Source organism: Nicotiana sylvestris, chromosome 10 (assembly GCF_000393655.2).
Source record: "Nicotiana sylvestris chromosome 10, ASM39365v2, whole genome shotgun sequence".
Classification (NCBI taxonomy): domain Eukaryota; kingdom Viridiplantae; phylum Streptophyta; class Magnoliopsida; order Solanales; family Solanaceae; genus Nicotiana; species Nicotiana sylvestris.
Genome location: NC_091066.1, coordinates 84186478 through 84258566, shown reverse-complemented (window position 1 = coordinate 84258566; position 72089 = coordinate 84186478).

The following is a 72089-nucleotide window of genomic DNA, read 5'->3' as shown; positions in this document are numbered from 1 at the left end:
GAAGGATATGCCCCTCATCCAACAAAACTCCACCTTCTTCGTCCTTGATGAACTTCACTTGGTCCAAGTTGCGAGTCTTCCATTCTCTCACCTTGGCTAGCATGAACAACTTCTTATCCCCGCCTATGCCCTCTATATCTTCATACAAACGACAAAATGCTGCAGTCTTAGCAACCGTAACTCCTAACTTCGCCCCCTTCTTAGCCATATATTCATCCTGTTCTCCTGCTCGTCTACGCTTCTACTAGTGACAGTTACGTCAGTTTCTTGGTTTCCACTTTTTCTTGACCTCTCCATTCCACCATTAGTCTCCTTTAACCACTAGAGTAGCCCTTCGAGACCCCTAATAACTCTCTAGCAACTTCCCTAATGCAATGCACAATCATGGTCCACATAACATTAGCGTCCCCACTACTACTCCAAGCCCCAAAGTCAACATCTTGACCCCCAACTCCTGCGCTTTGTCTTTAGACCATAGCCTGATCTTAGGTTGACCATACACCGCCCTCTTCCTCCTCTTCCTCGTGATCTCAAGGTCCATAACCTAGAGCCTATGAAGGGCCGTGGGGTTCTCATTCGGGATAACTTTGCAATTCGTGAAAAGACCTTTATCCGACTTCCTGCAAAGTAGGTAATCAATCTAGTTCTAGACCACCGAACTCTAGAAGGTTACCAAGTGTTCCACATTCTTCGGAAAACTTGAGTTAGCTATTACCAAATCAAACGCTCTAGCAAACTCCAGCAGTGAAGTTCCTCCTCCATTTCTATCTCCAAAATCAAAGTCACCATGCACATCATCATAACCCAAGAAGGCGCTCTAATATAGCTGTTGAAATCTCCTCAAATGAAAAAATTCTCAGTGTGTAGTATACAACCATGTCATCCAAATCCTCCCAGAAATGTCTTTTGACTTCTTCATCCAAGCCTGCTTGGGGTGCGTACGAACTAATTATATTCAAAGCAAATCCTCCAACAACTAGCTTAATACTCATCAACATGTCGTTCACCTTCCTAACCTCCACCTCTAGTTCCCTGAGGTCCTTATCAACCAAAATACCTACCCCGTTCCCGTCCCTCCTCTTCTAGAGTACCATAATTTAAATCCATCCACATCTCGCGCCTTAGCTCCCACCCATCTAGTCTGGACACAATCTATATTAATCTTCCTCTTTTGGAGAATCTTCGATAACTCCATAGACTTTCCAGTTAATGTTCGTATGTTCCAAGACCCAACTCTTAGCTTGACGGCTTGATGAAACCACTCCTCAAAGTGTAAGCGGACACAGTCACATGCAATATAATTAGTGGGGTCGAATCCCACAGGGAACAATATATTATATTGGCAATTAGGCAAGTAAGAGAAATACCGCTTATTATGCTAAGCCAAACACTAATAAAGGGGTTTTGACAAAATATTACAACTAATGCGAAAATGTAAACTAACCTAGAAAACAAGTAAAATGAACAATGGCTACAAGCATGGATACAAGGGAAATTACACTCAAATAACGATCCAATGCATTTCATAATTTTATAAATATGAGCGAATTTATATTAATTAGCCTCAAATAATAATTCTATATTAGCTTCTTCCGAAGACTAATAAGACTTCTTAATTGAATTATCCCTAAAATAATTAGGAGAATAAAGTATACCCGAATGTAGCTACAAGTAGTTCAATCCTATCCCTAGGTAGAATTTACAAGACGAGGGTTAATACCTCAAGTTCTTGTTAATTAATCTTTTCCAACCCCGAGTTTGCCTTTTCCATGTCTAAATTTGAAGTTAATAGGCGAGTCTTAGGGTTAGATAATCCCTTTGAAAACATTAAAGACCAAGAATAATTAAAGAAACAATTGACTCACTTCATAATTAATAAAAAAAACATTAAATACATATGCACAACAAGAGATTTAGTCCAAACTTTCACAATGACTATTTTTATAAACAAGTTTCAAGTATTGGAATAAATACTATACCCTTAGATATTCAATACAAATCAAGAAATTGAAGAAATGAGTTAAAGAGTAAGAAATTGCTCATTCAAATATTCAAATCTTTAATCCCAAAGTGTGGTGCAAGAAACTCTAGCTCCAAAGCTTGTAGAATTTGCCAAAGATTGTCAAAAATGTCTTCGAAAATGAGCTAGGTCATGTATTTTTAGGTTTGGGATCAAAACAATGTACAATCCCAAACCTGTCCAGAACTGAAGCCCGTTGACTGCACCTGCGGACGAATTATCAAAGATGCAAAATTCTACTCGCAGATGCGAGGTTGTGGGCATTTTGATTTCTGCAGAAGCAGACATTTCACCGCAGAAGCAACACTGCAGATTTGGACTTCAAGTGCAGAAGTGGCTTTGCAGATGCAAATGGTTAAACGTAAGTGAGATCTCAGTGGAACCTTAGTAGTACTGCAAACGCATACACTTTCTCGCAAATACGAGATCACTGAATGTATTTTCACTTCTTCACTTCTTTTTTTGCTCAAATCCACTTCGTATGACTTTAACTCTCTTCGTGACTCATTGTATCTGAAATTCTAGCAATGCACATCATAAATAACCTCATATTATTATTAAAGGATACAAAAACTAAAGGAAAGAGACTAAAATAAGTGGTAAAATCGCCACTTATGAACACCCCCAACTTAAAGTTTTTGCTTGTCCTCAAGCAAATCAAAACCAAAAACTCAATGAGGCTCTACCATTTAAAACTCAATTAGTATCACTATTAGTCCCAAATCACATTCTCCAATTAAGCACAACACTTGTGGCTTTGGTTGGTACTAATAATTAGGCTACAAGCATGTGAACTTTAACCAAATTACCCCCTCATTTAAAAACTAAATCTCAAGAATGCAATGGAGTTTTAAAATAATTAAATGACAACAACCAAGCCTCAAGAAATGACTCAAACGCACTAGTCTACTACATATGCTCAATTGACTCAATTTGAAATTTATTAATGTCACCAATCTATCATAATCCATGTGGCCTCACAAGAAAGAAAATTCCAAACTCATCATATTTACAACAACAACACAAGGGAACAAATGCACAAAGTCACCCACTCTCAACAAAGAATTTCAAGTGTCAATAAATATCATGCCACAAGCTTGCACTTATTTTAGTTCGTTGCCAATTTAAGAACATTCTATTAGAGATCTTATAAGGACTTCTTAAGCTTGTAATGTTGGCTTAGGGAAGGGTAGGATAAGCATTTGGGATACAAGTGACTACACCCTCCTTGAACAATACTCACATTTGTCTTTCTTTTTGCAATTTGCTTCTTTTAAAACCACATAACCCTTACTGACCTCTAGTTTCTAACATTGAACCACCTTGAATATCATAGCTACCCTCTAATTGTGCTTCCTCTTAAATTTTCTCAAGACTCCATTCTCTATTTATGTATATATATATATATATATATATATATTGGAGATTAAGTGTCTTCACATGACACAACTTTGAGGGATTTACTTCTACACGCACTATGCATCTCCACCATTCTCCAATTGGCACCAACATCCCTAACTTAGGCTTTTAGTCTTATTCTTAACATTCAAGGAGGAATGGTTTAAAAAGAGAAAAGTATTTCATAAAAGGGATAAAGATTTGTAATGTAGTAGCCAAAGAAAAAGTTAAAGGCTCAAATGGGGTTAACTAGTGATAATATTTATGTAATGGTAGGTTCGAAAGGCTAAAGAGGCTTTTTCAAAGATAACAAAGAACCTAAGGTCATCTCTCCAACCAAACATAACTAAGATTAGCATCTAGATGATAAAAATATGCACACGATTTTTTGTTTATTTATAAACACTAATATATATGGCACATGACCTAATCAACATGGATCAATTTCACCTCTTAATAAGAACAACTACAACAATATCACAAAATGAGCCAAAAGTTATCATAAAAATCATTCTTCCCCATGCAACTTACTTTTTTGATTTAAAACATAAAATTTTGGAGGGTTATTCTAAATTCACAAATCACATGAAAGAGACTAATTTTATTAGTAACAAACAATCCAAAAGTTTTCACATAAATACACAAGATTAATTCCCTTAAGAAAGTCTTCACGCCATCTACTATAGGAAAAAGTCATCTAGGTCAAAAGAAAATATTCCTCAGGAAAGAACCGTGGCATAAAGACAACCCACGAAGATTTATTGAAAAGTATATTACTACTAAAGAAATATAAATAAAATAAATATATCCTACACTAGAAACTACTAAAGAAAATAAAATAAAATAATAAAAGCGACTAATCCACAACTATATCACCAATCATAAAATAAATCCCGCAAGGGCACATGATCATTCACAATAGTAAAACAAGCCCGACAAGGGAACACAATATTCATACAAAATTATAAGCTTGGAAAGGGAAAAAGTCAAGCATAGATGTACAAATAAAGTGTACTCCCTACTTCTACCCCAACTAAAAATAATATAGTGACCTCACTGCATAATATCATAATAAAATAAGAGTAGTTTGAGGGTTTTCCTGAAGTCTACATCAGACTAGAAGACTAAGAGAAAAGGTTTATCACTGCTATGTAGAACTCTAGGACTCATCACCACCTGCATCATCAATGTAATCCGACAAAAAAAATACTCCTCACTGTCATCCTCATCTTCAACCTGTATCTTCTTGTTCGGCTCCCCCAATTTGAAAATGGCCTTGATGCCTCTCCTCTTTATCATGAATTATCCATTCTTCTTGTTTTTATTTTTCTCAGCTGTGAAGTCTTCCCGAAGATCGACATGTGCCTTGGCCATCTTCCCATATGTTGCCTCAAGCCTGCTAATTGAAGCTGCTAACTTCTCATGAGACTCTACCTATTTTTTCTGAGCTTCCAAGTAGGTCTTCATTTCTTCTTTAGTATTGTAGTTAGGCATAAGCTGATAGTGAAAGGGTCCACTAGGGATCTGTGACACTAAGTCAGAAATGGAGTCAAGCTGGGAATTAAGCAACCCAAATGCGACCTCGGACTGAGTCGTCTAGGAGGATTCTTTACTGGCAACTGTGGTGTTATTACTCTTCTTGCTTTTGACTGCACTACCCTCTCCTATAACTCTCAAAGGATTCAAGGGTTTTTCGGCCAATATCCAACGATCGGTGATGTGCACATCATTTCTGCCCGCTGGCACAACTCTGTGATCAGAGAAGGAAACATCAAGCCTGAACTATTGCAGTAAGTACTCTTTCAGCTATTGAATGGTGTAATAACCGACATTCATAGGAATTCCATCAAGTATGTATGCTATCATCAGGGCCCTGGCATATGAAACATCACAGATGTTCCCACAAGGTGACACTCTGCTAAAAATGATGTACAACCATATCTTAGCCTCAGCTACGAAATCGATGGATTTTAAGCCCTTCCTTTTGTTGGTCCACTTCAGGCGCTTGTCTGAGGGATAAATTTTAGACACTAGCCAATCTCCGTTGGAGCATGTATCTTTTTCTTGCATCGGCTCAAGTAGATGGTTTGGAAGCCATAAACATTATTGATTTTCTTAGGCCAAAATCTTACTGTTTTGCCCCTTATGGTGAGTTCTGCGTTGTTGAAGTTTGTCCTCTTAATATTGGCATAAAACTCACGAACCAATTCTTATTTGGCATCAAATGGAGTAGGCATGAAGCATATCTAACTAGTGGTCTCTAGATGCCCATAGAAATCTAGAAGTAGCTCAGCTAATCTTTCCTCGAAAATCTCCTTTTCAAGTATGACCTTCTTTGTAAGAAGGTTGTCATGATACCGACGATGACATTCAGCGGATATGAAGCAATCGGTGTCATATTGCTCTTCCTCAGCTTCTTCTTCAATTTCAAGGTCACGTGGCACATTTTTATTCATGTTTGGGTCCATTTTTGAAGCTCAAAGTACCTAAAAATCAAAACCAAGTTAGTCGGGCATTAGAATCATGTTAAGAAATTTAAAACACTGTAATTAGGTCGAATAATTTAGGCAAAGGGACTCCGGAAGCTTCAGTTGCAAAGCTACTGCCTTGCATGATTTTGCCCAGTTATCGCACCTGCTGAAAAAGAAGCACAAATGTTGAACCACTTATGCGGAAATTTTTCGCTTCTACGGGATTTGACAATTTAACCCACGTCGCACCTATATAAAAATAATCGCAGGTGCGGGGCTCCATCTGTGGCCTTTTCTTCGCAGACGCGTTTTTCATCAAATTTTCAAAAGCCCAGAAACTACCAATTTTTTTAGTTCAAAACATGATTTTGGCACAAAATTTATACTCAAGACTTCTAAATTTGTGCAATACATGAATACAAGGCTTGATTCCACATGATTTCGAGACACATAGCAACAAAATTTCTCTCAGAAAAATCGTCGAACACATGACAACAACATATAGTGTTTTGATATTCTTTAAACTAATTGGATAATCAGACTTCCCTAATTTCTTATGTTTCAGCAGCACACAACACAAATTTGCGCTCTCAACCAATTTTCTCACCCCTAAAAATAACATAGATCAAGGGAGAAAGATGGGATAAGGGGAATGGCTATAGAGAATATGAGAAACAAAAGAGAGAAGAAGACAATAAAAGTATAAGAGAGATATGAAGATTATACCTGAGTTGCATGTGTGCGCACAATGGGCTGAGAATAGCAGTTGTGCTAGATATGAGAGGGGTTTGTGCATGGGAGTTATGAGTGAAATAGGTTGGTATTACCCATTGAAAGAAGGGACTGATTGTTTGAACAGTCCCCTCATGTCACCTATGGTCAAATTAGCGCTTCTGTGGGGCCGCTTGAGCGGTTAATAAACTATTTCTGCGTAAGATGCGCATCAACAACATTTTCTCCGCTTCAGTGGTTTTGTATCTGAAATCTTGTTTTTGCAGGTTCAGTTGCACTCGGTATCAAATGGAAAAAACTGGGCGACCATTGTTTTGGATTGTATCCACCACCTCAACCTGCTCAAATCAACTCAAAAATTTATGAAACTTTACAGATTAGTCAAAAATAATATAATAAACTGTTCTCTAAAAACAAATGACTTAAAAATTTGAAAATAATGGGTTACCTCCCACCAAGCTCCGCATTCAATGTCGTGGCATGACAACTACCAACTTCACCACTTTTTTCTTCACTTGGAGGATATGAATTAGGCATCTAACTTGGACTTAAGTTTGTGACCACGAGCGGTGGGGGGTGGTAAGTAGATGGTCAACCCAAACATTAATTTCTTCATTTTGAATTTCTTGGCTTTCTTTTGAGGAATGTCATTTTTTCGTCTTGAACTTTTGAATTGCAAGATGTAAGGCTCTTGTCTTTCTTCTTTGCATTCCCACTTGGATTCACATGGCTCAGTTTCCATATCACCATAAAATTTTAAAGTTGAAAAATCTCTTGAAAATCAACCAAAACTCAAGTCATTTTATCCCTTGATTATCTCGAGATGATTTCAGAAGTAGGAGCCTCGAAGATCACCAAATTTTCTCAATGGAACAGTGTTTTACTAACTATTTTTCGCCGTTTTGCTTTTTTTGAATTTTTTACTCTTGTAAAAAATCTCCCTTGAGTCCCAAGTAACTATGCCTTTATAGGCAAGTTACTAGGGCAACCTTAGGGGTTTTTGTTTTTTTTTTCATTTTAGTCCTTTCTTAGTTTTCCTTTTTGCTAGTTAGTCCGTAAATTATTGACTTGATATCCAAGCAAGGCTATTTTCAACTTTCTAGGAAGCTTCCTAAGGCAGTTAGGGAAAGATTCTCTAGGCCCTTTACCCAAAATACCCCCTTACTGCCCTGTTTTTTACCCTTAAACCTCAGGCCAAACATGGGTCGACTGATCAAGCCAATGGGTCAACAGACCCAAATTCACTCCCCCCACCCATACCCCTTTGGGGCTTTCAGATTTCAAAAGCCCAACCAAAATTTGACGGGCTAGCCAGAATTTTGCACAAGAAAAATCATAAAACCTTTAAGATAAAAATCAGAACAAAAGAAAAGGGAAATGAGCTAATCAAACAAAACACATAGGCTAAACTTGTTATTAAACTAATCATGTAAAAACAGAATTAACAAAAGACATTAACACATAATGAAAACATAAAGAGTTGAGACAACAAAAAAAAACTTAATCAAACATGCAGAGGACAAGATGCAAAAGAAAACAGAAAAAAGAAAAAGCCGAAAGATACCTAAATTGAACGGGCCAAAAACTTGAACCAACTCTGAGTGACCCTTTGATTTTTCGACCGAAATGGGCCTTAAACCTGTGTTTTCATGTGAGAACACATGCATAAGGTCCAGTACTGTCTCAAAATCTCAACAGGCCTGTTGAAATTGGAATCGTGGGATTAGGGCTTTTTCTTTGATTCAAGATTCGAAATGTTTGAGGAGGATTCAAGAGAAAGGGAGTAGAAATTGGTGGAGAGGAGGTAGTGGGAGTTCAGGGGTGTGATTTTGGTGGGGTTTGGTGGTGGCGCCGCCACTGGTGGGGTTGAGAATTTGGGGGCAGCGTGGTTAGGGTTCTGAAAAGAGAGGTTGTGAAGGAGATGATCGGATGGGGTAAGGGGGCGTTTGGACAGTTATATATCAAGAGTCCTAGCTTCCCAGCCATTAGATCTCTTAACCTCGACGGCTAGGATTGATCATTAATCAAAACGGGGTCGCTTGGGGATTTAAACAGGTGGACCGGGTAGGGAACATGGGTTTTGGACCGGGTAGTGGGGATTTTGGCCGGGTTTCTGGTGCAAAGGTTTGGGCTTGGGGTGGATTTTGCCCAAATTGGGTTTTTATATTAAGAACTCAATTTCTTTTATTTTTTTTTTCATTTTCAGATTTTTGTTAAAAACAAAATTAAAAATAAAAAGCCAAAACCTGATTTAAATTCAAAAACTAACTAATTGCTTTTCTTAAAAATTAATTAAGCCCTAATTTAGAAGAAAACTATGACAAATTCAAAAAATTAAAAGTTGAAAAATGTAAAAATGAACTATTTTTGTGATTTTCCTTCATTTTTGTAATATTAAATAACTAATTATCCTAAAAATATAAAAATTGGGTCCTAAATGCAAATGCACTATTTTGTATTTTTCTATGAATTATATAAATTAAATATGCACACAAAAATGCAAACAACATGAAAATTATGCAATTAATTCCTCAAAATCAAATAATCAAAGGAAAATCCTAAATTTGAGAATTCTGTAGGAGTAAATCATGCGAGGCAAAAATCACGTGCTCACAACTGTCCCTCTTTGCTCGGAGACACGAAGGGTTTTCGGGCAAAGATAAAATGAGCAATTATGAAGGATTTTTGCCTGCTTGGCACTCCATGAGAAGCATTTTTGAAAAATGTCTGACCGAACCTTGCTTCAGAGGTTGCCTACATATCCTTGGCTATAAAGGAATCAGGTCAGTGTAGTTCTGGAAGTTTTGGTAGCTGGGACTACCGGGAGTTGTGATTTCACTACTGCTGCTGCTACTGCTTGCTGACCTCCTTATTATACCAAAAAGGAAAATCAAAAGCTAAGCTAGCTAAGCCTATCAGCTACGAGTTGTAAGCACGTGATTTTTGCTTTACGAGCAATCGCTCCAAAAGAAAATAAAAATAGTGACAAATGATTTCGCTGTACAATTTTTCGAGTTTTCCGTGACATGTGTTGGGTCTGTCCATTTTACATCTAGTCATTACCAAACAAAAATACAAAATGCCTGTCGTTAAAAGAGAATTCAAAAAATATATGTATGTGTGCATCGTTCGTTCTAAGCTATGATCTAACCATTTTTTATTTTTATTTTTATTTTTTTATTGTCCATTTATGTGTGTTTATCGTTGTGGGTGTCACTCAATATGTGTGTAGGTTTATTTTAATTTTTACATTGTTTTAGGAATTTTTGTTTAAATTGAAAAAAAAAAGGGAGAAAAGGAAAATCCGATTTGGGCCCCGAAACAAGGCCCAAAACCAAAGTACTGATCCAGTCCAAACCCAGCCTGCCCAAGCACGGACTCAAACGACGTCGTATCGGCGTCCCCATTTGAAGCCGTTGATCTGATTCAAAGGAACGGTCCAGATCAGGCTGTCCAACTCACCTCAACGACGCCGTTTCAGGCAAGTTGATCTGAGCCGTCCAACCTCATTGATCCAACGGTCCCTGGTTCCCTCATGACCCGACCTATTTAGCCGGTTTAACCCAACCCCTCACCTAAACCAAAACGACCCCGTTCCCATACCAAACGACCCCGTCCTGTTACCCACCAATAGATCTAAGCCGTTCAGATCACTTGATCTAACGGCTCCAATCTCTCTTCCCCTTCCATATATAAACTTGACCCTTTACCCCGCACCCCCTATCCGAACCCCCCTTCAGTCATCTCCTTCCCCGAACCCTGAAACCCCCAAACCCTAACGCCGCCCTAGTTTCCCTTCCACCAAAACCCGGCGGCATGAACGCCGGTGGCCACCTCCCGAACACCCTAAGACCCCCTCACTCTCCTGAACATGGATCTGTTACTCCCTAGCCTCGAATCACTTTCGTTCGTCTCGAATCTTCATTTGAAGATTTGAGTCGAACCCGGATCTATGCCAAACCACCCCATCTTCATACCAGACACCCCCCTGACCTTCCTCGTGACCAAACCAAGCTTGGTTTGGTCCGAATCTACCCACAACTCCCAAAAATCCAGATCTGAAAATCCAGACTTTAGAACACATGCACATGGGGAATCCGGATATCCTTAACGGGGGTTTGAGGTCTAATAGACCTTAATCAAGGTGTTCTCATGTGAGAACACCCTGATTAAAGTTTGTTCGGCCTCAAAGGGTCAATGTCGAGTCAGATTTGGTTCAGTTTTGTCTGGACATTTTTGGTAAGCTTTCTTTTCCTTTTTGTTTTATTCAACTGCTAGTTAAGTATGTTAGCATGTTCTGTTGTGTTTGTTCGGTGTTTTCTGATACTTTTCTTAATTTCTTCCGTCTTTGTAAAGACCTTTTATTTGGTCAATTGTTTTCTGTGTATGATTTGAATGTGTTCTGTGATAAACATGATCGTCGATTAGTTTAATCGGCAGATAAGTTAACTCATATAGGCCCCAGTAATTGAACAAAAATTGTCTGATGCCCTTTAGGTCCCTAAACGTATTGTTTATGTGAGCGATTGATTATTACCTGTTATAATTAGTATAGTCGACTCGATAAATATCGTCGATTAGCTTTCTATAACTAATAAATCGAATGAGCTAATAATGTCGCATGACTAATTGAGCTTTGTCACTGACTGTATGCCCCAGCATTGTTTGAAATGGTTTGTTTGCACTGTAAAACTAACTGAAAAAGGTTCAGCCCAGGCAGTCTTGAGTTCGAACTTTCATCAGTTCAAAAAATGCCCTGATGCTGCAATAGGCAGGGGCAGTAATAATCAAGGTTGACAGGGGTATTCTGGGGTGTTAAAAAGAACAGAAGTAATTAGTTTAAGTGAGCTGACAAATGGGGTACTAAATTAGGATTAAACTAATGCCAATGGGGGACAAGACACAAGAGTATGGGTTTAAAAGGAATACTAAAATAAGCCCATAATCCTTGATTAAAGAATAAACCAGGCGTGGGGAACAAGAGGGGCTGGCATCAAGAGATGCTCAAGCATGGGTTTAACAGGGTAGGGGCAGGCTGCAAGTTGCAGCATGGGGGCAGCTTAGCTGCACTTGGTCACTTTGGCTTATAAATAGGCCATTTGAGAACTGAAAAAGGGCTGGACTTTTAGTCTTCAGAAAAAGAGAAAAACAAAGTGAAAATTTTCAGTCTTAAAGCTAGAGTTTAATCTGAAGAGAGGGCTAGTGAGTTTAAAGAAAGCCGAAAAACATAAGTTAGTTTCCAAATAGATTGTAACCAAACACCATCTGAAAGTTGAACAAGAATTCATATTGGTCAAGCTGTCTTGGCCAAGTTCTGTCGTCTGCAGTGACTGAGCTGTTTGTTGGTTGCTGAACTGATTGGTATTTGCTGCATTGAACTTCTTTTACTTCTGGTGTTCATTACTCTTCGTCTGGAATTATTGGTTTGGCACTCGACTATTTGCTGGCTTCATTTATTCTGGGAATCATTGTTGGTTGTTCGTGGACTGTGGAAAACAATCTTGGTTGTTGGTTTGTTGCTGTGCTGTTGCTGTGTATCTGTTGATGCTGTGATTACTGCATACTACTCAACTGATCACTCTCCTTCTTCCTTTCCTTTCCTTACCAGGTACACAATTGATACCACCAATGTAACTGAGAGTTTGAGCATGAATGCAAAAGAGAGGACCTGCAGATTGTTTTTATGTATACATGAACTGTTACATTAAATGTCATAAAATAGTTACATTTTCGTTTGTATAATAGAAGTAGCCTACATGCTCAGTATATCAATGTAGGTTAATGAATGATAGTCATGTATGTATGCTGTTAGGTGAAAAACATTCCCAGGGTAATAGATTGTATTTTAGACTTAGTCTGATGGTGTAGTACATTCTATAATGTAGGCCAAAATAGGAAAACTACCCACATGAGTTAAAGTTCTTTCCCCTTTTGCTAGTTTGTCACATATAAACTGATAAAGAACAAAGAATCAGTTCTAGGCCTCAACCTCAGGAAGGCCGAGCCCAAATCGAAAAATCAGTTAGGCCTGTATCGGAAAAACAGGTCCCAAGTCTGGCCATCTCGCATGAGCTAGGTTTGGGCCCATAATTTGCTGCTAGTTGTCCATAAGTGCAGTCACGTTTTATGATTATGTAAAAGCACTTTAAATCCGGTTTTATAATCAACTAAGGCTATTTACTGCTTTCAATTGATAGAGACAAACACGACAAGAAACGTAGTTGCTATAGGATATCCTTTAAAAATAACAACGAGATGAGCCTCGATAAAAATAAACAAAACGCAGATGCGGGGCCCTTGTTAAATGTATATTAGTAAAGCATTTAGCTTCCAGGATGGGTTGTTTAGCAAATCTCACAACCTTCCTAAAATAACAATACGCTAGACTTTTTAGGACAAGCCTTAATAAATCTTACCTTCGTAAACTCGGGTGCACATTGATGTGACCCAAATCCAAATCCCAATGGAATCGAAATGTGTTTCTAATCACGGGTACATTGATTGTGACGTCGTTCGAGATGCGTGTCCATGACGTTGCAAATTCATTTTTAAAAAAAAATAGAATGAGATGAGCCTCGCCAAATAAAAATACAAATTGCGGGGCCCTCAGTAGATATTTGTTTTAAAAATTATTTAGACTTCGGGATGGACCGTTTAGTAAAATTCCACGGTCCTACCCAAAATAAATACGCTAGTCGCTTTAGGCGCGCCTTTAATAATTTAATTTCCTTAAACTCGGGTGCACATTGATGTGACCCAAATCCAAATCTCAACGGAGTCAAAGTGTGTCGACGACCACGGGTACATTGATTGTAACGCAGTTCGAGATACATTTTCACAACGTTGCAATTCTTGATAAAAACAGTAAATGATAAAAGCGGTTAAAAGTTAAATTTTGCACATAAGTTCACACTTGTATAAAATCAGATAATCAAGCCGAATATAACAGTTGAGCGACCGTGCTAGAACCACGGAACTCGGGAATGCCTAACACCTTCTCCCGGGTTAACAGAATTCCTTATCCGGATTTCTGGTACGCAGACTGTAATATAGAGTCATTATTTTCCTCGATTCGGGATTAAAATCGGTGACTTGGGACACCCTGAATCTCCCAAGTGGCGACTCTGAAATAATTAAACCAATCCCGCTTCGATTGTCCTTTAATTGGAAAAACTCCCCTGCGCCCCGCGGGCGCGGAAAAAGGAGGTGTGACAGCTCTGGCGACTCTGCTGGGGATCAGAAAAACCCAGAACCACTGGTTCAGGGTTAAGAATTCGAGCTTAGAATAATTGTTATTATTTGGCTTTATTTATTATCTGATTATTACATGTTTTGAGCCTAATGTGCTAAATGCTGCTTTTACCGCTTTGATATTATTTGAACTGTATATAAACTGTGCCGAAACCCTTCTCTTCTTACCTCCGGGGATGTGCTTACTGGTTGAGACTCCCTATTCTGTTAGTGTCATACCCTAAATAAAAGAGGCTCGGAAAGTTTCTAAGCCGGCTGGCCTTTTGGTTCCCGGAAAGGAGCTCCTTCCTCAACTCGAGTTGTCCGCTCGGGTACACTGTCTAGAACACCGACCCAGGTTTTGAACATAGAATAACGTGACTTCATGCCGGATCCCTAGTAGGAACGCTTATTTGCATCATGTTGCATATGACTTAGGGGACTCAACACAGGGGTTGGGTCCGTCTAGGACTAGCAACCTGATATGAAAAGACCATTCTGGTGCATCCTATTGTTTTCCGTGCACTTATTTGTCCCATGCCCGCATGCTGACCGGTGTTTGAATATTTGGAATATTGTGAAAAAAGGGAAATAACGGTTAGGAATTGATTGTTTATTGTTGAAAAAAAGAAAAAACAAATACTGTCAAAAACTCTGCCAAAATTTTGAAAAAAAAGTCGTTGTTCTGTTTTTCAAAAAATAAAATATCAATAGAAATATAGAGTTTGTCTTGTCATAAAAATTAAAAAAAAAAAAGAGAGCTTATTTTTAAAATGGTTTTTTTATGAAAATAATAATAAAAAAGAGTCTTGTGTTGTCTTTACTTTTATTATTTGTTGCAAATATATGTATATATATATATATGAAAAATTCAAAAGTTTTGCTTTACTTCAAAATGTATATATATCTTTATTTGTGGCAAAAGTATTTGTCTTGCTAAAGGTCTAGAAAAGTCCTTTCAGGCTCCCAGTTTTCGAAACAAAAATCCAAAATATTTTCCGTTATTGACTTCTTTAGAAAGTTTTTATATATATATACGAAAATTCAAAATTCACAAAAAATCGCATATATTTTTGTTTTTATCAGGATAAGTGTCGTTTGTTAAAATCTTATTAATAAATGTGCAGAATGAGCACGATTCCGAATGAACCCTTTTCAATCATGAATAAAATTCCCCTCCAATTGCGGCTCTGGTGGAATGATTTGGGCAAAGAAGGGCATGACGAAATCAAGAAGTATCTGAAAGGCCTCACGAGTTTGTTGGATATCAGGCCACGAGGAGATATCATAAGGGCACTAGTCCCCCACTGGGATCCTGCGCACAATGTCTTCCGTTTCTCAGATTTTGAACTTACCCCAACTTTAGAAGAAATAGCAGGGTATATCGGCAGCGCTGAGACTCCTTTGAGGCACAAATATCTGATTGCTCCAAGAGCTGTAGCAATACACCGGTTCCTGGACTCCTTAAAGATAGTCAGAACAATTCATAACCCTGACTTGGCAAAAGGTTTTTGCAGCATGAGTTTCATATATCAAAGATATGGTCACATAGGAGGATTCGACAAGCCAGAAAACCAGTTGTGCAGCAAAGGTAATCGCCAAAAGTGGGAAGAACATAGACGGATTGCTTTCATGATAACTTTCTTAGGACTACTAGTATTCCCAAGAAAAGATGGGAATATTGACATAAAGATAGCAGGGGTCGTCAGTACGTTGCTCACACAGAGTGATAGTACGTTGGCGCCCATGATAGTATCTGATATATTCCGGGCACTCACTTCTTGCAAAGCCGGAGGAAGCTTTTTCGAGGGTTGCAATTTGTTGTTGCAAATGTGGATGACCGAACACCTATGTCACCGAGCCCAGTTTCTGAGCCATGGATCCGCTGGAAAGACCTGCATAGAGGAGTTCTATACCAGAGTTAATGAAACCTACCTACCAGAAGGAGTCACAGCATGGACCTCATATTTCCATACCCTCAACGCCAGTCAAATACAGTGGGCGCTAGGATGGTTACCGATCGACGAAGTCATATACATGCCAGCAGCCAGGCCCCATTTTCTCTTAATGGGACTTAAGAGCATTCAACCATACGCGCCGCATCGGGTTTTAAGGCAACTTGGGAGGTATCAGATAGTGCCGAAAGACAAGGATATGAGCATCCAGGTAATTGAGATCAGTCCCGACGGCCAGTTTCCTGAAGCAAGGGTTCGTCAAATTTGGAGCCAATGTCAATACTTAGAAGCAAATACTTGTGTAATGAATAGGGCAAAAGGGGAAGTTTCGCCCGGGTATCAGGCCTGGTACAAAGGGGAGACATCATCTGGAAGACCAACCAAAAGACCTCTCCTGCAAGAATTTGCCAAATCTTCACAAGAACAGTGGGGCTGGTTGGTCAAAGAGCAGGAATATCTTGTCAAAGCAGGCAAACTGAAGCAACAAGTTCAGGATATGAAGTTTGAGTGCCAATTACAGTCTGCTGCCCACAAGGGAGAAAAGAACCAGTTAATCAGAGAAGGCGAGATCCTCAAAGCTCAGATCCGGAGAATGAAAAAAGAGGCTAATAGCCAGCTAAGAAGCCAGGCAGATAAAAGATTGATAGCAGGGTTAAAGGATCAGGTTGCGGAATGCCAGGAAGATTTGGAAAAAGCCAGGGCCAGCACGGCAAAATTGCGAACCAAGTGGGCAAAAGGTGCGATGGCTCGGAGGCAGCGCCTGCAACGAGTCATAAGGGAGTATGAACTGAGCATCGGGACATTAAGGGAAACGAATGCCTCTCTTCGAGAAAGGATCCTCAAGCAAACACGAGATGCCCAAGCCGACAGAAGGCAATGTTACGATGCAATGACCAGAATGGAAAGGCAAATGGAGATGTTCCAGGATCAGCTTGCCAACAATGCGCAAACACTGGGATTGAAGAACCAACAGATAAGGCATTTGTTCACAGAAAGGGACAACATCCGGGGAAAGATCGACGAGATTGGGCATTACATCTACATGAGATGCCTGGCATGCGAGCAAAAGCCTCGAAAGACCCTCCTTGTTTCCATCATGGGTTGCGTCCACCGAATCATGAATGAGTTGAAAAACCTGCAGAGGGACCTCACACCAAGGGCCGCGGAAAGGCCGAATGATGCCTCGCGGGTCCCTAAGTTGGAAAATTAATCTTTGGTTGAGTCCTGTTTATTTGGCTTTGTCGTTTTTCCATATGTTATTTTCCTTTCTTTTAGTCAAAACGGGTTAAGAACTGTGGAGTCTGTACTATTGCTATTCCTTGCTTGATGTAATTTGTAATAGCAAAATTTTGAGAATGAATTTAATGATTTCACAAGAATTGTGTGTTTCTTTACTTTAAGGCAGAACTACGCCTGGTCTGATTCACGCGGGGACGTGATACGTAGGCAATCCCCATAAGATTCGACCGCTTTTAATAAATAAAGAAAAGAAAATGTAAATAAAATAAAACGCGGGGTTTCACAAAATACTTTAAAAAGAGACGAATGAACAAACCGGGATGACGCATGTGGTTTGAAGCAAAGCATGTAGAAACGGTTAACTGCCTAGGTGCATTGCATCCTCTATGTGTTATGATCAAATCTGTTAAGCTCTAACACTAACAAAGTTTGTTGTTGTCTGATACCAGACAGTTAGTTGTTAAAGAATTCTGGCAACACATTCATACCAAACCAGATCCAAAGGACCGGTAGCAACAAGCATGACTACTTCAGAAAATAGTAATGAGGAAGAAAGGCCGATGAGCCAGTTGCTAAAAGAGGCAATGGAAAAGATTGAAAGGATGGGACTAGAGATGCATGCAATGCAGCTAGCCCTGGCCAAAACACAAAAGAGCCCTGAGACACTGGGACACATGCCGGAGTACCCTCACTCTGGCCCTTCCACAAGCCGCCCAAATCCCCTTTATCATCAAGAAAGAAGCCCTCATGATTCCCAAGCTCCACCACCCCATCAACCTCTCCCAACACCCAATATTCCCATTTTTGTGGGACCTACATCATCCCCTTTGCAGAGAACGACCAGTGAGCCATTGTTTCAGGATCATAATACACAATACTATCCCCCTGAGCCCACATTCCATGCACCCGAGCCGCAAGTTTACAATCCCCATTTGGAAGTACCGGTAGAGGTTGAGAAACCGGTTAAGGCCCCTGAACAGGATGAAGTGTTGAGAAAGTTCAAAAGCCTGGAGCAATCCTTCAGGAACTTGCACGGGCTGGGCAATCAAGTCAGCGTGGCATACAAAGATCTGTGCCCTTTCCCAGATGTCCAACTCCCGGCTGGGTTCAAGATGCCCAAGTTTGATTTATATGAAGGACACGGTGATCCCATGGCACATTTGCGGGGATTCTGTAGCAAAATGAGAGGGGCAGGAGGCAAGGATGAGCTTTTGATAGCTTATTTCGGCCAAAGTCTGAGCGGATCTGCACTGGAATGGTATACCAGGCAGGATTTCAGCAGGTGGTACACGTGGGATGACCTGGCGCAGGCTTTTGCAGGTCATTTCCAATACAATCTGGAGATAGTCCCTGACCGTCTCACGTTATTGAGAACTGGGAAGAAACCCGGGGAAAGTTTTCGCGAGTTCGGATTCCGCTGGAGAGAACAAGCAGCCAGAGTCGATCCTCCCATGAGAGAGGGAGAGATGGTGGACTATTTTTTGCAGACATTGGATCCAACCTACTTTGGTCACTTGGTGACAACGGTTGGAAAATCTTTCAACGAGGTGGTCAAAATAGGGGTCATGATAGAAGAAGGTTTGAGGTCAGACAAGATCTTGAACTATTCGGCACTCAAGGCCACAACCCAGGCTATTCAAAGCGGCACGGGAGGTGCGCTAAGAAGAAAGAAAGAAGAGGTTGCCACGATCGAGGCAGACAGTTGGTCCCGGGCTGGCAGGCCGCATTACAACCAACCCAGGCCTCACAGGTCAAACTACCCATACAACCCACCACAAAATTTCTATCCACCTCGAGAACCACATTGTTCCGTACACCAAGCCCAGGTATACACTCAGCCTCCGGTTCGCCCACAATGGCGCGCACCGGCTCCCCAGAACATATATGCACCACCACAAAACACCTACCCTCCACCGAGGGCATATAGAAACCCTTCAGGGGCAGGTTTCCGGGGAAATCCAGATGCTAGGAATGACAGGTTGCGGAAGCAAAGAACCTTCACCGAACTGGGAGAAACTTACACCGCTGTGTTCCACAAGCTGCGGCAATTGGGTTTGGTTAGTCCTGTCCATACTCGGGAACCAAATCCCCCGCCTCAGAATTTGGATCGTTCAATCAGTTGTGAATACTGTTCAGGGATGCTCGGGCACGATACCGAGAAGTGTTGGAAGTTAAGGCATGCCATACAGGATCTTATTGACACCAATAAGATCGAGGTCCAGACACCGGAGGCCCCTAACATCAACCAAAACCCACTGCCAGCGCACCACGAAGCTCACATGATTGAGTTGGTGTGTGAGGGAGGAGAATTAAGAAAACCCTCACAAACAGTGATGATGATCCAAGCCGCCCCGAAAGAAGTCTTAACCAGTGGAGCAACGAGTATACAGCCGCAGGGTGAAAGCGTCAAGCCGGTAGTGATATTGGGGAAGAGCCCGTCCATCATAGCAAGCAAACCCGAGCCAAGCAAGTTGGTAATACCAGGGATCCTGCCCACACCGGCAGTCATGTTGAAAGGGGTATGTAGAGAACGGGTGACCATAAAGCCGGTGGTCCAACTGCCGATGATTGACAGCAGGGCTGTGCCCTGGAAATATGAAAAGGCAGTGGTGACGTACCAAGGAAAACAGGTGGAAGAAGTCAGTTGTGAAGCGCAAGGGCTGACTCGATCAGGTCGATGTTTTGCTCCGGTGGAGTTAAGAAAAACCAACCCAGTGGCAACCAAGAAGCCAGTGTCAGAAGAAGAGGCTGAAGAATTCCTGAGGAAGATGAAAGTACAAGACTATTCTGTGGTTGAGCAGCTGAGAAAAACACCTGCCCAGATCTCACTATTGTCATTACTCCTCCATTCCGAGGAACATCGTCGGGCCCTGTTAAAGATATTGAACGAGGCCCATGTACCCAGTGAGATTTCTGTAAACCACCTGGAAACCATTGCCAGCAAGATTTTCGAGGTGAACAGAGTGACATTCTCAGATGATGACCTGCCGGTGGAAGGAACGGAGCACAATAAAGCTCTATACCTAGCTGTCAAATGTGAAGACTCGGTGGTAACCCGAGTATTGGTGGATAACGGCTCAAGCGCCAATATTTGTCCATTATCCACCCTGGACCAGTTAAAGATTGACCGTGGAAGAATCCGGGAGAATAGCATCTGTGTCCGGGGGTTTGACGGAAACGGAACAGCCACTGTGGGGGATGTTGTACTTGAACTGACCATTGGTCCGGTCCTGTTTACCATGGAATTCCAGGTATTGGACGCCACGGTATCTTACAACTTGCTGTTAGGACGACCCTGGATTCATGCAGCTAAAGCGGTGCCTTCCACCCTACATCAGACAGTGAAGTTCGAGTGGGAAAGACAAGAGGTCGTGTTGCACGGCGAGGATACAACATGCACCATGGGCGGAACCATTGTGCCTTTCATAGAGACCACTGATGACAAGGGTCCCTGGGTCTACCAGATTCTCGATACAGGGTCGGCCAACAAAATTTCTGAAGGAGAAATCATCCCGCACCCTAGGGTAGCTGCCGCAACAGTCATGATGGTATCAGAAATGCTGGGTAATGGGTTTGTGCCGGGAAAAGGCCTGGGAGTTGAACTTCAAGGGATAGTCCAACCTGTCTCACTTCCTAAGAATCTGGAAACTTTCGGGTTGGGGTTCAAACCAACCGCAGCAGACAGGAAGCAAGCGCGAAAAATGAAGAAGAGGGTCTGGTTTCTGCCTAAACCAGTGCCACGCCTCTCAAGGTCTTTTGTTAAAGCAAGTGCCAAGGGGTCAGCGATCCCAAAGATTCGAGGACCTTTGATCGGTATAAATGAAGACCTGAATCAGAGTTTTGAGAGGCTGTTCGCGGATGTCAGTATGGTGGAAGCTGGAGAAGGTTCCAGCAGAGCAGAGATACAATTTGTGGGGCCTGAGGCCAAGACCAACAATTGGACGGTTACTCCTCTTCCTGTCCGAGGGGAGTCTTGGTAGTAGGCTTTGATTAATGTTTTGTTTGTTTGTTTGTTTGATCGGATTATTCAAGGGTGTAATCCAAATTTTACTTTCGTTTTGTAAAAGTGTGAACCCTTTTTATCCCGCAAATTTAATAAAGTTCTTTTCTTTTGTCTCATTTTAATTTTTGTCTTGTTCTTTTTCTTTCTGAACAGTTCTCTTTTTACTGGTTCTAATGACATGGCATGCACAGCGGATCTTCGACCTAGTCTAATAAATCAATCTGAAACCGACTCAATGATGCAAAAGGTCGTTTGTGACGATGAATCTGAATGTGACGAAGGTGAAGCCTTCGAAGAAATAAACAGAGAACTGTGCCAATTTGAAGAGAAACCCAAGCCTAACTTAAATGACACCGAGGCTGTGAATCTAGGAGACGCTGATAACGTCCAAGAGACCAAAATTAGCATCCACATTGAGCCAAATGTCAGAGCAGAATTGATCAAAACTCTCAGGGAATTCAAAGATGTTTTTGCATGGTCATATGATGATATGCCTGGATTAAGCACCAATTTAGTGGTTCACAAACTACCCACTGACCCGGCATACCCTCCGGTCAAGCAAAAACTAAGGAAATTTAAAACAGAAATGAGTGTAAAGATCAAAGAAGAAGTGATTAAGCAGTTGCAATCGAAGGTCATTCGGGTCACTCGATATCCCGAGTGGTTGGCCAATGTGGTACCAGTCCCAAAGAAGGATGGAAAAATCAGGGTATGTGTCGACTACCGCAACCTCAACAAAGCATGAGGTCAAGTACACTCAACTCGAGAAAACATGCTGCGCCCTAACTTGGGTAGCTCAGAAATTGAAGCACTACCTGTCTTCATATACTACGTATCTCATATCCCGTTTGGACCCATTGAAATATATATTTCAGAAACCTATGCCCACGGGAAGGTTGGCAAAATGGCAAATTCTGCTCACCGAGTTTGATATCGTCTATGTGACGAGGACAGCCATGAAAGCCCAGGCACTGGCAGACCATTTGGCAGAGAATCCCGTTGATGAAAAATACGAGCCCTTAAGAACGTATTTTCCTGACGAAGAGGTGATGCATACGAATGAGTTGGAATTACCCGAGGAACCGGGTTGGAAGCTTTTCTTCGATGGAGCTGCAAACGCAAAAGGGGTTGGAATAGGAGCAGTACTCATTTCTGAAACAGGACGGCATTATCCTGTTACGGCTCAACTACGCTTCTATTGCACCAACAATATGGCCGAGTATGAGGCTTGCATTCTGGGTCTGCGCCTGGCTGCTGACATGGATGTCCAAGACGTCTTGGTCTTGGGAGACTCGGACCTCTTGATACATCAAATTCAGGGAGAATGGGAAACACGAGATCTAAAACTCGTACCATACCGACAATGCTTGCATGATCTGAGCAAGCAATTTCGATCGGTAAAGTTCAAACACATCCCGAGAGTTCACAATGAGGTTGCGGATGCCTTAGCCACCTTAGCATCAATGCTGCACCACCCTGACAAAATGTATGTTGATCCTCTGCACATCCAAGTCCGTGATCAGCACGCCTACTGCAATGCCATAGAAGAAGAAGCGGATGGCGAACCCTGGTTTCATGATATCAAGGAATACCTCAGGATGGGGATATATCCAGAACATGCCTCTGGAGACCAAAAAAGAGCCCTTCGGCGTTTGTCGAATGGTTTCTTCCTCAGTGGGGGAATATTGTACAAAAGAACCCCGGATCTGGGATTGTTGAGATGCATAGATGCCAGGCAGGCAACAACGGTTATGGCAGAAGTACATGCTGGAGTTTGTGGGCCACACATGAGTGGATATGTATTGGCAAGAAAAATCCTTCGAACAGGGTGTTATTGGCTCACCATGGAACACGACTGTATCACTTTCGTGAGGAAATGCCATCAGTGCCAGATACATGGAGACTTGATTCATTCTCCGCCAACAGAGTTACATACGATGTCAGCACCCTGGCCGTTTGTAGCATGGGGCATGGATGTCATTGGGCCCATCGAGCCAGCAGCGTCCAACGGTCATAGGTTCATTCTAGTGACCATTGATTACTTCACCAAATGGGTTGAGGCTAAAACCTTCAAATCAGTAACCAAGAAGGCAGTGGTGGACTTTGTTCACTCCCATATCATCTGCAGATTTGGGATCCCAAAAGTGATCATCACGGATAACGGTGCGAATCTTAATAGCAGCTTGATGAGAGAGGTATGCCAACAATTCAAGATTACACACCGCAATTCCACCCCATATCGTCCTAAGGCAAATGGAGCAGTCGAAGCAGCCAATAAGAATATCAAGAAGATACTGCGAAAAATGGTGGAAGGGTCCAGACAATGGCACGAGAAATTACCCTTTGCTTTGTTGGGTTACCGCACCACCGTCCGAACTTCCATAGGCACAACTCCTTATTTTTTGGTGTACGGAACTGAGGCCGTAATACCAGCGGAAGTCGAAATTCCGTCCCTCCGAATTGTCGCTGAAGCCGGGATTAATGATGATGAATGGGTCAAAGCTCGATTGGAACAGTTGAGCCTGATAGATGAGAAAAGATTGGCAGCAGTGTGCCATGGTCAGCTGTACCAGAAGAGAATGGCAAGAGCGTATAATAAGAAGGTGCGCCCTAGGAAATTTGAAGTAGGGCAGCAGGTATTAAAGAAGATCCTCCCACATCAGGTCGAGGCAAAAGGCAAATTCGCCCCAAATTGGCAAGGGCCTTATATCGTGACCAGAATATTGTCCAACGGTGCTTTGTGTTTGACAGATGTCGAAGGTAGATGTGTCGACATGGCTATCAATTCAGATGCAGTCAAGAGATATTATGCGTAACTTCTTTAATTACGGCAATTTTTGGTTTATTTGTTTGTATTTGGCATTTGTTGAATAATGAGATGACGGAGGCAATTCTTTCTTCTATCCAAACACTTTTAACCCTCGCTTCCCCCTTTGAGCCTTAAGCAATTCTTTCAATACCCCTCTTTTGGAATCACTAATGGGAAAGATATGAAAAAAAGAAGAAAAGAAAGGAAAAGAAAAGAAAAAGAAAAAGAAAAGGAAAAGAAAATGAAAAGAAAGAAAAGAAAAATCAAGGAATATAAAACAGTGGGAACTACGTTTGACCTGATTCCTCAAAGAGGATACGTAGGCGCTTCACGGCTCGGTCATAGTATGCATCATAGTAAATATAGGATGCATAATGTATATAGTGTGCATAATAGGCACAGCGTGCGTAACGCACATAGCGCAACATAAGTGTAAAAAATAAATTCCCCAAGCAAGAAAACTGGGGCAGAAGTTATGTTTTAAAATTCCAACAAAGGTTTGATTCCAAAAGTTGTAGCACATCACCCATCAAATTATTTTCATTTTTCATAGCCTTTCTTTAACTCCACACCAAAACCAACATCAACGTCCTAAAGACCTCCCGATCAATGTTCAAGAGATGTCAAGTCAGGCAAATAAGGTCGAGAATAATACACCAATCCCCAGCAAAGAAGAGGATCGTAAGACTGGAAATGAATTGATAGTCGAAGGAATCTCCAGAAGAGAGGGTCATATCTACAACGCCCCGATTCCTCGAAAGAAATAAAATGAGAGAGTCTTATCGGTGAAAACCTTCACAGGCACCGAGAGGCGATGTAAGACGAGGGATATGAAATGAGAGAGTATTATTGGTGAAAACCTTCACAGGCACCATAAGGCGTCGGGAGATGAGAGAAAAGAGAGTCTCATTAGTGAAAACCCCTCGAAGGGCACTGTGAGGCGACGAGACAGATCAACAAAGCTGCCACATTCGAAACAAAATGAACACTCCTTTATCATCCCCAGCAAGTCAAACCATCCGGCAAATCGATTGATACAAATAGACTGGGTCGGGAATCTATGGTGCACGCCATGATCACAGGGATCAGTTGTGTCCTCCAGATAAGTTCTTTTGATTGTCTCCTCCCACAAAAAATATTGGTTCAGAAAGATTTTCTCCTTTCCATATTTTTTATTTCTTTTCCTAAAACGTGTCTTGAAAAGATTTTTCAAAACTTACTACCAGGAACCGAAGGGGAATTCATCCAATGCAGGATAATACAAACAGTCTTAAAGGCCGGTCCCAAGCAATGCAGGGATTGTGCCCGGAAATTTTGGGAGAAGTAAGCTCCAAAAGGGAGTGGTTTCGGGAGTTAGAAGCAGACTCCTACATCATGTGTTTAAAGAGAAAGCAGAAAAGGGGATAAATTGAAAACCAATCCCCAGCAGGCTAGAGACCCCCAACAGGCAACTTTACCCGCCAACCAATTATGGGAACAAAGAGCAAGGAAAGGGGACGAAAGGAAAATCATCCGCCAGAAAGGCACCTTCTACCACCACGATGAAAACTAATTAAATATTTTTGTCTGCTGCAGGAAAACAAAGGATTGATGATGACAGCGAGATGCAACGCCAGGGAAGTCACCAAAAACCGGGGCAGAAAATTTTCTGCCAATTTTCGAAATTTTCTCGGAAGAACGGGGAAGCAATTTTAATACATTTAAGTTCTAGGTCGCCCACCAGTATAATGCGGGAATACTTTTAAGTTCTAGGTCGCCCACCAGTATAATGCGGGAATACTTTTAAGTTCTAGGTCGCCCACCAGTATAATGCGGGAATACTTTTAAGTTCTAGGTCGCCCACCAGTATAATGCGGGAATACTTTTAAGTTCTAGGTCGCCCACCAATATAATGCGGGAATACTTTTAAGTTCTAGGTCGCCCACCAGTATAATGCGGGAATACTTTTAAGTTCTAGGTCGCCCACCAGTATAATGCGGGAATACTTTTAAGTTCTAGGTCGCCCACCAGTATAATGCGGGAATACTTTTAAGTTCTAGGTCGCCCACTAGTATAATGCGGGAATACTTTTAAGTTCTAGGTCGCCCACCAGTATAATGCGGGAATACTTTTAAGTTCTAGGTCGCCCACCAGTATAATGCGGGAATACATTTAAGTTCTAGGTCGCCCACCAGTATAATGCGGGAATACTCTTTAGCTCTAGATTTTGGAATCAGTCACCCCACCTGAAGACGGAAGGGTACAACAGAGAGCCCCAAAAGGGAAACAATAAAATCCCCAGCACAAAGAAGCAGACAACTGCAAAAGCAAGCGCACATTCAAAGGGAAGAAGGAACGCGTCTCAAAAGAAGTAGTTTGGGAACGTTGTAGCATGCCCAGTATAACAATTCTGATGAAAAGCCATACCACTGAAGAAACCATTGGAAGATCTAAAGAAGAAAGCCGTGTCCCCAGCAAATCAAGCAAAGTGATGAGAACTGGCATTCAGAAAAGGTGAAGGACCAGCATCATCTCCAAGTTCACAAAATAAAGGCGTCAGAGGAAAGCGTTAGCCGACAAGAAAGCAAGGCAACAAGAACAAGTTGAAGATGGATGAGATTTCAGGATCCTCAGTTTAGCTTAGCTTCTTGTTTTCCTTTTAGAGCAATGTAATAGGGAGATCGGTTGAGCAGTAGCATCCTACAGCAGCATACAACAGCGCACAACAACAGCAAACACTACAGTCACACGGTAGTCCCAGCTACCAAAATTTCCCGAACTACATTGACCTGATTCCTGTTCAGCCCAGGATATGTAGGAAACCTCTGAAGCAAAGGTTCGGTCAAATCTTTTTCAAAAAATGCTTCACACGGAGTATTCGGACGGGCAAAAATCGCTCGCTTTATCTTTGCGCGAAAACCCTTCGTGTCTTCGTGCAAAGAGGGGCAGCTGTAAGCACGTGATTTTTGCTTTACGAGCAATCGCTCCAAAAGAAAATAAAAATAGTGACAGATGATTTCGCTGTACAATTTTTCGAGTTTTCCGTGACATGTGTTGGGTCTGTCCATTTTACATCTAGTCATTACCAAACAAAAATACAAAATGCCTGTCGTTAAAAGAGAATTCAAAAAATATATGTATGTGTGCATCGTTCGTTCTAAGCTGTGATCTAACCATTTTTTATTTTTATTTTTATTTTTTTATTGTCCATTTATGTGTGTTTATCGTTGTGGGTGTCACTCAATATGTGTGTAGGTTTATTTTAATTTTTACATTATTTTAGGAATTTTTGTTTAAATTGAAAAAAAAAGGGAGAAAAGGAAAATCCGATTTGGGCCCCGAAACAAGGCCCAAAACCAAAGTACTGATCCAGTCCAAACCCAGCCTGCCCAAGCACAGACTCAAACGACGTCGTATCGGCGTCCCCATTTGAAGCTGTTGATCTGATTCAAAGGAACGGTCCAGATCAGGCTGTCCAACTCACCTCAACGACGCTGTTTCAGGCAAGTTGATCTGAGCCGTCCAACCTCATTGATCCAACGGTCCCTGGTTCCCTCATGACCCGACCTATTTAGCCGGTTTAACCCAACCCCTCACCTAAACCAAAACGACCCCGTTCCCATACCAAACGACCCCGTCCTGTTACCCACCAATAGATCTAAGCCGTTCAGATCACTTGATCTAACGGCTCCAATCTCTCTTCCCCTTCCATATATAAACTTGACCCTTTACCCCGCACCCCCTATCCGAACCCCCCTTCAGTCATCTCCTTCCCCGAACCCTGAAACCCCCAAACCCTAACGCCGCCCTAGTTTCCCTTCCACCAAAACCCGGCGGCATGAACGCCGGTGGCCACCTCCCGAACACCCTAAGACCCCCTCACTCTCCTGAACATGGATCTGTTACTCCCTAGCCTCGAATCACTTTCGTTCGTCTCGAATCTTCATTTGAAGATTTGAGTCGAACCCGGATCTATGCCAAACCACCCCATCTTCATACCAGACACCCCCCTGACCTTCCTCGTGACCAAACCAAGCTTGGTTTGGTCCGAATCTACCCACAACTCCCAAAAATCCAGATCTGAAAATCCAGACTTTAGAACACATGCACATGGGGAATCCGGATATCCTTAACGGGGGTTTGAGGTCTAATAGACCTTAATCAAGGTGTTCTCATGTGAGAACACCCTGATTAAAGTTTGTTCGGCCTCAAAGGGTCAATGTCGAGTCAGATTTGGTTCAGTTTTGTCTGGACATTTTTGGTAAGCTTTCTTTTCCTTTTTGTTTTATTCAACTGCTAGTTAAGTATGTTAGCATGTTCTGTTGTGTTTGTTCGGTGTTTTCTGATACTTTTCTTAATTTCTTCCGTCTTTGTAAAGACCTTTTATTTGGTCAATTGTTTTCTGTGTATGATTTGAATGTGTTCTGTGATAAACATGATCGTCGATTAGTTTAATCGGCAGATAAGTTAACTCATATAGGCCCCAGTAATTGAACAAAAATTGTCTGATGCCCTTTAGGTCCCTAAACGTATTGTTTATGTGAGCGATTGATTATTACCTGTTATAATTAGTATAGTCGACTCGATAAATATCGTCGATTAGCTTTCTATAACTAATAAATCGAATGAGCTAATAATGTCGCATGACTAATTGAGCTTTGTCACTGACTGTATGCCCCAGCATTGTTTGAAATGGTTTGTTTGCACTGTAAAACTGACTGAAAAGGTTCAGCCCAGGCAGTCTTGAGTTCGAACTTTCATCAGTTCAAAAAATGCCCTGATGCTGCAATAGGCAGGGGCAGTAATAATCAAGGTTGACAGGGGTATTCTGGGGTGTTAAAAAGAACAGAAGTAATTAGTTTAAGTGAGCTGACAAATGGGGTACTAAATTAGGATTAAACTAATGCCAATGGGGGGACAAGACACAAGAGTATGGGTTTAAAAGGAATACTAAAATAAGCCCATAATCCTTGATTAAAGAATAAACCAGGCGTGGGGAACAAGAGGGGCTGGTGTAAGCACGTGATTTTTGCCTCACGGACGATCGCTCCAAAAGAAAATAAAAATAGTGACAAATGGTTTCGCTGTACAATTTTTCGATCTTTCCGTAACATGTGTTGTTGGTCATTTGTGGGTCTGTCCATTTTGCATCTAGTCATTATCAAACAAAAATACAAAAAATATGCGTCAGTAAAAGAAAATTCAAAAAATAATATATATATATATGTGTGCGTCCTTCGTTCTAGGCTTTTAGTTAACTTACTTGAATATTTGGTGATTAATTGTGTTAAAATGTTCCATTGTTGTTTAGTTTTAATTTCATTATTTTATTGTCTATTATTTCATTTTTGAAAAATGAAACTAGAAAAAACAAAAAAAAAAGAAGGGAGGAAAATCGGTTGGGCCCAAGGAAATAAACCAAAAAATAGGCCCAAAACCAAAGTACTGATCCAGTCCAAAACCGGCTGCCCAGGCACCTCCTAAAACGACGTCGTTTCAGGCAAATCAATCTGAGCCGTCCGTCCCAGCCGATCCAACGGTTCAGGACCTCTTTCAGCGACCCATGTGCAAACCCGACCCAAATAACCAGCCTGACCCAACCCCGCACTTAAACCAAACGGCCCCGTTTAACTACCAAACGACCCCGTCTCATTTCTCAGCATCAGATCCAAGCCGTTGAGATCATCTGATCTAACGGCTCAGATCCAATCCCATAGACCATATATAAACCTTCTCTTACACCCACGCCCCCTATACCAACACCCCACCCCTTCGTCCCCAAGCTCAAAGCCGGACCTCCCATTAGAAACCCTAGCCGCCCCCGTCTCCCTCGCCATTAAAGCCGGCGGCATGGACGCCGGTGGCCACCTCCTGAACACCCTAAGCCCCCCTACTCTCCTGAACATGGATCTGTTACTCCCTAGACTCGAATCACTTTCCTTCGACTCGAATCTTCATTTGAGGATTTGAGTCGAACCTGGACCTATGCCAAACCACCCCATCTTCATACCAGACACTCCCCTGACCTTCCTCGTGACCAAACCAAGCTTGGTTTGGTCCGAATCTACCCACAACTCCCTAAAAATCAGATCTGGAAATCCAGACTTTAGAACACATGCACCTGGGGAATCCGGCCGGTTTGGACATGGGTTTGAGGTCTAATAGACCTTAATCAAGGTGTTCTCATGTGAGAACACCCTGATTAAAGTTTGTTCGGCCTCAGAAGTTCGAAGTTGAATCAGATTTGGGTCTGTTTGATTTAAACATTTTGGTAAGTTTTCCTTTCTTTTGTTTTATTTCTAAATAAGTTGTCAGCATATCTCTTTGTGTTTGTTTGTTATTTTGTTATTTTTTTTGGATTTCTTTCATCTCTGTAAAGACCTTTTATTTGGTCAATTGTTTTCTGTGTATGATTTGAATGTATTCTGTGATGTACATGTTCGATTAGATTAGTCGTCAAATGAATAAACTTATATAGGTTCCCAGTAATTGAACACAAAATTGTCTGATGCCCTTTAGGTCCCTGAACATATTGTTTATGTGAGCGACTGATTATTACCTGCTATAATTAGTATAGTCGACTCGATAAATGTCGTTGATTAGTTTCTATAACTAATGAATCAAACGAGCTAATAATGTCGCATGACTAATTGAACTTTGCCACTGATTGAAGGCCCCAACATTGTTTGAAATAGTTTGTTTGCATTGAAAAATGACTGAAAGGTTCAGTCTAGGCAGTCTTGAATTTGAACTTTCATCAGTTCAAAAATGCCCTGATGCTGCAAAGGGTCAAGACAGTGATAACCAGGGTTTAACAGGGGTAGTCTGGGGTTTGAAAAGGACAAAAATGATTAGTTTAAATGAGCTGACAAGTAGGGTACTAATTTAGGATTAAACTAATACCAATGGGGAGCAAGACATAAGAGTATGGGGCTTAAAATGAATAAATAAAACGAGCCCATAACTCTTGATTAAACAAAGACCAGGCGTGGGGAACAAAGGGGCTGGCACCAAAGATGCTTAGGCATGGGCTTAAAGGGTATGGGCATTCTGCCAATTGGCAGGGCAGGCAGCTCAGCTGTACTGGTTCATTTGGCCTATAAATAGGCCATTTGATAACTTAAACAGGGCTGGACATTTCTTAGTCTTCAGAAAAGAAAACAAGAAACAAAAAGTCTCGGAATATTGTAACCAAACACTGTCTGAAAATTACATAAGAGTTTATGTTGGTTTAGCTGTCTTGGCCAATTACTGTTAGTGGCCTGTTTGAGCTGTTTGTGGTTGTTGAATTGCTGGGGTGTTTGCATTGAATACTCTGCTGTCTCCGCTGGTTCATACTCTGTTTCTGGGATTGTTGTTTGTTGCTCGACTACTCGGGAGCTTCATCTTTGTTTGTTGATTTTGTTGCTGTGTTGTTGCTGTGTATCTGCTGTTGCTGTGTTTACTGCATACTGCCCAGCTGATCATTCCTTTCTTCTTTGTCTTCTATACCAGGTACACAACCAATGCACTGTCAAATGTAATTGGGAAATTTGAGCATGAATATAAATGAAAGTCCTGAAGAATGTCTTTATACATAGATGGTTACATTAAATGTTCATGTAATATGTAATAGTTTGCATCCTTGTTTAAATACTGAAGGTAGCCTGTGTGCCCAATAGATGGAAATATGTGGTGATTGAATGCTAGTTTGTATATGTAGGTTGATAGATAAAAGGGTCTCAAATGCAGTAGGTTGTATCTTAGGTTTTTTTTTTGGTTGGCATGTCCTTAAAACATAGACCTAACCATGTTAGTTAATTTCATGTCCTTTTGATAAATTGTCTCCTTACAATTGACAAACCATTGCTTTAAAATAAACGACGCAAGGCTGCACTTCTCAACCTCACGAAGGTCGAGCCCGAATCAAACGAACCCGGCAGCCTTTCATCAGAAAGGCATTGGCCCAGGTCCAGCCAATACCGTGTGGGCTGGGTTTGGGCCCACGGTGCTCGATTAGCTGCCCATGGGCATGGTCCTGTTTTCTTATTCTGCAAAGGCACTCGGGATTCCGCTATAATAACTTGCAAGCATGTAATTGAATAGGGTCATTTTTAACCCCAATTAGTAGAGACAAATGCGACAAGAAACGTAGTTGCTATAGGATATCCTGTTAAAATAAAGACGAGATGAGCTTCGACAAACAGAAACGCACAAGATGCGGGGCCCTCGTTAAATGTATATTATCAAAGCATTTAGTTTCTAGGACGGGTTGTTTAGCAAATTTCACAACCCTCCTAAAATAACAATACGTTAGACTCTTTAGGACGCGCCTTAATAAATCTTACCTTCTTAAACCCGGGTGCACATTTATGTGACCCAAATCCAATTCTCAACGGAGTCGAAATGTGTTTCTAATCACGGGTACATTGATTGTGGCGTGGTTCGAGGTGCGTGTCCATGACGTTGCAAATTCATTTTAAAAAAATATATAAAATAATAAGAATGAGATGAGCCTCGCCAAATAAAATACAAATTGCGGGGCCCTCAGTAAATATTTGCTTTAAAAATTATTTGGACTTCGGGATGGACCGTTTAGTAAAATTCCACGGTCTTACCCAAAATAAATACGCTAGTCGCTTTAGGCGCGCCTTTAATAATTTAATTTCCTTAAACTCGGGTGCACATTGATGTGACCCAAATCCAAATCTCAACGGAGTCAAAGTGTGTCGACGACCACGGGTACATTGATTGTAACGCGGTTCGAGATACATTTTCACAACGTTGCAATTCTTGATAAAAACAGTAAATGATAAAAGCGGTTAAAAGTTAAATTTTGCACATAAGTTCACACTTGTTTAAAATCAGATAAATAAGCCAAATATAACAGTTGAGCGACCGTGCTAGAACCACGGAACTCGGGAATGCCTAACACCTTCTCCCGGGTTAACAGAATTCCTTATCCGGATTTCTGGTACGCAGACTGTAATATAGAGTCATTCTTTTCCTCGATTCGGGATTAAAATTGGTGACTTGGGACACCCTAAATCTCCCAAGTGGCGACTCTGAAATAAGTAAACCCATCCCGTTTCGATTGTCCTTTAATTGGGAAAAAACTCCCCTGCGCCCCTGCGGGCGCGGAAAAAGGAGGTGTGACAGCTCTGGCGACTCTGCTGGGGACTCTATAACCCAGAACCAATGGTTCAAGGTTAAGAATTCGAGCTTAGAATAAATTGTTATTATTTCGCTTTATTTATTATCTGATTATTACATGTTTTTGAGACTAATGTGCTAAATGCTGCTGTTACCGCTTTGATATTATTTGAACTGTATATAAACTGTGCCGAAACCTTTCTCTTCTCACCTCCGGGGATGTGCTCACTGGTTGAGACTCCTTATTCTGTTAGTGTCATACCCTAAATAAAAGAGGTTCGGAAAGTTTCTAAGCCGGCTGGCCTTTTGGTTCCCGGAAAGGAGCTCCTTCCTCAACTCGAGTTGTCCGCTCGGGTACACTGTCTAGAACACCGACCCAGGTTTTGAACATAGAATAACGTGACTTCATGCCGGATCCCTAGTAGGAACGCTTATTTGCATCACGTTGCATATGACTTAGGGGACTCAACACAGGGGTTGGGTCCGTCTAGGACTAGCAACCTGATATGAAAAGACCATTCTGGTGCATCCCACTGTTTTCCGTGCATTTATTTGTCTCATGCCCGCATGCTGACCGGTGTTTGAATATTTGGAATATTGTGAAAAAAAGGGAAATAACGGTTAGGAATTGATTGTTTATTGTTGAAAAAAAAGAGAAAAAAAAACAAATACTGTCAAAACTCTGCCAAAATTTTGAAAAGTCGTTGTTCTATCTTTCAAAAAATAAAATATCAATAGAAATATATAGTTTGTCTTGTCATTAAAAAAAAAAAAAAAAAGACCCTATCTTTAAAATGGGTTTTTTTTATGAAAATAATAATAAAAAGAGTCTTGTGTTGTCTTTACTTTTATTATTTGTTGCAAATATATGTATATATATATATATATGAAAAATTCAAAAGTTTTGCTTTACTTCAAAATGTATATATATCTTTATTTGTGGCAAAATATTTGTCTTGCTCAAGGTCTAGAAAAGTCCTTTCAGCTCCCAGTTTTCGAAACAAAAATCCAAAATATTTTCCGTTATTGACTTCTTTGGAAAGTTTTTATATATATACGAAAATTCAAAATTCACAAAAAATCGCATATATTTTTGTTTTTATCAGGATAAGTGTCGTTTGTTAAAATCTTATTAATAAATGTGCAGAATGAGCACGATTCCGAATGAACCCTTTTCAATCATGAATAAAATCCCCCTCCAATTGCGGCTCTGGTGGAATGATTTGGGCAAAGAAGGGCATGACGAAATCAAGAAGTATCTGAAAGGCCTCACGAGTTTGTTGGATATCAAGGCCACGAGGAGATATCATAAGGGCACTAGTCCCCCACTGGGATCCTGCGCACAATGTCTTCCGTTTCTCAGATTTTGAACTTACCCCAACTTTAGAAGAAATAGCAGGGTATATCGGCAGCACTGAGACTCCTTTGAGGCACAAATATCTGATTGCTCCAAGAGCTGTAGCAATACACAGGTTCCTGGATTCTTTAAAGATAGTCAGAACAATTCATAACCCTGACTTGGCAAAAGGTTTTTGCAGCATGAGTTTCGTATATCAAAGATATGGTCACATAGGAGGATTCGACAAGCCAGAAAACCAGTTGTGCAGCAAAGGTAATCGCCAAAAGTGGGAAGAACATAGACGGATTGCTTTCATGATAGCTTTCTTAGGACTACTAGTATTCCCAAGAAAAGACGGGAATATTGACATAAAGATAGCAGGGGTCGTCAGTACGTTGCTCACACAGAGTGATAGTACGTTGGCGCCCATGATAGTATCTGATATATTCCGGGCACTCACTTCTTGCAAAGCCGGAGGAAGCTTTTTCGAGGGTTGCAATTTGTTGTTGCAAATGTGGATGACCGAACACCTATGTCACCGAGCCCAGTTTCTGAGCCATGGATCCGCTGGAAAGACCTGCATAGAGGAGTTCTATACCAGAGTTAATGAAACCTACCTACCAGAAGGAGTCACAGCATGGACCTCATATTTCCATACCCTCAACGCCAGTCAAATACAGTGGGCGCTAGGATGGTTACCGATCGACGAAGTCATATACATGCCAGCAGCCAGGCCCCATTTTCTCTTAATGGGACTTAAGAGCATTCAACCATACGCGCCGCATCGGGTTTTAAGGCAACTTGGGAGGTATCAGATAGTGCCGAAAGACGAGGATCTGAGCATCCAGGTAATCGAGATCAGTCCCGACGGCCAGTTTCCTGAAGCAAGGGTTCGTCAAATTTGGAGCCAATGTCAATACTTAGAAGCAAATACTTGTGTAATGAATCGGGCAAAAGGGGAAGTTTCGCCCGGGTATCAGGCCTGGTACAAAGGGGAGACATCACCTGGAAGACCGACCAAAAGACCTCACCTGCAAGAATTTGCCAAATCTTCACAAGAACAGTGGGGCTGGTTGGCCAAAGAGCAGGAATATCTTGTCAAAGCAGGCAAACTGAAGCAACAAATCCAGGATATGAAGTTTGAGTGCCAATTACAGTCTGCTGCCCACAAGGGAGAAAAGAACCAGTTAATCAGAGAAGGCGAGATCCTCAAAGCTTAGATCCGGAGAATGAAAAAAGAGGCTAATAGCCAGCTAAGAAGCCAGGCAGATAAAAGATTGATAGCAGGGTTAAAGGATCAGATTGCGGAATGCCGGGAAGATTTGGAAAAAGCCAGGGACAGCACAGCGAAATTGCGAACCAAGTGGGCAAAGGGGGCGATAGCTCAGAGGCAGCGCCTGCAGCGAGTCATAAGGGATTATGAACTGAGCGTTGGGACATTAAGGGAAACGAATGCCTCTCTCCAAGAGAGGATCTTCAAGCAAACACGAGACGCCCAAGCCGACAGAAGGCAATGTTACGAGGCAATGACCAGAATGGAAAGGCAGATGGAGATGTTCCAAGACCGGCTTGCCAGCAATGCACAAACACTAGGATTGAAGAACCGATAGATAAGGCAGTTGTTCGCAGAAAGGGACAACATTCGGGGAAAGATCGACGAGATCGGGCATTACATCTACATGAGATGCCTGGCATGCGAGCAAAAGCCTCGAAAGACCCTCCTTGTTTCCATCATGGGTTGCGTCCACCGAATCATGAATGAGCTGAAAAACCTGCAGAGGGACCTCACACCTAGGGCCGCGGAAAGGCCGAATGATGCCTCGCGGGTCCCTAAGTTGGAAAATTAATCTTTGGTTGAGTCCTGTTTATTTGGCTTTGTCATTTTTCCATATGTTGTTTTCCTTTCTTTTAGTCAAAACGGGTTAAGAACTGTGGAGTCTGTACTATTGCTAGCCCTTGCTTGAAGTAATTTGTAATAGCAAAATTTTGGGAATGAATTTAATGATTTCACAAGAATTGTGCGTTTCTTTACTTTAAGGCAGAACTACGCCTGGTCTGATTCACGCGGGGACGTGATACGTAGGCAATCCCCATAAGATTCGACCGCTTTTAATAAATAAAGAAAAAATGTAAATAAAATAAAACGCGGGGTTTCGCAAAATACTTTAAAAAGAGACGAATGAACAAACCGGGATGACGCATGTGGTTTGAAGCAAAGCATGTAGAAACGGTTAACTGCCTAGGTGCATTGCATCCTCTATGTGTTATGATCAAATCTGTTAAGCTCTAACACTAACAAAGTTTGTTGTTGTCTGATACCAGACAGTTAGTTGTTAAAGAATTCTGGCAACACATTCATACCAAACCAGATCCAAAGGACCGGTAGCAACAAGCATGACTACTTCTGAGAATAGTAATGAGGAAGAAAGGCCGATGAGCCAGTTGCTAAAAGAGGCAATGGAAAAGATTGAAAGGATGGGACTAGAGATGCATGCAATGCAGCTAGCCCTGGCCAAAACGCAAAAGAGCCCTGAGACACTGGGACACGTGCCGGAGTACCCTCACTCTGGCCCTTCCACAAGCCGCCCAAATCCCCTCTATCATCAAGAAAGAAGCCCTCATGATTCCCAAGCTCCACCACCCCATCAACCTCTCCCAACACCCAATATTCCCATTTTTGTGGGACCTGCATCAGCCCCTTTGCAGCGAACGACCAGTGAGCCATTGTTTCAGGCTCATGATACACAATACTATCCCCCTGAGCCTACATTCCATGCACCCGAACCACAGGCTTACAATCCCCATTTGGAAGTACCGGCAGAGGTTGAGAAGCCGGTTAAGGCCCCTGAACAGGATGAAGTGTTGAGAAAGTTCAAAAGCCTGGAGCAATCCTTCAGGAACTTACACGGGCTGGGCAACCAAGTCAGCGTGGCATACAAAGATCTGTGCCCTTTCCCAGATGTCCAACTCCCGGCAGGGTTCAAGATGCCCAAGTTTGATTTATATGAAGGGCACGGTGATCCCATGGCACATTTGCGGGGATTCTGTAGCAAAATGAGAGGGGCAGGAGGCAAGGATGAGCTTTTGATAGCTTATTTCGGCCAAAGTCTGAGCGGATCTGCACTGGAATGGTATACCAGGCAGGATTTCAGCAGGTGGTACACGTGGGATGATCTGGCACAGGCTTTTGCAGGTCATTTCCAGTACAATCTAGAGATAGTCCCTGACCGTCTCACGTTATTGAGAACTGGGAAGAAACCCGGGGAAAGTTTTCGCGAGTTCGGATTCCGCTGGAGAGAACAAGCAGCTAGAGTCGATCCTCCCATGAGAGAGGGAGAAATGGTAGACTACTTTTTGCAGACATTGGATCCAACCTACTTTGGTCACTTGGTGACAACGGTTGGAAAATCTTTCAACGAGGTGGTCAAAATAGGGGTCATGATAGAAGAAGGTTTGAGGTCGGACAAGATCTTAAACTATTCGGCACTTAAGGCCACAACCCAGGCTATTCAAAGCGGCACGGGAGGTGCGCTAAGAAGAAAGAAAGAAGAGGTTGCCACGATCGAGGCAGGCAGTTGGTCCAGGGCTGGCAGGCCGCACTACAACCAACCCAGGCCTCACAGGTCAAACTACCCATACAACCCACCACAAAATTTCTATCCACCTCGAGAACCACATTGTTCCGTACACCAAGCCCAGGTATACACTCAGCCTCCGGTTCGCCCACAATGGCGCGCACCGGCTCCCCAGAACATATATGCACCACCACAAAACACTTACCCTCCACCAAGGGCATATAGAAATCCTTCAGGGGCAGGTTTCCGGGGAAATCCAGATGCCAGAAATGACAGGTTGCGGAAGCAAAGAACCTTCACCGAACTGGGAGAAACCTACACCGCTGTGTTCCACAAGCTGCGGCAATTGGGTTTGGTTAGTCCTGTCCATACTCGGGAACCAAATCCCCCGCCTCAGAATTTGGATCGTTCAATCAGTTGTGAATACTGTTCAGGGATGCTCGGGCACGATACCGAGAAGTGCTGGAAGTTAAGGCATGCCATACAGGATCTTATTGACACCAATAAGATCGAAGGTCCAGACACCGGAGGCTCCTAACATCAACCAAAACCCACTGCCAGCGCACCACGAAACTCACATGATTGAGTTGGTGTGTGAGGGAGGAGAATTAAGAAAACCCTCACAAACAGTGATGATGATCCAAGCTGCCCCAAAAGAAGTCTTAACCAGTGGAGGAACAAATGTACAGTCGCAGGGAGAAGGCGTCAAGCCGGTAGTAATATGGGGGAAGAGCCCGTCCGTCATAGCAAGCAAACCCGAGCCAAGCAAGTTGGTAATACCAGGGATCCTGCCCACACCGGCAGTCATGTTGAAAGGGGTATGTAGAGAACGGGTGACCATAAAGCCGGTGGTCCAACTGCCAATGCTTGACAGCAGGGCTGTGCCCTGGAAATATGAAAAAGCAGTGGTGACATACCAAGGAAAACAGGTGGAAGAAGTCAGTTGTGAAGCGCAAGGGCTGACTCGATCAGGTCGATGCTTTGCTCCGGTGGAGTTAAGAAAAACCAACCCAGTGGCAACCAAGAAGCCAGTGTCAGAAGAAGAGGCTGAAGACTTCCTGAGGAAGATGAAAGTACAAGACTATTCTGTGGTTGAGCAGCTGAGAAAAACACCTGCCCAGATCTCACTATTGTCATTACTCCTCCATTCCGAGGAACATCGTCGGGCCCTGTTAAAGATATTGAACGAGGCCCATGTACCCAGTGAGATTTCTGTAAACCACCTGGAAACCATTGCTAGCAAGATTTTCGAGGTGAACAGAGTGACATTCTCAGATGATGACCTGCCGGTGGAAGGTACGGAGCATAACAAAGCTCTATACCTAGCTGTCAAATGTGAAGACTCGGTGGTAACCCGAGTATTGGTGGATAACGGCTCAAGCGCCAATATTTGTCCATTATCCACCCTGGACCAGTTAAAGATTGACCGTGGAAGAATCCGGGAGAATAGCATCTGTGTCCGGGGGTTTGACGGAAACGGAACAGCCACTGTGGGGGATGTTGTACTTGAACTAACCATTGGCCCGGTCCTGTTTACCATGGAATTCCAGGTGTTGGACGCCACGGTATCTTACAACTTGCTGTTAGGACGACCTTGGATTCATGCAGCTAAAGCGGTGCCTTCCACCCTACATCAGACAGTGAAGTTCGAGTGGGAAAGACAAGAGGTCGTGTTGCACGGCGAGGATACAACATGCACCATGGGCGGAACCATTGTGCCTTTCATAGAGACCACTGATGACAAGGGTCCCTGGGTCTACCAGATTCTCGATACAGGGTCGGCCAACAAAATTTCTGAAGGAGAAATCATCCCGCACCCTAGGGTGACTGCCGCAACAGTCATGATGGTATCAGAAATGCTGGGTAATGGGTTTGTGCCGGGAAAAGGCCTGGGAGTTGAACTTCAAGGGATAGTCCAACCTGTCTCCCTTCCTAAGAATCTGGAAACTTTCGGGTTGGGGTTCAAACCAACCGCAGCAGACAGGAAGCAAGCGCGAAAAATGAAGAAGAGAGTCTGGTCTCTGCCTAAACCAGTGCCACGCCTCTCAAGGTCTTTTGTTAAAGCTAGTGCCAAGGGGTCAGCGATCCCAAAGATTCGAGGACCTTTGATCGGCATAAGTGAAGACCTGAATCAGAGTTTTGAGAGACTATTCGCGGATGTCAGTATGGTGGAAGCTGGAGAGGGTTCCAGCAGAGCAGAGATACAATTCGTGGGGCCTGAGGCCAAGACCAACAATTGGACGGTTACTCCTCTTCCTGTCCGAGGGGAGTCTTGGTAGTAGGCTTTGATTAATGTTTTGTTTGTTTGTTTGTTTGATCGGATTATTCAAGGGTGTAATCCCAATTTTACTTTCGTTTTGTAAAAGTGTGAACCCTTTTTATCCTGCAAATTTAATAAAGTTCTTTTCTTTTGTCCCATTTTAATTTCTTGTTTTGTTCTTTTTCTTTCTGAACAGTTCTCTTTTTACTGGTTCTAATGACATGGCATGCACAGCGGATCTTCGACCTAGTCTAATAAATCAATCTGAAACCGACTCAATGATGCAAAAGGTCGTTTGTGACGATGAATCTGAATGTGACGAAGGTGAAGCCTTCGAAGAAATAAACAGAGAGCTGTGCCAATTTGAAGAGAAACCCAAGCCTAACTTAAATGACACCGAGGCTGTGAATCTAGGAGACGCTGATAACGTCCAAGAGACCAAAATTAGCATCCACATTGAGCCAAATGTCAGAGCAGAATTGATCAAAACTCTCAGGGAATTCAAAGATGTTTTTGCATGGTCATATGATGATATGCCTGGATTAAGCACCAATTTAGTGGTTCACAAACTACCCACTGACCCGGCATACCCTCCGGTCAAGCAAAAACTAAGGAAATTTAAAACAGAAATGAGTGTAAAGATCAAAGAAGAAGTGATTAAGCAGTTGCAATCGAAGGTCATTCGGGTCACTCGATATCCCGAGTGGTTGGCCAATGTGGTACCAGTCCCTAAGAAGGATGGAAAAATCAGGGTATGTGTCGACTACCGCAACCTCAACAAAGCAAGTCCCAAGGACAATTTTCCGCTACCCAACATTCATATCCTGATCGATAATTGCGCTGGGCGCGAGATCGGATCCTTTGTGGATTGCTATGCGGGTTATCATCAGATCCTAATGGACGAAGAGGATGCTGAGAAGACAGCGTTTATTACGCCATGGGGAACCTACTGCTATCGGGTAATGCCGTTCGGGTTAAAGAACGCTGGGGCAACGTACATGCGAGCAATGACTGCTGTGTTTCATGACATGATACACAAAGAAATAGAGGTGTACGTCGATGATGTGATCATCAAATCTTGGCATAAGGAGGACCATATTGCAGACCTAAGGAGATTTTTCCAAAGACTCCGGAGGTATGATATCAAGCTTAACCCGGCCAAATGCGCATTCGGGGTTCCATCAGGAAAGTTGCTAGGATTCATCGTCAGTCGACGGGGGATTGAGTTAGACCCATCCAAAATTGAATCCATCCGAGACTTGCCACCGCCAAGGAACAAAACAGAGGTAATGAGTTTGCTGGGTAGACTCAATTACATCAGCAGGTTCATCGCTCAACTCACAGCAACTTGTGAGCCCATATTTCGGCTGCTGAGAAAGGACGCTGCAGTAGGTTGGACAGCAGAGTGTCAGGAGGCCTTCGACCAAATTAAAGGGTATCTGTCTAATCCACCCGTATTGGTCCCGCCTAAGCCCGGGAAACCCCTAATCCTTTACCTGACGGTCTTGGAAAATTCATTTGGTTGTGTACTGGGGCAACATGATGACACAGGGAGGAAGGAGCAGGCCATCTACTATCTTAGCAAGAAATTCACAGTGCATGAGGTCAAGTACACTCAACTCGAGAAAACGTGCTGCGCCCTAACTTGGGTAGCTCAGAAGTTGAAGCACTACCTGTCTTCATATACTACTTATCTCATATCCCGCTTGGACCCATTGAAGTATATCTTTCAGAAACCTATGCCCACGGGAAGGTTGGCAAAATGGCAAATTCTGCTCACAGAGTTTGATATCATCTATGTGACGAGGACGGCCATGAAAGCCCAGGCGCTGGCAGACCATTTGGCCGAGAATCCCGTTGATGAAAAATACGAGCCCTTAAGAACGTATTTTCCTGACGAAGAGGTGATGCATACGAATGAGTTGGAATTACCCGAGGAACCAGGTTGGAAGCTTTTCTTCGATGGAGCTGCAAACGCAAAAGGGGTTGGAATAGGAGCAGTACTCATTTCTGAAACAGGACGGCATTATCCTGTTACGGCTCAACTGCGCTTCTATTGCACCAACAATATGGCCGAATATGAGGCTTGCATTCTGGGTCTGCGCTTGGCTGCTGACATGGATGTCCAAGACGTCTTGGTCTTGGGAGACTCGGACCTCTTGGTACATCAAATTCAGGGTGAATGGGAAACACGAGATCTAAAGCTCATACCATACCGACAATGCTTGCATGATCTGAGCAAGCGATTTCGGTCGGTAAAGTTCAAACACATCCCGAGAGTTCACAATGAGGTTGCGGATGCCTTAGCCACCTTAGCATCAATGCTGCACCACCCCGACAAAATGTATGTTGACCCTCTACACATCCAGGTCCGTGATCAGCACGCCTACTGCAATGCCATAGAAGAAGAAGCAAATGGCGAACCCTGGTTTCATGATATCAAGGAATACCTCAGGATGGGGATATATCCAGAACATGCCTCTGGGGACCAAAAAAGAGCCCTTCGGCGTTTGTCGAATGGTTTCTTCCTCAGTGGAGGAGTATTGTACAAAAGAACCCCGGATTTGGGATTGTTGAGATGCATAGATGCCGGGCAGGCAACGACGGTTATGGCGGAAGTACATGCCGGAGTTTGTGGGCCACACATGAGCGGATATATATTGGCAAGAAAGATCCTTCGAACAGGGTGTTATTGGCTAACCATGGAACACGACTGTATCACTTTCGTAAGGAAATGCCATCAGTGCCAGATACATGGAGATTTGATTCATTCTCCGCCAACAGAGTTACATACGATGTCAGCACCCTGGCCGTTTGTAGCATGGGGCATGGATGTCATTGGGCCCATCGAGCCAGCAGCGTCCAACGGTCATAGGTTCATTCTAGTGACCATTGATTACTTCACCAAATGGGTTGAGGCTAAAACCTTCAAATCAGTAACTAAGAAGGCAGTGGTGGACTTTGTTCACTCCCATATCATCTGCAGATTTGGGATCCCAAAAGTGATCATCACGGATAACGGTGCGAATCTTAATAGCAGCTTGATGAGAGAGGTATGCCAACAATTCAAGATTACACACCGCAATTCCACCCCATATCGTCCCAAGGCGAATGGAGCAGTCGAAGCAGCCAATAAGAATATCAAGAAGATACTGCGAAAAATGGTGGAAGGGTCCAGACAGTGGCACGAGAAATTACCCTTTGCTTTGTTGGGTTACCGCACTACCGTCCGGACTTCCATAGGCACAACTCCTTATTTGTTGGTGTATGGAACTGAGGCCGTGATACCAGCGGAGGTCGAAATTCCGTCCCTCCGAATTGTCGCTGAAGCCGGAATTGATGATGATGAATGGATCAAAGCTCGCTTGGAACAGTTGAGCCTGATAGATGAGAAAAGATTGGCAGCAGTGTGCCATGGTCAGCTGTACCAGAAGAGAATGGCAAGAGCGTATAATAAAAAGGTGCGCCCCAGGAAGTTTGAAGTAGGGCAGCAGGTATTGAAGAAGATCCTCCCACATCAGGTCGAGGCGAAAGGCAAATTCGCCCCAAATTGGCAAGGGCCTTATATTGTGACCAGAGTCTTGTCCAACGGTGCTTTGTGTTTGACAGATGTCGAGGGTAGATGTGTCGACATGGCTATCAATTCAGATGCAGTCAAGAGATATTATGCGTAATTTCTTTAATTACGGCAATTTTTGGTTTATTTGTTTGTATTTGGCATTTGTTGAATAATGAGATGACGGAGGCAATTCTTTCTTCTATCCAAACACTTTTAACCCTCGCTTCCCCCTTTGAGCCTTAAGCAAATTCTTTCAATACCCCTCTTTTGGAATCACTAATGGGAAAGATACGAAAAAAAAAAGGAAAAGAAAAGAAAAAGAAAAAGAAAAGGAAAAGAAAATGAAAAGAAAGAAAAGAAAAATCAAGGAATATAAAACCGTGGGAACTACGTTTGACCTGATTCCTCAAAGAGGATACGTAGGCGCCTCACGGCTCGGTCATAGTATGCATCATAGCAAATATAGGATGCATAATGTACATAGTGTGCATAATAGGCACAATGTGCGTAACGCACATAGCTCAACATAAGCATAAAAAATAAATTCCCCAAGCAAGAAAACTGGGGCAGAGGTTATGTTTTAAGTTCCAACAAAGGTTTGATTCCAAAAGTTGTAGCACATCACCCTTCAAATTGTTTTCATTTTTGTAGCCTTTCTTCAATCCCACACCAAAACCAACATCAACATCCAAAAGACCTCCCGATCAATGTTCGAGAGATGCCAAATCCGGCAAATAAGGCCGAGAATAATACACTGATCCCCAGCAAAGAAGAGGATCGTAAGACTGGGAATGAGTTGATAGTCAAAAGAATCCCCGGAAGAGAGGGTCGCACCTACAACACCCCGGATCCTCGAAAGAAATAAAATGAGAGAGTCTTATCGGTGAAAACCTTCACAGGCATCGAGAGGCGATGTAAGATGAGGGATATGAAATGAGAGAGTCTTATTGGTGAAAACCTTCACAGGCACCATAAGGCACCGGGAGATGAGAGAAAAGAGAGAGTCTCATTAGTGAAAACCCCTCGAAGGGCACTATGAGGCGACAAGACGAATCAACAAAAGCTACCACATTTGCGACAGCATGGACAGTCATTTATCATCCCCAGCAAGTCAGACCATCCGGCAAATTGATTGATACAAATAGACTGGGTCGGGAATCTATGGTGCACGTCATGATCACGGGGACCAGTCATGTCCTCCAGATAAGTTCTTTTGATTGTCTCCTCCCACAAAAATATTGGTTCAGAAAGATTTTCTCCTTTCCGTATCTTTTATTTCTTTCCTTAAAATGTGTCTTGAAAGGATTTTTCAAAGCTTACTACCAGAAACCGAAGGGGAATTCATCCCAATGCAGGATAATACAAACAGTCTTAAGGGCCGGCCCCAAGCAATGCAGTGATCGTGCCCGGCAATTTTGGAGGAAGTGAGCTCCTAAAGGGAGTGGTTTCGGGAGTTGGAAGCAGACTCCCACATCATGTGTTTTAAAAGAAAGCATAAAAGGGGATAAATTGAAAACCAGTCCCCAGCAGGCTAGAGACCCCCAACAGGCGACTTTACCCGCCAACCAATTATGGGGACAAAGAGCAAGAAAAGAGGAAGAGAGAAAAATTGCTCGCCAGAAAGGCACCCTCTACCACCACGATTGAAACTGACCAAATCCTTTTGTCTGTTGCAGGGGAACAGAGGATTGATGAGGGTAGCAAGATGCAACGCCATGGAAGTCACCAAAAACCGGGGCAGAAAATTTTCTGCCGATTGTCGAAAATTTTCTCGGAAGAACGGGGAAACAATTTCAATACATTTAAGTTCTAGGTCGCCCACCAGTATAATGCGGGAATACATTTAAGTTCTAGGTCGCCCACCAGTATAATGCGGGAATACTTTTAAGTTCTAGGTCGCCCACCAGTATAACGCGGGAATACATTTAAGTTCTAGGTCGCCCACCAGTATAATGCGGGAATACATTTAAAGTTCTAGGTCGCCCACCAGTATAACGCGGGAATATTTTAAGTTCTAGGTCGCCCACCAGTATAATGCGGGAATACATTTAAAGTTCTAGGTCGCCCACCAGTATAATGCGGGAATACATTTAAGTTCTAGGTCGCCCACCAGTATAATGCGGGAATATTTTAAGTTCTAGGTCGCCCACCAGTATAATGCGGGAATACATTTAAGTTCTAGGTCGCCCACCAGTATAATGCGGGAATACTTTTAAGTTCTAGGTCGTCCACCAGTATAATGCGGGAATACATTTAAGTTCTAGGTCGCCCACCAGTATAATGCGGGAATACATCTAAGTTCTAGGTCGCCCACCAGTATAATGCGGGAATACATTTAAGTTCTAGGTCGCCCACCAGTATAATGCGGGAATACATTTAAGTTCTAGGTCGCCCACCAGTATAATGCGGGAATACATCTAAGTTCTAGGTCGCCCACCAGTATAATGCGGGAATACATTTAAGTTCTAGGTCGCCCACCAGTATAATGCGGGAATACATTTAAGTTCTAGGTCGCCCACCAGTATAATGCGGGAATACATTTAAAGTTCTAGGTCGCCCACCAGTATAATGCGGGAATATTTTAAGTTCTAGGTCGCCCACCAGTATAATGCGGGAATACATTTTGAGTTCTAGGTCGCCCACCAGTATAACACGGGAATACATTTAAGTTCTAGGTTGCCCACCAGTATAATGCGGGAATACATTTTAAGTTCTAGGTCGCCCACCAGTATAACGCGGGAATACATTTAAGTTCTAGGTCGCCCACCAGTATAATGCGGGAATACATTTAAAGTTCTAGGTCGCCCACCAGTATAACGCGGGAATATTTTAAGTTCTAGGTCGCCCACCAGTATAATGCGGGAATACATTTAAAGTTCTAGGTCACCCACCAGTATAATGCGGGAATACATTTAAGTTCTAGGTCGCCCACCAGTATAATGCGGGAATATTTTAAGTTCTAGGTCGCCCACCAGTATAACGCGGGAATACATTTAAGTTCTAGGTCGCCCACCAGTATAATGCGGGAATACATTTTCAGTTCTAGGTCGCCCACCAGTACAATGCGGGAATACTTTAGCTCTAGAGTTTGGAATCAGTCACCCCACCTGAAGACAGAAGGTTACAACAGAGATCCCCAAATGGGAAACAATAAAATCCCCAGCACCAAGAAGCAGACAACTGCAAAAGCAAGCGCACATTCAAAGGGAAGAAGGAACGCGTCTCAAAAGAAGCAGTTTGAGAACGCTATGGCATGCCCAACATAACAATTCTGATGAAAAGCCATACCACTGAGGAAACCATTGAAAGATTTAAAGAAGAAAGCCGTATCCCCAGCGGGTCAAGCAAAGTGATGAAAACTGGCATTCAAACGTCAGCAAAGGACCAACATCATCTCCCAAAGTCACAAGATAAAGGCATCAGAGGAAAGCGATAGCCGACAAGAAAGCAAGGCAACAAGAACAAGTCGAAGATGGATGAGATTTCAGGATCCTCAGTTTAGCTTAGCTTCTTGTTTTCCTTTTAGAGCAATGTAACAGGGAGATCGGTTGAGCAGTAGCATCCTACAGCAGCATACAACAGCGCACAACAACAGCAAGCAATACAGTCACACGGTAGTCCCAGCTACCAAAATTTCCCGAACTACATTGACCTGATTCCTGTTCAGCCCAGGATATGTAGGAAACCTCTGAAGCAAAGGTTCGGTCAAATCTTTTTCAAAAAATGCTTCACACGGAGTATTCGGACGGGCAAAAATCGCTCGCTTTATCTTTGCGCGAAAACCCTTCGTGTCTTCGTGCAAAGAGGGGCAGCTGTAAGCACGTGATTTTTGCCTCACGGACGATCGCTCCAAAAGAAAATAAAAATAGTGACAAATGGTTTCGCTGTACAATTTTTCGATCTTTCCGTAACATGTGTTGTTGGTCATTTGTGGGTCTGTCCATTTTGCATCTAGTCATTATCAAACAAAAATACAAAAAATATGCGTCAGTAAAAGAAAATTCAAAAAATAATATATATATGTGTGCGTCCTTCGTTCTAGGCTTTTAGTTAACTTACTTGAATATTTGGTGATTAATTGTGTTAAAATGTTCCATTGTTGTTTAGTTTTAATTTCATTATTTTATTGTCTATTATTTCATTTTTGAAAAATGAAACTAGAAAAAACAAAAAAAAAAGAAGGGAGGAAAATCGGTTGGGCCCAAGGAAATAAACCAAAAAATAGGCCCAAAACCAAAGTACTGATCCAGTCCAAAACCGGCTGCCCAGGCACCTCCTGAAACGACGTCGTTTTAGGCAAATCAATCTGAGCCGTCCGTCCCAGCCGATCCAACGGTTCAGGACCTCTTTCAGCGACCCATGTGCAAACCCGACCCAAATAACCAGCCTGACCCAACCCCGCACTTAAACCAAACGGCCCCGTTTAACTACCAAACGACCCCGTCTCATTTCTCAGCATCAGATCCAAGCCGTTGAGATCATCTGATCTAACGGCTCAGATCCAATCCCATAGACCATATATAAACCTTCTCTTACACCCACGCCCCCTATACCAACACCCCACCCCTTCGTCCCCAAGCTCAAAGCCGGACCTCCCATTAGAAACCCTAGCCGCCCCCGTCTCCCTCGCCATTAAAGCCGGCGGCATGGACGCCGGTGGCCACCTCCTGAACACCCTAAGCCCCCCTCACTCTCCTGAACATGGATCTGTTACTCCCTAGACTCGAATCACTTTCCTTCGACTCGAATCTTCATTTGAAGATTTGAGTCGAACCTGGACCTATGCCAAACCACCCCATCTTCATACCAGACACTCCCCTGACCTTCCTCGTGACCAAACCAAGCTTGGTTTGGTCCGAATCTACCCACAACTCCCTAAAAATCAGATCTGGAAATCCAGACTTTAGAACACATGCACCTGGGGAATCCGGCCGGTTTGGACATGGGTTTGAGGTCTAATAGACCTTAATCAAGGTGTTCTCATGTGAGAACACCCTGATTAAAGTTTGTTCGGCCTCAGAAGTTCGAAGTTGAATCAGATTTGGGTCTGTTTGATTTAAACATTTTGGTAAGTTTTCCTTTCTTTTGTTTTATTTCTAAATAAGTTGTCAGCATATCTCTTTGTGTTTGTTTGTTATTTTGTTATTTTTTTTGGATTTCTTTCATCTCTGTAAAGACCTTTTATTTGGTCAATTGTTTTCTGTGTATGATTTGAATGTATTCTGTGATGTACATGTTCGATTAGATTAGTCGTCAAATGAATAAACTTATATAGGTTCCCAGTAATTGAACACAAAATTGTCTGATGCCCTTTAGGTCCCTGAACATATTGTTTATGTGAGCGACTGATTATTACCTGCTATAATTAGTATAGTCGACTCGATAAATGTCGTTGATTAGTTTCTATAACTAATGAATCAAACGAGCTAATAATGTCGCATGACTAATTGAACTTTGCCACTGATTGAAGGCCCCAACATTGTTTGAAATAGTTTGTTTGCATTGAAAAATGACTGAAAGGTTCAGTCTAGGCAGTCTTGAATTTGAACTTTCATCAGTTCAAAAATGCCCTGATGCTGCAAAGGGTCAAGACAGTGATAACCAGGGTTTAACAGGGGTAGTCTGGGGTTTGAAAAGGACAAAAATGATTAGTTTAAATGAGCTGACAAGTAGGGTACTAATTTAGGATTAAACTAATACCAATGGGGAGCAAGACATAAGAGTATGGGGCTTAAAATGAATAAATAAAACGAGCCCATAACTCTTGATTAAACAAAGACCAGGCGTGGGGAACAAAGGGGCTGGCACCAAAGATGCTTAGGCATGGGCTTAAAGGGTATGGGCATTCTGCCAATTGGCAGGGCAGGCAGCTCAGCTGTACTGGTTCATTTGGCCTATAAATAGGCCATTTGATAACTTAAACAGGGCTGGACATTTCTTAGTCTTCAGAAAAGAAAACAAGAAACAAAAAGTCTCGGAATATTGTAACCAAACACTGTCTGAAAATTACATAAGAGTTTATGTTGGTTTAGTTGTCTTGGCCAATTACTGTTAGTGGCCTGTTTGAGCTGTTTGTGGTTGTTGAATTGCTGGGGTGTTTGCATTGAATACTCTGCTGTCTCCGCTGGTTCATACTCTGTTTCTGGGATTGTTGTTTGTCGCTCGACTACTCGGGAGCTTCATCTTTGTTGGTTGATTTTGTTGCTGTGTTGTTGCTGTGTATCTGCTGTTGCTGTGTTTACTGCATACTGCCCAGCTGATCATTCCTTTCTTCTTTGTCTTCTATACCAGGTACACAACCAATGCACTGTCAAATGTAATTGGGAAATTTGAGCATGAATATAAATGAAAGTCCTGAAGAATGTCTTTATACATAGATGGTTACATTAAATGTTCATGTAATATGTAATAGTTTGCATCCTTGTTTAAATACTGAAGGTAGCCTGTGTGCCCAATAGATGGCAATATGTGGTGATTGAATGCTAGTTTGTATATGTAGGTTGATAGATAAAAGGGTCTCAAATGCAGTAGGTTGTATCTTAGGTTTTTTTTTGGTTGGCATGTCCTTAAAACATAGACCTAACCATGTTAGTTAATTTCATGTCCTTTTGATAAATTGTCTCCTTACAATTGACAAACCATTGCTTTAAAATAAACGACGCAAGGCTGCACTTCTCAACCTCACGAAGGTCGAGCCCGAATCAAACGAACCCGGCAGCCTTTCATCAGAAAGGCATTGGCCCAGGTCCAGCCAATACCGTGTGGGCTGGGTTTGGGCCCACGGTGCTCGATTAGCTGCCCATGGGCATGGTCCTGTTTTCTTATTCTGCAAAGGCACTCGGGATTCCGCTATAATAACTTGCAAGCATGTAATTGAATAGGGTCATTTTTAACCCCAATTAGTAGAGACAAATGCGACAAAAAACGTAGTTGCTATAGGATATCCTGTTAAAATAAAGATGAGATGAGCTTCGACAAACAGAAACGCACAAGATGCGGGGCCCTCGTTAAACGTATATTATCAAAGCATTTAGTTTCTAGGACGGGTTGTTTAGCAAATTTCACAACCCTCCTAAAATAACAATACGTTAGACTCTTTAGGACGCGCCTTAATAAATCTTACCTTCTTAAACCCGGGTGCACATTTATGTGACCCAAATCCAATTCTCAACGGAGTCGAAATGTGTTTCTAATCACGGGTACATTGATTGTGGCGTGGTTCGAGGTGCGTGTCCATGACGTTGCAAATTCATTTTAAAAAAAATATATAAAATAATAAGAATGAGATGAGCCTCGCCAAATAAAATACAAATTGCGGGGCCCTCAGTAAATATTTGCTTTAAAAATTATTTGGACTTCGGGATGGACCGTTTAGTAAAATTCCACGGTCTTACCCAAAATAAATACGCTAGTCGCTTTAGGCGCGCCTTTAATAATTTAATTTCCTTAAACTCGGGTGCACATTGATGTGACCCAAATCCAAATCTCAACGGAGTCAAAGTGTGTCGACGACCACGGGTACATTGATTGTAACGCGGTTCGAGATACATTTTCACAACGTTGCAATTCTTGATAAAAACAGTAAATGATAAAAGCGGTTAAAAGTTAAATTTTGCACATAAGTTCACACTTGTTTAAAATCAGATAAATAAGCCAAATATAACAGTTGAGCGACCGTGCTAGAACCACGGAACTCGGGAATGCCTAACACCTTCTCCCGGGTTAACAGAATTCCTTATCCGGATTTCTGGTACGCAGACTGTAATATAGAGTCATTCTTTTCCTCGATTCGGGATTAAAATTGGTGACTTGGGACACCCTAAATCTCCCAAGTGGCGACTCTGAAATAAGTAAACCAATCCCGTTTCGATTGTCCTTTAATTGGGAAAAAACTCCCCTGCGCCCCTACGGGCGCGGAAAAAGGAGGTGTGACAGCTGGCATCAAGAGATGCTCAAGCATGGGTTTAATAGGGTAGGGGCAGGCTGCAAGTTGCAGCATGGGGTCAGCTTAGCTGCACTTGGTCACTTTGGCTTATAAATAGGCCATTTGAGAACTGAAAAAGGGCTGGACTTTTAGTCTTCAGAAAAAGAGAAAAACAAAGTGAAAATTTTCAGTCTTAAAGCTAGAGTTTAATCTGAAGAGAGGGCTAGTGAGTTTAAAGAAAGCCGAAAAACATAAGTTAGTTTCCAAATAGATTGTAACCAAACACCATCTGAAAGTTGAACAAGAATTCATATTGGTCAAGCTGTCTTGGCCAAGTTCTGTCGTCTGCAGTGACTGAGCTGTTTGTTGGTTGCTGAACTGATTGGTATTTGCTGCATTGAACTTCTTTTACTTCTGGTGTTCATTACTCTTCGTCTGGAATTATTGGTTTGGCACTCGACTATTTGCTGGCTTCATTTATTCTGGGAATCATTGTTGGTTGTTCGTGGACTGTGGAAAACAATCTTGGTTGTTGGTTTGTTGCTGTGCTGTTGTTGTGTATCTGTTGATGCTGTGATTACTGCATACTACTCAACTGATCACTCTCCTTCTTCCTTTCCTTTCCTTACCAGGTACACAATTGATACCACCAATGTAACTGAGAGTTTGAGCATGAATGCAAAAGAGAGGACCTGCAGATTGTTTTTATGTATACATGAACTGTTACATTAAATGTCATAAAATAGTTACATTTTCGTTTGTATAATAGAAGTAGCCTACATGCTCAGTATATCAATGTAGGTTAATGAATGATAGTCATGTATGTATGCTGTTAGGTGAAAAACATTCCCAGGGTAATAGATTGTATTTTAGACTTAGTCTGATGGTGTAGTACATTCTATAATGTAGGCCAAAATAGGTAAACTACCCACATGAGTTAAAGTTCTTTCCCCTTTTGCTAGTTTGTCACATATAAGTTGATAAAGAACAAAGAATCAGTTCTAGGCCTCAACCTCAGGAAGGCCGAGCCCAAATCGAAAAATCAGTTAGGCCTGTATCGGAAAAACAGGGCCCAAGTCTGGCCATCTCGCATGAGCTAGGTTTGGGCCCATAATTTGCGGCTAGTTGTCCATAAGTGCAGTCACGTTTTATGATTTTGTAAAAGCACTTTAAATCCGGTTTTATAATCAACTAAGGCTATTTACTGCTTTCAATTGATAGAGACAAACACGACAAGAAACGTAGTTGCTATAGGATATCCTTTAAAAATAACAACGAGATGAGCCTCGATAAAAATAAACAAAACGCAGATGCGGGGCCCTTGTTAAATGTATATTAGTGAAGCATTTAGTTTCCAGGACGGGTTGTTTAGCAAATCTCACAACCTTCCTAAAATAACAATACGCTAGACTCTTTAGGACGCGCCTTAATAAATCTTACCTTCGTAAACTCGGGTGCACATTGATGTGACCCAAATCCAAATCCCAACGGAATCGAAATGTGTTTCTAATCACGGGTACATTGATTGTGACGTGGTTCGAGATGCGTGTCCATGACGTTGCAAATTCATTTTAAAAAAATAGAATGAGATGAGCCTCGCCAAATAAAAATACAAATTGCGGGGCCCTCAGTAGATATTTGTTTTAAAAATTATTTAGACTTCGGGATGGACCGTTTAGTAAAATTCCACGGTCCTACCCAAAATAAATACGCTAGTCGCTTTAGGCGCGCCTTTAATAATTTAATTTCCTTAAACTCGGGTGCACATTGATGTGACCCAAATCCAAATCTCAACGGAGTCAAAGTGTGTCGACGACCACGGGTACATTGATTGTAACGCAGTTCGAGATACATTTTCACAACGTTGCAATTCTTGATAAAAACAGTAAATGATAAAAGCGGTTAAAAGTTAAATTTTGCATATAGGTTCATAATTGTATTAAAAATCAGATAAATAAGCCGAATATAACAGTTGAGCGACCGTGCTAGAACCACGGAACTCGGGAATGCCTAACACCTTCTCCCGGGTTAACAGAATTCCTTATCCGGATTTCTGGTACGCAGACTGTAATATAGAGTCATTATTTTCCTCGATTCGGGATTAAAATCGGTGACTTGGGACACCCTGAATCTCCCAAGTGGCGACTCTGAAATAATTAAACCAATCCCGCTTCGATTGTCCTTTAATTGGAAAAACTCCTCTGCGCCCCACGGGCGCGGAAAAAGGAGGTCTGACACGAGTTACAAGATTCCTATCTATAAATATTTTGAAACTTGATCTTGAATCTTAACTAATTTTGCTGTAGACCCTGATCTGAATCTTGATGCTCGCAAGTTGCAGATGCTTGCTATTTCTTCAGCATTGGATCAAGGCGGGACACGCGAAGCTTGTGACTTCAATCAAGTTTTGAGCAGTCCACATCTTTGTCTGCCTCAGCACTTTGAATTCACTTCTTTTCTTTATTCTGGATTGAGACTCATTATTTTGGTCATCTCTAATCCCGCGCCTCGAGGTAAAACCTGCTCAGACACCAAAATAAGCAAACGAACAAAATTTTTCTGTCCCAGTTTACACTAGGAAAATTTCGTGAGTTATTTGCAACACAAATCCAAGCTATCTCTTTATCGAAAGCAATAGAAATCAGGATTGTGTATCCTTGGGAGTAGGGTGTGAAGCCCTAAATTGGGAGGATTGCCAGGTTATGCTAGAAAGCTGACCGGGTTATGCTGGAAAAGAAAAAGGGGCCTCGGGTTATGCCGGGGAGATCCACGGGTCATGCCGGGATAATAGAAAAAAGGTCCTTGGGTTATGCTAGGGAGATCCACGGGTTATGCCGGGATAAAAGAAAAAAGATCCTTGGGTTATGCTAGGGAGATCCACGGGTTATGCCGGGATAAAAGAAAAAAGATCCTTGCGTTATGCCAGGGAGGTCCACGGGTTATGCCGGGATAAAAGAAAAAGGGTCATTGGGTTATGCCAGGGAGGTCCACGGGTTATGCCGGGATAAAAGAAAAAGGGTCCTTGGGTTATGCTAGGGAAGTCCACGGGTTATGCCGGGATAAAAGAAAAAAGGGTCCTTGGGTTATGCCAGGGAGATCCACGGGTTATGCCGGGATAAAGGAAAAAGATCCTTGGGTTATGCCAGGGAGATCCACGGATTATGCTAGAATAAAAGAAAAAAGGTCTTTGGGTTATGCCAGGGAGATCCACAGGTTATGCGGGGATAAAAGAAAAAGGTCCTTGGGTTATGCCAGGGATCGACTAGGGAGTGGAACCCTATAATGGAAAAGATTATCAGGTTATGCTGGGAGTGACTAGGGAATGAGACCCTATGTTAGAAGAATGTAGCTAGAGATTGGAGACCCTAGGCTACCACGCTTTTGGAATTTTTCTTCTTCTTGTTTTCATTCCCTCACTTTCATTTTATTTAGGAGAATGAATGAAGAGTTTAAAAGGACTTCCCTTTTCGGGTCAACCTTTTTGCTGCAGAACCATTTTGGTTTTTGCTTGCCTTGCTTTTATTGCACCTGCTTCTTGTAGGGTTGTTTTGAAATGCACCCGTTTTCCTGTCTTCAAACCAAAGAACAATTTTTCAGTTTGAAACGCTGGTTGGTTTTGTGGCCTTGATTGTTTTGATCGCTTGATCTCGGCCCAACTCTTTTGGTGATAACCTTTGCTGCTTGCTGGCTTTCTGAAGTTTGGTCTCTCTCCTAAACCGAGGAACTCAACTTTTCAAAATTTCTCATGACGGCTCGCCCGTATGGGGCTTTGACCCTTCCACTTTATTCTGCCTCTGGGGCTTTTGACTTGGATTTCTTTTCATTTTCAATAACTCTGGTTTCAGAGCATCGGCCATCATGGCCAGCCGGGATCGACTTGATGCACCCGCTGAGGCTGGGTATTTTCTTGGACTGGGCTTTTATTAAGCGAAAACCTGTAAAACCAATCTTACCACCTTTTCTTTGTATCAGTTTCAGAACAGAGTTAGACCGAAATGGATTCAAGGAAAAGTAAACAAAGGACAAGAAAAATGAATTTAAAGGAGAAGCGTCTCTTTCGGGAAGGAAGGAAGGACTTATCTGGGGTGCATGCGGGCTTCAATAGACATGACATGCTTCTTGGACTGGATGTCCGATCCGCACAAACTAACCCCACTTCTCATAAACCAATTGCGGCCCGTGTCATAAAACCGAGAAACCTTGCTAGGATTCTTTAAATACTAATGGTGGTGAGGGGTTTCTTCTTTTCGATCAACGGCGCCCTTTGAGGGTTTTCGCCAATCGACCTCTCTCATTTCTCTTCTTACCATCGCCTTATAGTGCTCTTTTACGAGTTTTTACTAACAAGACTCTCTCATTTTCAATTTCTCTGCTCGCCATCGCCTCAAGGTGCCCCTAGGTTTTCACCAATAAGACTCTCTCATTTTATTTCTCTCATTTTGATTGTGTTAGATTCAAGCAGTTGTGTTTTCTAATTCCAACGCCTTTGCCCAGAAGGACCTGGACAAGGTTCGGGTAAAAAGAGAATTGGATCGTGTTACAACTTTGGAATCGTTCGGCGGGATCATTTCCAAACCATTATATCATCTGCCCCAGTTTCACGTTTTAGGGAAAATTGGCTTTTTGTTTTGGTGTGACTGAACCCCAGGGAGAGGCTGCCTACGTATCCTTTCGGAATCAAGTCGAACGTAGTTCAGGGAAATATTTTGTTGTTTTTTTTTGAAACATCTTCAAGTTCCAAAGAGGGTAATGAAAGAAAGGTAACCGGCTCAAAGGGTTAGCAAAGTATTGAAGTGTTTGGGGTAGTGAGAATGAAAGCCTTCGTCATCCCAATCGGATAATGTTATAGCTGCACAAGGATTAGACATAGTACCTTTTAACCGCAGTTGCATTTACAGCTGTTTCAGGGTCATTTCCTTCAATGTCTCCCAGATGCAATGCCCCTTTTGGCAACAATTTTCTGATGATGTATGGGCCTTTCCAGTTAGGAGCAAATTTTCCTTTGGCTTCCTGATGATGGGGGAGAATACGCCTTAAGACGAGTTGCCCCACTTCAAAGTTTCTAGGCCGCACTTTCTTGTTGTAGGCACGAGCCATTCTTTGTTGATACAACTGCCCATGGCAGACTACAGCCATTTGCTTTTCATCGATCAGGGTTAACTGTTCCAAACGAGTTTGGACCCACTCACTGTCTTCAATTTCAGCTTCAACAATGATCCGGAGAGAAGGGATTTCAACTTCCGCGGGTATTACGGCTTCCGTGCCATAAACCAAAAGGTACGGGGTTGCTCCAACCGATGTGCGCATAGTAGTGCGATACCCCAACAATGCAAATGGAAACTTTTCATGCCACTGCCTGGAACTTTGAATCATCTTTCTCAAAATCTTTTTGATGTTCTTGTTTGCTGCTTTGACGGCACCATTGGCTTTGGGACGATGAGGAGTAGAGTTCTGATGCTTTATCTTGAATTGTTCACATATCTCTCTCATCAAATGACTATTCAAATTTGCAGCATTATCCGTAATGATAGTTGCAAGAATACCAAAACGACAAATGATGTTGGAATGCATGAAGTCTACTATAGTTTTCTTGGTGACAGATTTGAGAGTAATTGCTTCAACCCAATTTGTGAAGTAGTCGATAGTGACTAATATGAATCTATGCCCATTTGAAGCTTTCGGCTCAATCGGCCCAATGACGTCCATGCTCCAGGCAACAAATGGCTAAGGTGCTGACATGGGATGCAGTTCTGTAGGCGGTGCATGAATCAAATCACCGTGAACCTGACACTGGTGACATTTTCGGACGAAACTGAAGTAGTCCTTTTCCATAGTCATCCAGTAATAGCCCGCTCACAGGATTTTCTTTGCCAAAACATACCCGTTTATGTGGGGTCCGCACACTCCTGCGTGCACTTCATACATGATTCTTCTGGCTTCTTCGGCATCAACACATCTTAACAAGTTGAGGACCAGAGTCCTTTTGTCCAAGACATCACCGCTCAGGAAGAAACCACTTGCGTGCCGTCTGATGGTTCTCTTTTGGTCCCCACTGGCTTGCTCGGGGTACTCTTTAGTTTTCAAAAATCTTTTGATATCATGATACCATGGATAAATATTTGATTCTGCCTCAACCTATTACAGTAACTGTATCTTTCTCGGATTTGGATTTCCAAGGTATCAATGTGGGCATTGCCTGGGTATGGCAGCATTGAGGCCAAAGTATCAAGTGCATCGGCCAGTTCATTGTGACAACGAGGGATGTACCTGAACTCTATTGACTTGAATCGCCTACTAAGATCTTCCACATGTTGCATATAGGGAATAATTTTGACATCTCGAGTCTCCCATTCTCCCTGAGCTTGTCGGATAATCGGATCTAAATCTCCTATGTTTAACAATTCTTCGACATCTTGGTCGATTGCCATGTTCATACCCATAATGCAAGCTTCATACTCGACAGTATTGTTTGTGCAAAAAATTGATGTCGGATTGTGGCTGGATAATGCTGACCAGTGGGTGAGATCAAAATTGCCCCAATTCCAACACCTTTTGCGTTCACCGTTCCATCAAAGAACATCTTCCAAGCATGGGTGTCTTCTGATATTATCTCAACTGAATTTACCTCTTCATCTGGGAAGTAGGTGCTCAAAGACTGGTATTCATTGTCAACCGGGTTTTCAGCCAGGTGATCTACTAACGCCTGGGCTTTCATTGCCGTGCGAGTGACATAGACTATGTCAAATTCAGAGAGAAAGATCTGCCACTTTGCTAACCTCCCTGTGGGCATTGGCTTCTGGAATATGTACTTTAAAGGGTCTAACCTGGTAATGAGGTAAGTGGTGTAGGCCAACAAGTAATGCCTCAGCTTCTGAGCAACCTAGGTTAAAGCGCAGCAAGTTCTTTCCAATAGGGTATATTTAGCTTCATAGCTTGTGAACTTTTTGCTCAAATAGTAGATCGCCCGTTCTTTTTTCCCGGTTACTTCATATTGCCCGAGGACACATCCAAGAGAATTCTCCCAGACTGTCAAATACAAGAACAGAGGCCTTCCCGGTTCAGGTGGGATCAAGACTGGCAGGTTTGACAGGTATTCTTTTATTTTGTCAAAAGCTTCTTGACACTCGTCTGTTCATTTAATTGTTGCATCTTTCTTTAACAACTTGAAGATGGGTTCATATGTAGACGTCAACTGAGCAATGAATCGGCTAATGTAATTCAACCTTCCCAGCAGGCTCATAACCTCTTTCTTAGTTCTTGGAGAAGGCAAATCCCGAATAGACTTTATCTTTGTTGGGTCTAGCTCGATGCCTCTCCGACTGACTATAAATCCCAAGAGATTGCCAGACGGAACTCCGAATGCACATTTCGCTGGATTTAGCTTCAAATCATATTTACGTAGCCGCTCAAAGAATTTTCTTAGGTCCCGAATATGGTCGTCCTGGGTTCTGGATTTGATGATCACATCGTCCACATACACCTCTATCTCTTGATGCATCATGTCATGAAAGATGGCAGTCATGGCCCTCATATAAGTTGCCCCGACATTTTTCAAACTAAAAGACATGACCCTATAACAGTAGGTGCCCTAGGGTGTGGTAAAAGCTGTCTTTTCTTCATCCTCTTCATTCATCAACACCTGGTGATATCCTGCATAACAATCCTCGAAAGACTGTATTTCATGTTTGGCGCAGTTATCAACAAGGATGTGGATGTTTGGCAAAGGGAAGTTGTCCGTAGGGCTTACTTTGTTCAGATCTCAGTAGTCAATGCACACCCGAATTTTCCCATCTTTCTTTGGCACAGGAACTACATTAGGCAGCCATGTGGTGTATCGGACCATTCAGATCACTCCCGCCTTTAACTATTTTGTGACCTCTTCTTTAATCTTGTCACTGATATCAGTTTTGAACTTCCTCTATTTTTGCTGGACAGAGGGATAATCGAGGTAGGTTGGCAACTTATGGACCACTAATTCGACACTTAATCCTGGCATGTCATCGTATGACCAAGTAAACACATCTTTGAATTCAAACAAAAGTTGGATCAATGCGTCCCTGGTTCTTTCATCTGTGTGAATGCTTATCTTGGTTTCTTTGACTTCTTCAGAGCTACCCAGATTAACCGGCTCGGTTTCATTTAAGTTCGGCTTAGGTTTATTCTCAAATTGTTCCAATTCTCGATTTATTTCCTTAAAAGCCTCTTCTTCATCATATTCCATTTCTTGATTCATTATTTCACAATTAGACAACAGTTTGGATCTGGGCATGATGTCCGCAAGAATGTCATGTTATTTAAAGCCGGATTATTAGAACTGAAAGAAGAAATAAGAAAAAGTAACAAAATCATAAAGAATAAAGAGAGATGAACAATGAAATATTAATTTCATTTCATTGAATTTTGAAGATAACAGGGTTTACATTAGAATTTAAAGACATGAAACTAAAAGAAAACATCCGAGTTACACCCTGAAATAACTCGCGATGCAGAAAAGGTGGCAGGACTGGACTACCGGGATTCCCGCTTGATTGGGAACGAGTAGCCTTCCAGTTTTGCAACTTGGCATTGGACCCCATATACAGTACCTCAGCGGTGCTCGAGCCTTCTCCCGGCTGAACCATGTGGGTTTCATACAGTATTTGCCTCATAGCCCCCACAGATTTCTTCAATTTCCTCGGTCGTGAAGGCCTCATCTTCTTCTTCTTCATTGTACTTGGGCCTGACAAATGTTCTGTAGAGATGCGGAATTGGTTGAGGTAAAACCCAACCATCTCTCTTTCGTTGATTTGCCCACGTCACATCAGCTTCTGTGGCGTGAAAACCCATACCGAAGAACTTCTTGGTGGCAAGTAGGGTGATAGGTTCGGTGATACCTTGCAATGATGCCGCGAGCCCCTTCCCGGGTTTATAACTATGCCTGATCATTTCCTTGGCAACCATAACTGATGCTTTTGAGAGAAAAGGTTGAAGGCAAGGGCTTCGTTCTTCATATTGGTCTACGACCACAACCTCGAAAGCTTGATAGACTATATGTTCACTACCTTCCCTACCTTCGAGGCATTGGACTGATGGGTCCCGATAGATTGATTGCTCATCCTCTTTGTGGACTATGATCTCCTGATCTTCATATTCAAATTTCACCATCCGGTGGAGAGTGGAAGGTACGGCTCCTACCGTGTGAATCCAAGGCTTTCCCAAGAGGAAATTATAAGAAGCATCCATGTCTAAGGCCTGAAAGGTCACCTTGAAATCCACAGGTCCAATAGTCAAATCAATCTCGCCTATGGTGTCTCTTTTGATGCCATCAAAGGCACGAACACAGATGTTGTTGGGCCTAATTCTTTCGGTCCCGATTTCCATGCGCTGTAGAGTTGAGAGTGGGCAAATGTCTACCCCAGAGCCTCCATCCAACATAACCCTTTTCACGTAATAACCTTCGCATTTGACTGTCAGGTGCAGGGCTTTGTTATGTGCGGAACCTTCTGGGGGCAAATCATTTTTGCTGAAGGAAATCTAGTTAATTGCGAAAAACCTTTCTGCCATCCTCCCCAACTGCTCTACTGAAGTCTCAACAGGAACATATGCTTCGTTAAGGGTCTTGATCAGTACCTTCTGGTGTTCGGCGGAGTTCATCAACAAAGCCAACAAGGAGACTTGTTCGGGAAATTTTCGAATCTGGTCGATCACCTCATAATCCGCCATTTTCATCTTTTGAAAGAAGGTCTCCGCTTCTTCGGCACTCACAAGCTTCTTGGATAAGAAGCGCTTTCTAGTGGCATTGTTCACCTCTTCCAAATTAGAATACTTTTCAACGGGGTTATTTTCTTGAACTTCTCCTAAGATTTCTTTGCCCTTATAGGTCACCACCGTTTTGTTGTAGTTCTAGGGCACATCGATAGGATCTGTCATGGGCTTCTGTGGCGTGCGTCCAATAACCATGGGCTCATTCAGCCTCGGTGGATTAATTGGCCCTTGCATCACATAAGCCCCCTTGGCCACATACATCTGGGTTGTCTTGTTCAGCTCGAATCTCCTGGGGGGACTCAAAGTCATCTGCTTTTCTTTGCGGCCTCGCGGGACATAGAGAACAACATCTTTGGGAGGCGTTGCCCCAGTTTCGACTTCAACTTTCTTCTCTAACTTTAAAGGGGTGGTTTTGTTCTTTTTCTCCCCTTGGTCTTGCTTCGGGGCAACGTTTGGTTTCTTTTCTACATTAGCGATGGCAATGATGGCCTTCAATGCTGGGTCAAATTCCTTATCCTCACAAATCATTCCGATTACTGGCCCGTTGTTGTGGGCCGGCAGTGGGTTGTTAGTCACATTGGGAATATCTTCATACCTTAGCACTATCTTCCTTTGTTCTATCAAATCTTCCACAGCTCTTTTCAAAGTCCAACAATTTTCTGTATCATGCCCCTCAGCCCCTGAGTGATAAGAGCATCGGGTGCCACGTTGGTAAGAGGGGAATTCTGGGTTTTGCCTATTTGGGCGTACGGGCTGCAACAAACCCATTTGGACCAATTTTGGTAATAGGCTAGAATAAGACTCGCCAATTGGAGTGAAGTTTGATTTCCTTGGCGGCTCCCGGGCACGGAAGTTGTTTTGTGGAGGTCAGGGATTGTAGTGGGCCTGGTAAGGAGGCTGGTTTCTGGGGAATGGAGCTTGGTTCTGATTGGCTTGTTGTTGTGGCCTGACACAAGGTTGAGCATTCATGACCGAGTATGGCTGAGTAACATATGCTGTGGTATTCTTCTTGGGAAAAGGGATTTGAGAGTACGGTGTTTTCTTGCACCCGATGCTGCCATGGATGTTTCTTCCTTTTTCTTGCCCTTCGCTACCCCTCCATACCCACCCTGAATAGCTTGGGAGGTGGCTCTAATAGTAGATTGGCTTAGAATTCGACCCGTTTTCAACCATTTCGCCAATCTTAATGGCTTCAGCGAACGGTTTGCCCATTACAGACATCATATTTTGGAAGTAGTCAGCTTCCTGAGCTTGGAGGAAAACTGTGACCATTTCAACCTCATCCATCGGAGGCTTTACCCTGGAGGCCTGCTCATTCCACTTAACTGCGTACTCTCGGAAGCTTTCCGAGGATTTCTTCTTCAGGTTTGTCAATGAGTTCCTATCTGGAGCAATATCGATGTTGTACTAGAATTGCCTGACGAAATCTCTAGCAAGATCATCCCAGACGTGCCAGCGGGATAAATCTTGGTCTATTTACCACTCAGATGCGATGCCCCCCAGACTTTCTCCGAAATAGGCCATGAGGAGTTCTTCCTTTCCACCGGCTCCTCGCAGCTGGTTGCAATATCTCTTGAGATGAGCAATAGGATCACCGTGTCCATCATACTTCTCAAATTTTGGGGTTTTGAATCCCAATGGTAGGTGCACATGGGGAAACATGCATAAGTCGGCATAGGATACACTTTTCTGTCCACTCAAGCCTTGTATGCTTTTGAGACTCTGTTCCATACTTCTCATCTTCCTCACAATCTCTTCTTGCTTAGGAGTTTTGGTGGTCTTTTCTTGCTCCACCGAGAGATCATATTGCGGAGGTTGAGTGAAAGAGTACGGGGGCACATATGTTATTTCTGGTTGAAGCTGTGGACCCTTGAAGTCGGTGCCTGGGGGCGGACCACAGAAGGCATGCCAGGATCATTGGAAGGCATTGGAGGGTGCCCATATGGGATGAGCGGGTTGGGCACAAGGGCATTGGTAACCTCACCTGACCTGGGGATCAATTCAGGGAACCCAGGGATAGCACTTGGCGGTTCCCTACCATTAGACCAGGCGTCCCACATTTTCAATATGCGGAGACGCAACATCTTATTCTTTTCAGCAACTGCTGATTCTAGCTGCAGAATAGCCGATGTTGGGCTATCCTCAGGACCGATGATTGGTAGATTGCTTGCGGAGTCCATCTGTACCTTTGGATTTTGTGAAGGAGGGGAGGCTAGACTACCAACAAAACCAACCACCAAAACCTGGCTAAAAAGCACATCCAACAAACTTGTTAGTTTAGAAACATTTAACATATAGGAAATCACACGTTAGAATGCAATGCACCTAACAATTAAACGCTTCTACCGTGTGTTTGAACGGTTGCATGTTTCATCCCGGCCTTAGCCCTTTTTACTCTGTACCTCCTTTCTTCATTTCTGCCTCTCTTTAATCACTCTTGATTTTTTCTTTCATCTCATTTTTGCCGCTCTTTTATTTTTTGGCACTCTTTTTTCTTTTTCTTTTTTTTTTGTTTTTGTCACTCTTTTATTTTTTTTGTCGCTCTTTTTTTTCACTCAATTTTTTTTCTTTTTTTTTTCTAGTTTATTTTTTCACTCAATTTATTTTATAGCTATGATCGAATCCGATAGGGATTGTCTACATATCATGACCCCGCATGAATCAGATCTTGTGTAGTTCGGGAAGATCAAAAATGGAGTAAATAAACTAACTTTTTTTTGGTTGGAATTTTTGAAAGAAATGCTTTAAAAGAAGAAAATAAATATATTTTTGATTTTTTGTTTTTGAAATTTGATTTTTGTTTTGTTTTTGAAAGAAAGACTTCTAAAAAATTCATTTGCTTTTGATTTGAACTTTGGGAATTTTAAAAGTAAAAAGAAAATATTTTTGTTTGAATTTTCATTTTTTTTCTCTTTTTCTAAAGAAGAAAGAAAAATATTTTTGGATTTTGGATTTTGGATGTTGCCTCGAAAAAGCGAAAATATTTTTGGAATTCAATTTTTCAATTTTTTTTTGAAAGAAAGATTTTTAAACAAGGAAAAGATTTTTTTTTTGAATTTTGGGAAAACTACTTCAAAATGAAAGAAACTCATATTTCAGATTTTTATTCTTTTTTTATTTTGATTTTATTTCTTATCTTTCTGAGTTTAAAAAAAACTTCTTTTTTTTTTGAATTTTCTAAGGAAAGATTCCTAAAGAAGGAACTAAAGGAAAATATTTTTGGATTTTTGAAAATTGGGGTCGGAACCGATGATGTTTGCCTACGTATCTCACATCCGGTGAGAATCAGAACCGCGTAGTTCGGGCAGGTTGGACGAAAATAAACCAACTATTTTTCAAACAGAAAATTTTCGTCAAAATTTTGGCAGAGTTTCAGCACATTTTTGGACACTGATTTTTCAAAACAGGTAATTATCTCTCCGAGCCCTCACATTGATTTTCTTTTTCCCAACTTTTCTCCTATTATTCATAAGCTAGTCAACATGCAAATTCGAAGCAAATAAATGCACAAGTAGCAAGTAGGATGCATCAAGATGGTATTTTCATTTCGGGTACACCTGTCCTAGACAAATCCAACCCCTGTGTTGAGTCTCCTAAGTCAAATGCACGTGATGCAAACAAACGTTCCTACTAGGGATCCGACATGAGGCTTTGTTATACGAGGTTTTAAAACCTGGGTTTATTGTTATAGACCTGGCTTACCCGAGTGGTCAACTCGAGCCGGGGGGGGGGCAGCATACCGGGAATACAGAAGCTTCACCGGCTTAGCAACTTGTCCGAACCTCGTTCTAAAATGGGATAAGACTCTAGACAGAAGAGAAGCCACACGAAGTGCACCCTTCTCCGTGATTTAGAAGACTCATAGAGAGGAAAAGTTTCGTAGCAGTCTATATGTAGTTCACAAAATATCAAAGAGGTAAAGCATTTAGCACATTAGGTTCAAACATGTAGGAAAATCAGATAACAGATAAAGCCAATCATAACAGCTATTCTAAGCTCGAATTCTTGAACCCTGAACCAGAGATTCTGGGTTCGTTTCCCAGCAGAGTAGTCAGAGCTGTCACACCTCCTTTTTATATACCCGAAGGTAGTACAAGGGAGTTTTTCCACTTTAAGTGACATTATTCGAAATGAGATTATTTATTAATCAGAGTCGCCACTTGGAATAGTTTAATTGGTATCCCAAGTCGCCTGTTTATTTTAAAATCCCAAATTGAGGAAAATTTGACTTTCCTTTTGAAGTCTGCGAACCAGAAATTCTGAATAAGGAATTCTGTTAACCCTAGGGAAGGTGTTAGGCACCCCCGAATTTCGTGGTTCTAGCACGATCGCTTAAACTATCACAATTCGCATATTATCTGATTTTAATACATGTTTTAGCCTAGGGTATAATTTTAAATTATTAACCGCTTTTAATTAATTTTAAAGAAGAATTAACGTCGTTTAAAACATGTCTTTGGATCGCGCCACATAAAATGCACCCTCAATCCGAAACACATCTTATTCAATGTTGTGAGATTTAGAGTTGGGTCACATGAAATGCACGCCCGAGTTTAGAAAGGTAATATTATTAAAATGCGCGCCTAAGCAACTACGCGTTTTAACTTTGCGAGGGCCATGGAAATTTGCTAAATGGCGCGCCTCAAGTTCTAAGTATTTTAAAAGAAATAATTAAACGAGGGCCACACATTTGAGATTTTATTTGGCGCGGCGCACCTCAATTCCATTTTTAAAGGATATTCAAGCTAAAATTCGGAGGGCCATAAACTACTTGTCTTATCTAGTATAGCTCACCTCCCAATTATTTAATAGTCGGATTAATTAACACTAAAAAAAGGCAAAGAAATGTTTATTTCAAAACTAATTGAGGACTTATGTGAGTAGAGAAACAATTGGGAAAAGGGATTGACCCATCGCCAATCGTGCAGACGGACCAATAGAAAAGAGAATAATTTAAACCCCATTCGGAAGGGACTGTCCGGTTTTGGGCCCTAGGACGAGCCCGAATTCCACTGTCTCTACAGCCACCCAATGCATAACCTCGACATCGAACCCCCATGATGCCTGAAACGGCCAATATGCCATGCAAATGTTAAATGAATGAGGACATCAATATTTATTGGGCTCAAACTTGAGCCCAGATGAAGGACCTATTATTGAAACCACGACAGGCCCCAATTTGAAGACATTGCAGCTGAAAGGAGGGACTCAAGATCGAGTCCCTGAAGGCATCAACTTTTCGCATAGAAAAAGAAAGTTCATCATTGGTTTAAACACCAAAAGCACAGCTTCATTTTTGACCATTAAATTATATGCAATCTTAAATCTTTAAGCCTCAAACTAGTTTTAAGCATAGTGATAGAATAAAACTCAAAGAATCTGGAAAAAATGTTCTCAAACTACTAAAGAATCCCATTTACTCATAACTAACTGCTGAAACAACAATTACCAGTAAAGCAACAGCCAATTCGAAACTACCTGCCAAGCTTAAACACACTTACACGATACTCCAAATTTTAAACTTAAACTAACATTCAAAACATGGTAATAGAACTTTTAAAACACTTTAAAAGGTCAATACTATTATACGATTAAACTTTCATGATTTCCATGCTTCACGAATGACAAGAGTCCAATTATTATAGCATATATAAAACTACTACAGGCAATATCAAACCTGCATCTACAGACAGCAGTAGAACCTGACAATTCCACAATAACCTACACTTAACTAAAAGGGATTATAAGGAAAGTTTAACCTATATTAAAGCTAAAACAACAAAATAAGGTTCAAATACATCAAGATTTTAACAATCCATAATTAATCACAACTTGAGAATTTGGCTACTCCAACAGAAAGACACACAAACTACATTATGAGTCAAATGAACAAGACATAAATATCATGAAAGAAAAACAGCTTTAACACAAAGAGAACTACTGTTAAGATTTTAAAGACTGCCTTCATTCCATCTTCAAACTGGAGTTTACTTCATGAGGGAGTCAGAATTTATACCTGGAATTTGCAATAGAATAGGAGAAGGATAGTCAACAGCAGCAAAGCAAAGCAGCAACAAATGAATTAACCCAGAAATAACCAAGGGAAAAACAGCTTTGAAATAAGTTTGAACCACCAGAACTCTCAAACAATGCTCAATAAATCAAAAGCAACCAAAACTTGAAACAAATCTCTTGAAAATCAACCAAAACTCAATTCATTTTAACCCTTGATTATCCCGAGATGATTTCAGAAGTAGGAACCTCGAAGATCACCAATTTTCTCAATGGAACAGTATTTTACTAACTATTTTTCAGCCGTTTTGCTTTTTTTTTTTGGATTTTTTGCTCTTGTAAAAAATCTCCCTTGAGTCCCAAGTAACTATGCCTTTATAAGCAAGTTACTAGGGCAGCCTTAGGGGTTTTTGTTTTTTTTTTTTCATTTTAGTCCTTTCTTAGTTTTCCTTTTTGTTAGTTAGTCCCTAAATTATTGACTTGATATCCAAGCAAGGCTATTTTCAGCTTTCTAGGAAGCTTCCTAAGGCAGTTAGGGAAAGATTCTCTAGGCCCTTTACCCAAAATACCCCCTTAGTGCCCTATTTTTTACCCCTAAACCTCAGGCCAAACATGGGTCGACTGACCAAGCCAATGGGTCAACAGACCCAAATTCAATCCCCACCCATACCCCTTTGGGGCTTTCAGATTTCAGAAGCCCAACCAAAATTTGACGGGCTAGCCAGAATTTTGCACAAGAAAAACCATAAAACCTTTAAGATAAAAATCAGAACAAAAGAAAAGGGAAATGAGCTAATCAAACAAAACACATAGGCTAAACTTGTTATTAAACTAATCATGTAAAAACAAAATTAACAAAAGACATTAACACATAATGAAAACATAAAGAGTTGAGGCAACGAAAAAAAACTTAATCAAACATGCAGAGGACAAGATGCAAAAGCAAACAGAAAAAAGAAAAAACTGAAAGATACCTAGATTGAACGGGCCAAAAACTTGAACCAACTCTAAGTGACCCTTTGATTTTTCGACTGAAGTGGGCCTTAAACCTGTGTTTTCATGTGAGAACACATGCATAAGGTTCAGTACAGTCTCAAAATCTAAACAGGCATGTTGAAATTGGAATCGTGGGATTAGGGCTTTTTCTTTGATTCAAGATTCGAAACGTTTGAGGAGGATTCGAGAGAAAGGGAGCAGAAATTGGTGGAGATGAGGTAGTGGGGATTCAGGGGTGTGATTTTGGTGGGGTTTGGTGGTGGCGCCGTCATTGGTGGGGTTGAAAGTTTTGGGGCGGCGTAGTTAGGGTTCTGAGAAGAGAGGTTGTGAAGGAGATGATCATATGGGGTAAGGGGGCGTTTGGACAGTTTTATATCAAGGGTCCTAGCTTCCCAGCTGTTAGATCTCTTAACCTCGACGGCTAGGATTGATCATTAATCAAAACGGGGTCGCTTGGGGATTTAAACGGGTGGACCGGGTAGGGAACATGGGTTTTGGACCGGGTAGTGGGGATTTTGGCCGGGTTTCAGGTGCAAAGGTTTGGTCTTGGGGTGGATTTGGCCGAAATTGGGTTTTTATATTAAGAACTCAATTTCTTTTATTTTCTTTTTCTTTTTCTTCCTTTTTTTTCATTTTCAAATTTTTGTTAAAAACAAAATTAAAAATAAAAAGCCAAAACCTGATTTAAATTCAAAAACTAACTAATTGCTTTTCTTAAAAATTAATTAAGCCCTAGTTTAGAAGAAAACTATGACAAATTCAAAAAATTAAAAGTTGAAAAAATGCAAAAATGAACTATTTTTGTGATTTTCCTTCATTTTTGTAATATTAAATAACTAATTATCCTAAAAATATAAAAATTGAGTCCTAAATGCAAATGCACTATTTTTGTATTTTTCTATGAAATATATAAATTAAATATGCACACAAAAATGCAAACAACATGAAAATTATGCAATTAATTACTAAATATCAAATAATCAAAGGAAAATCCTAAATTTGAGAATTCTGTAGGAGTAAATCATGCGAGGCAAAAATCACGTGCTCACAATATACGCTTCCTTATCATCGTGCAAAATATAAAAGTCACAAATAAACAACAAACTTGTAACCTCCTAACCTCATAGATGGACGCTAGCTTATCAAATTTAAGCTCGCTTACCTACTCTGTCAAATTAAACTAATAACATCGCCTATTTATCATGAAACAAGTGCCCTCACAAGAATAGATAGTCCATAAACTCAAATCAAAGAATGAATATAATTTAAGGACTTAGCATCAAAGAACAAACCTCGCACTCACAAATGAATTCACATCTATGCAGAAAGAACTATAGGCTTGCCCCTTATGTATATCTCTACTAATTAAGTATGCTTGAATAGAATCAAATAGGACTTTAACAGGTTGTAATATTGGCTAGGGGACAGGTAGGAGAATTATATAATAGTGACTTACACTTCCCTAAGCACTTTGCACTTTTAGACATCATCATCCATTATTTTCCACTCTTAATTTTATTTTCAGCCCTCATTTTATCAACTGTTTCACAGGTACTTCCCATATCAAGAACATTTTATTTTTTTTTCAAAGCAATTTTTTTCATGTCACATTCTTTTCAAGAGGACTTTTTCATCACTTTTCAACTATTGTTGGTCACCATTTTTCACTTAATTATCCCTTTCTTCACATTTATCAATTAATATCACAGTCTAAGCAACAATGCTCAAGGAAGTAGGGTGCAAAAATTATGAATTCAACAAAAGAATAAAGATAAAAAATACGGCTTCCAAACAAAAGGATACAAGCTCAAAGGGCTAACTAGTGGTACAATATCTGAAAAAGGCTAAAATTCACAAGACATATCAAAGAAAGCCTATTATCATCTTTTAAACAAAGCAATACTTTTATTTCACTTTAATAACATGTTGGGCAAGTTCTAGACTTAGATGCAAAACATGGAATATATGTAAGAAATCCTCACCCCACATGGCACAAGTATCAATCAAGATCGATCAATTCTACTCTAAGACAGACAGGATCATAGCGAACGACAAAATAAGAATAAGCTATATACAGAGTCACAACCCTGAGCCTAGGTGTCAGAAAATTTGCTATTTTATTCATTACTAAAACACTTAGAGGAACATACTATTCAAGCTCATGCCTAAATATATTAGTATCAAATACGTCACAAAGGTTTTTCTTCTCCCTTTTTTACTACTCCTAAAAAAATCTAATCTGAAAAATATAAAAGTTTACCCGATTCAATTTATATCAGTTGGAAAAGAACCGATGCACAAAGAAAAGTCAAGGAGGATTATTACCTAACTAAAACTAACTAAAACAAAAAGAAAATATTTTTAGATTTTTTATTGGACCTTAATCCCTCAAGAAAGCTGTCCACAAAATCCATCATCAGGAAAAGTCTAAATTTTCTGATTTGTTTCAATTTTGTTTTTACAAAAAACTTAGTACACTAAGAAAGAGTACTAAAACTAAATTAGGATAGCATAGTTACCTAGGCAATCTCTTCACCCCACACATAAAATCATGCGTTGTCTTCAATGCATCCAATAAATAAATAGAGGATAAAAGAGACTCCCTGGTAGGCAGAAGGCCAAAACATTAGCAGCTGGAAAACTCAAACTTCTCCCAGCTATTGATCCTTTGTGCGGGTACCCCCACACTTAGTTCCAACCACCTGCTCGATTTTTCACATGCCTATTAGATTTGACTCCATGCTCCTACCTGCAAAACACAAAAACAACACTAGAACGATAATACAATAAAAAATCAAAAAGAAACAGTAGAGTTGGGTTGCCTCCCAACAAGCGCTTGATTTAACGTTGCAACACGATACGATTACTTTCACTACTTTTTCTTCCACTTTGAGGATATGAATTGCGCCCCCAATTTTACATTAGTTTTTCTGTCACGTTCCTGAGGCGGTGGTCTAAAAATAAAGGAACCAAGCAATAGATATCACATCTTGCACTTCTTGACCCTTAAGTGATGGATGTCATTTTGTCTCCTTGGCATAGCAAATTTCAGAATATATGCACTTTGTTCCTCATCCATTGACTCCTCCATAGTCTCGGATGGATGAATTCTCGTGTCACCAACCAAACACATTGTTGAAAAATGGTTTGAATGAGGCGCTCAAACTCTAAAATTGCTTCACTTTTGACATCCTCACATTTGCACACTTCGTCAACCTTGGCATCATCAACACAATTTTGGTTGAAGAGTTGGAATTCCTATTTGTGCTCCACAAGCTGGTCAGTATCCACAACAATTGGTTGTAGGGCATCAGACGCCTCAACCTTTTTATTCAATTTAGCCTGTTGTTCATGGATATCTGAGCCAAATTGGTCTATCTCTTGCTTGAGTTCAGTTCTTCCTTCTATAATTTGTTATGCCATATTTAAAAGACCATCACGGAGAGACTCATGAAGTTTTACCAGTTGAGCTTGTTCCTCTAGCCAAGACTGGATCTGCTTCTTCAAAGTTATCTTTTTGTGAGAACTTACTCTCTTAATCGATTCTAGCATGCAGTCCTTTGATTGCTAAGGCAGTCTTTTTTTTTGAATTTTATCTTGTTACTTGGCTACTTGCCTCACCATGTCTATAATACGAGCAACGCATTCCATATCCTCCATTTTATTGCTCCTATCAAACTCATAAACGCTATTAGAAACATCATAATAATAG